The sequence below is a fragment of the Marmota monax genome, unplaced genomic scaffold (genome assembly GCF_021218885.2).
Source record: "Marmota monax isolate L192 unplaced genomic scaffold, Marmota_monax_Labrador192_F-V1.1 WCK01_AAM20220418_F8-fsc00368, whole genome shotgun sequence".
Lineage (NCBI taxonomy): Eukaryota > Metazoa > Chordata > Mammalia > Rodentia > Sciuridae > Marmota > Marmota monax.
This window is the reverse complement of record NW_026695118.1, coordinates 89,754-146,888: the sequence shown is the minus strand read 5'-3', so window position 1 is coordinate 146,888 and position 57,135 is coordinate 89,754. Positions and strand designations below refer to the sequence as shown.

The 57,135-nt window shown below is 56.9% G+C and overlaps 3 protein-coding genes across 6 annotated transcripts; 2 read left to right on the top strand and 1 right to left on the bottom strand.

Moving 5' to 3' along the window:
- The first annotated feature begins 11,970 nt into the window (after positions 1–11,970).
- Psmg3 (proteasome assembly chaperone 3) lies at positions 11,971–13,651 on the top strand. The gene is made up of 2 exons (XM_046428157.2): positions 11,971–12,530; positions 13,093–13,651. Exons 1-2 carry the CDS (start codon positions 12,315–12,317, stop codon positions 13,243–13,245), a joined length of 369 nt encoding a protein of 122 aa, XP_046284113.1. The 5' UTR covers positions 11,971–12,314; the 3' UTR covers positions 13,246–13,651.
- A 4,393-nt stretch (positions 13,652–18,044) lies between these two features.
- Tmem184a (transmembrane protein 184A) lies at positions 18,045–31,764 on the top strand. Of its 3 annotated transcripts, XM_046428153.2 has the most exons (11): positions 18,045–18,216; positions 22,131–22,246; positions 22,673–22,735; positions 24,313–24,540; positions 27,782–27,947; positions 28,192–28,282; positions 28,375–28,450; positions 28,751–28,842; positions 29,470–29,639; positions 30,235–30,429; positions 30,911–31,764. In XM_046428153.2, exons 4-11 carry the CDS (start codon positions 24,313–24,315, stop codon positions 31,168–31,170), a joined length of 1,278 nt encoding a protein of 425 aa, XP_046284109.1. In that variant the 5' UTR covers positions 18,045–18,216; positions 22,131–22,246; positions 22,673–22,735; the 3' UTR covers positions 31,171–31,764. The 3 variants fall into 3 exon arrangements, with proteins under 3 accessions (XP_046284109.1, XP_046284108.1, XP_046284107.1); XM_046428152.2 differs by lacking the exon at positions 22,131–22,246; XM_046428151.2 differs by lacking the exons at positions 18,045–18,216; positions 22,131–22,246; positions 22,673–22,735 and adding an exon at positions 23,364–23,574.
- A 2,608-nt stretch (positions 31,765–34,372) lies between these two features.
- Mafk (MAF bZIP transcription factor K) lies at positions 34,373–46,413 on the bottom strand. Of its 2 annotated transcripts, none has more exons than XM_046428156.2 (3): positions 46,235–46,413; positions 38,253–38,332; positions 34,373–37,426 (listed from the first exon to the last, which is right to left on the bottom strand). In XM_046428156.2, the coding sequence occupies exons 2-3, from the start codon at positions 38,286–38,288 to the stop codon at positions 36,992–36,994; spliced, it is 471 nt and encodes a 156-aa protein (XP_046284112.1). In that variant the 5' UTR covers positions 38,289–38,332; positions 46,235–46,413; the 3' UTR covers positions 34,373–36,991. The 2 variants fall into 2 exon arrangements, with proteins under 2 accessions (XP_046284112.1, XP_046284111.1); XM_046428155.2 differs by lacking the exon at positions 46,235–46,413 and adding an exon at positions 38,948–40,791.
- Positions 46,414–57,135: the final 10,722 nt, after the last annotated feature.

Here is a 57,135-nt window from a genome sequence, read left to right as displayed (position 1 = left end):
ACTAGGTGAGGGACAGACATACTCCCAAGGCCTGTGTGCAGGGGGGTCCTCCAAATAGACACCCACCTTTGCCATGGGGGACGCCCAGGAGGGTTGAAGAGGACCTTAGATGAGAACATGTGTCTGCCCCGTGAGATGGGGACCAGGCAATGCTCCCAGCAGAAGGTGACAGAAGATATTCAAAGTCAATCCATGTGCTAGGGGTCAGGGCCACAACCAGGGGCTCCCGCCTCACCCCCCCTTAGCCACAGGAGAGCACAGCCCACGTGAAAAGCCTCACACACAGACGTGGCACAGCTGGGAGCTGCCCCCGCGAGGCTTGGGGTCCCAATGTCACAGGTGTCACCTGCGCCTCTTCCATAGAGCTGCGCCAGGCAGAACCCAAGGGTGCGTCCAGGGGCACACCCAGGCACTTAGCACCGAGCATGTCACTTTGTCAGTTTCCTTAGGAACCACCCCAAAATAATCCGGGGATGGGAGGAAGGTCCCTGAGAATGTCAACTGATAAATGGCTGCCTTTGATAAAGGGACAGCGGAAACGCAACAGCCATTAATTCCCAAGGGAATCCATCTCTAGCGGGGTGGAGGAAGACAGGGTGATGGATGGCCCGTGGGACGATGGCGACCAGCAGATACAGAGAGGCAGAGGGTGTGGCGGGAAGCAGCCCAGCCTCCAATCTGGGCCTCGCTGGACACTGGACAGGCACCAGAGCCCAGCATGGGTGTTGTGGGCCTGCAGGGACGGTCCCCGCCTTGGCCCTGGGCCCAGGAGGCTAGATGAAAGCCAGAGCAAAGCAAAACCGAAACGCAGAGCTCAGAACCGGGGATGTTGTGCGCCTTGTGTGATGAGGCCGGGCCACCCAAGGCTGCCTGGAGCTGGGCACTCGTGGCTCACCCTGGTCCAAAGAAGTCCATCTGTAGGACACCTGGCTGGAAAAGGCAGAGTGATAGAAACAGAGAACATGACAGGGTTGCAGAGGCTGGGGTGGGCGGGGTGCACTGACTGCAGAGGGTGTGAAGGAATTTGGGGGAGATGATGCCATCCCCTGTCTTGATTTTTAAAATTCATTATTATTAGTAGTATCATCCTTATTAGTATCATCATCATCATCATTTGGGTACCAGGGATTGAACTCGGGGCACTTAACCACTGAGCCACACCCCCAGCCCTTTTTTTGTATTTTATTTAGAGACAGGGTCTCGCTGAGTTGTTTAGGGCCTCACTAAGTTGCTGAGGCTGGCTTTGAACTCACGATCCTCCTGCCTCAGTCTCCCGAGCTACTGGGATTACTGGCGTTCACCACTGCGCCCAGCCTTCTAATTATTATTTTTTTTTTTTAAGTTAAAAAAACAAACAAGAAGTCTAGCCAAAATCCAGGTTCCTTAAGCATCCTAGGTGTAGCCCTGGGTGGGCCAGGCCCTGCCCCTCTGCTGCCACCTACTTCCTGCAGTTCTGGGTCCTGTGTTCCTGGATGTGCCTGCTGAGGGCATGCAGCAGTGTCCGGGCACTGTCCTGACCCCTCAGCGCCCTCTCCAGGAGGCCCTGGAAGGAATCAGCAAGGCTGTGAGGGGCTTAGAAAGTCTCCCTCTCTCTGAGCAGCTGGTAAATTCTTTGCCCAGGCACAGGGATAGGCACCGGCATGATTCATCTTGTTTCCCTTTTCTCTAGGTCTACCAGGAAGGTCAAGGCTAAGACTGAGGCCTAATGACAGTGCCCCGTGTGGTTAGCACGTGTATGGTGTCCGTCATGGTCCTGGTCCTTCATTCCAGCTTACACTTCCTGGTGTGCGGTGCTCATCCTGTTGTCTATTGGAATCCTGTTTCCTGCAGGTACCTGTCCCTCTGGCCAGATGACCGTGGACTAGCCTGCATCTCAAGGCAGCCTCTGCCATGCATGACTTGATGGGCTCAACAGGTGTCAGGGACATAAAATACAGATGCCAGCACCCTCGAAGGACAAAGTGTTTTGTCTTTGGATGTCAGGATTGGGAGGTGGGGGAGAGAGAGAGAGAGAGAAACACCAACCAGATAAGAGAAAGAGAGAACCACTCCTGGCCTTCTGGGAAGACACAGAATTTCCTGGTGGGCAGCTGAGTCAGTGTGTGTGGGCGCTGACCTGGGGGAAGGAGGAGGATTCCCCTCCTCCCCAGGAGAGTGGGTTCCCCCCCACTTCCCAGCCGGAAGCCAGTCTGCTCAGCATGGCCTGACCGTTCTGCAGCCTCTGCTGCCCCCCAGAGGTAATCTCTGGTAATGCAGTCTCTCTACCTGGCCTCCCTGGGGCCAGGGAGGAGACCCTGCAACTCCCCTGTCCCGCCCTGCCCAGACTCCACTCCATCCCCTCCCCCAATTCACCAGGGGACTGTGGGTGTGACCCCAAGTTCCCTGGCTGCAACCCCTGCAAGTATTTTTTTTCTTTATTATTTTTGTATTGATTATAAAATGAAATATATTGGCCATAAAAATTCAAATGATACAAAGACGGGTGAACATGGAACCTGGAAGGCTTACCTGTGTCCACTCCCAATGCACCCCAAATGGCCTCTGCGAGGTGGCATCACCACAGCCTTGTCCACCAGGCACGACGCCCTGTCTTTGTGGGGTTTCTGAGCTCACAGGCACTCCTCGCCCCTGCTCATAGCTGTCTCCTCCTCCTGTCCACTCCCTGGGGAATCACTGCCCATCCCATTCGCTGGGAGTGGGTTGTTCCTGTGTTTGCCTAACACTGCCTGGACCTGCAGCTAATGGCTCATCTTTCTGATCTCTGCAGTGAGGTGGTGACCAGGAGGCAGGACTCACACCAGCTCCTGGCAGAAAATGCTCATTGAGTGAAGAGCCAAGCAAAAATCTCTCTCATGGATGGATGGGTAGATGGGTGAGTAGGTGGACAGGAAAATGAATGGGCAGGTGGATGTATGGTTAGGCGGATGGATGGGTGGATGGATGGATGAGTAGATACATACATGGTAGATGGATGAATGGATGAACAGATAGATGGATGAGTGGATGAATGGATGGGTAAGTGGATGGATGAATGGGTGGATGGGTGCATGGATGAATGGGTGAGTGGATGGATGGATAGATGGATGGGTGAATGGGTGGATGAATAGGTTGATGGGTGCATGGGTGGATGGATAGATGGATGGATGAGTGGATGGATGAATAGGTGGATGGGTGCATGGATGGATGGATGGATGGATAGATGGATGGGTGTGTAGGTGGATGGATGGATAGATGGATGGATGAGTGGATGGATGGATGGGTGTATGGATGGATGGGTGAGTGGGTGGATGGATGGATGAGTGAATGGATGAATGGGTAAATGGATGGATGGATGGATGGATGGATGGGTGCACAGATGGATGGGTGAGTGGGTGATGGGTGGATGAGTGGATAGATATATGATAGAAGGATGAATGGGTAGATGGATGAATGGATGGATGAGTGGATGGATGAATGGGTAGATAGGTGCATGAATGGATGGATGGGAGGGTGGATATGACTTTGGAACTTTCAGAGGAAGCCTCCAGTGGGGAAACACAGGACCAGGCAGTAGAAATCAGACTTATGTGCACTGAAGTGTTGAAGTTGAGGATTTCTAGGTCTAGAAGGAATGTGAGCTCACACGGTGTCCTGGGATCTCATATGGCATGAGCAAATTAACTACTCTAACAATAACTACTACAGTTTACATCTGGAATGTTCCCTAGAGACATGCATGAAAGGCATGGATTCCAGGGTAGCATCCTGGGGGATGGTGGAACTTGAGGAGGCGGGGCCTGGTGGGAGAGTTGAGGTCATTGGAGGTGTGTCTTCTATGACTGTGGGTCCCTGATCCCTTCCTCTCTCTCTTTTGCTCCCTGGCTCAGGAGGTACAGTGGCTTTGTTCTGCCATGTGCCCTGCCATGTGCTGCGGTTGTGAACATTGCCACTCTGCCCATGGGTGTGCAAATGTCCCTTTGAGGTCTGCTCTCCATTCTTTTGGATACACACTCACTGCTGTTTCACGTGATGCTTGTGTGTCTAGCTTTCCAGACACACCAAGCCGTTCACACAGCAGCTTTTACATCCCCAGCGGCACACACAGAATCTCAGCAGCCCCACATCCTCACCAACACTTGTTGTTTTTTGTTTGTGTGTTTGTTTGGTCCTGGGGGTTGAACCTAAGTGTGCTGAACCACCGAGCCACACCCCCAGCCCTTTTTATTTTTTTATTTTGAGACTGAGTCTTGCTAAGTTGCATAGGGCCTCTCTAAGTTGCTGAGGCTGGCCTTGAACTTGTGATCCTCCTGCCTCAGCCTCCTGAGTCACTGGGATTACAGGCATGTTCCACAATACCTGCCTAGAATTGTTGGTGTTGTTGTTTTTAACAGTGACCATCTTGATGGGTATGATGGGACTTCTCTTAAAATGAGGGCCTGCTCTGGGTTGGAGGTAGAATTTTCTATCGATTCCACTTGCCATTGTTTGCTTTTGTATTCACTCTTATTCTCATACCCTAAAATTCACCTGCAGCTAACAGTATAGAAATGCATAGTCATGTGACCCCCACCATCACGATACAGAAATCCCATCTCCCCAAAAGCTCCTCATCCCACCCATTTGTAGTCAGACCTGCCCCAACCACCCCTCCAAATGCCGATCTGTTTTCTGATCCTAGAACCCTGCCTGTTCCTGAATGTCACCTGTTTATTTTTTCTTTGTGTGTGGGGGGGGGTACCAGGGATTGAACTCAGAGGCACATGACCACTGAGCCCCATCCCCAGCCCTATTTTGTATTTTATTTAGAGACAGGGTCTCACTGAGTTGCTTAGCACCTCGCCATTGCTGAGGCTGGCTTTGAACTCATGATCCTCCTGCCTCAGTCTCCTGAGCCCCTGGGATTCTAGGCAGGCGCCACCACGCTGGGCTCTGAATGGAATCATACAGTGAGCAGCCTTCTGTGCCTGGTTTTTCCACTGTTCCTGCTGTTTCTGAGACCCAGCCACATTGTTGCAGGCAGCAGGGATTCAGCCTTCAAGTCAGAATGGATACTGACCTGATCATCTTTTCCCCTATCGAAGACGTTGGGTGGTGTTGGCTTTGGACCTCTGTGAATAAAGCTACTCTAAACACTGGTGCACAGGTGTTTGTGTGAACATAAATTTTCGTCTCTTCTCTTGGAGAGATCACCTAGGAATGGGGTTGCTCCGTCGATAGGACGGCTGCATGTTGAACTCCAAGAAATTGCTAAACTGCTTTCCAACACTTTACCAGCAATATGGGGGTGTTCCAGCTCTTCTGCATTCCTGCCAGACTTAGTATTGTCCGTTTGGTGTGGGCTTCATTTTACATTTGGTTTTGAACTTTTTTTTTTTCTGTACTGGTGATTGAACCAGGGAGGTTCTATCACTGAGCTACACCCCTGGCCCTTTTTATTTATTGTTTTATTCTTTTTAATATTTGAGACAAGATCACACTAAGTTGTCCAGGCTGGCCTCGAACTTGTGATCCTCCTGTCTCAGCCTCCCAAGTTGCTGAGATTCCAGGTGTGCGCCATCATGCCTGGCGGTACTGGTCTTTACAGTAGCATAGGGCAGAATTTCATTGAGGTTTTCTGTTCTGCCTTAACTTGCAGAACGATAAACATTTGAATTTAGAAGAGTCTTCCAGACTCTTTGAATCCAACATCCCAAACACAGAAGTGCTTGTTCCCAAGTCCTTTCCCTGCACAATCACCCAGGGCTCAATTCCTTCACCTGCAGGGCTTCCACCTTCTCTCCTAGGAAGACTGTGGACTCCCTGGAAATTTCTGTAGTCACAGAGCCCTGTGCTGAGCCCAGTCTACCTCAGGAGCCTCCATGTTGCTCAGACACATTCCCAGAGACACCGTCAGGGCCTTGGGAAAGGCACAGCCACCTGGCACGCCCCCCCCCCCCCCCCCGCCGTCCTAGACAAAATCAGCTCTGTGTCCATCTCCAACTCCCCTGGGGCAGGCGTACGGGGCTGCCTCTCCTCCTCAGCCCTGTTCCCATGCCAGAATAGCCATTCGTAAGAGCAGGGAGCAGCACCTCAGTAGCAGAGACCCGGAGGCACCTGGCCCATGTGCCCATTTTACATATGAGAAAATAGAGGCCCAGAGAGGGGAAGAGCATCCTTCCAGTTATCAGTCAGCTCCGGGCTCCACCCCTCCACCTCTGCCTTCCTCGTCCCCACCCCCAGGCCGTCACCTGAGCCAAATGGTGTTTGCATGTCTTATCTAATTCCATCCAGTTCCACAGATGCCTCTGTGAGGAACCGTGACTCACAGCACCTTGGCGCTCTGCTCTCTCCTGGAAGAGGAGACACACAGGCAATAACCGGTCTCCATTTAGACCCCTGGGCTTTGTTGTGGGGCTGGACAAGACATATGGCTTGTTTGTCAGGGGAAATAACTTCTTAAAATATTGAAATAAAGGCTTTCAGAAATTGTACATGGATTAAGGTTTCATTTCTTAAAGCACTGAGCAAATAGTGCAAGATGTGAGGCGGCCGTTTTCAATATTTGTAATGAGGGCAGAAAGCTTCACCGTAGGAAAGAAAAATTGTAATAACCAAGCTTGGCTAGTGGGGCAGAAAATAAGGCAACAGGCTAAACTCTCCATTCTGTGCCCGAGGGAGTTGGGCACAACAACAGTGATTTTCTTTGTGTTCACTCTGTGGTGTTAAATGAAAACACTCAGGTCAGGTGGACACAAAACTCCAAAGGTCAGGCTGGGTGTGATGGCACAGGCCTGTAATCCCAGGGACTCAGGAGGCTGAGGCAGGAGGATCACAAGTTCAAGGCCAGCCTCAACGACTTAACAAGGCAGTAAGCAACTTAGTGAGGCCCGGTCTCTAAATAAAAGATTAAAAAAGGGACTAAGGATGTGACTCAGTGGTCAAACACCCCTGGGTTCAATCCTTGGTACCAAACAACAGCAAAACTCCAAATGTCAGGTCATTGCTGGGTCCTGCCCCGGCTGAGCGGAGACTGTGCCTAACAGTCTCCTCATGTCCGTACGGGAGGCTGGCCTCCCTGGGAATCCTGTGCTGAGGCAGCTCAGGACCCTACTGTCTTCCATGGCTCCCTTTCTGAATGAACCTCTTCCCAGATCCTTCTTATAAACTGGACTTTTAAAAAATATTTTTAATTGTAGGTAGACACAATATCTTTATTTTATTTATTTATTTATTTTTATGTGGTGCTGAGAATCAAACCCAGTGCATCATACATCCTGGGCAACTGCTCTACTGCTGAGCCACAACCCCATTTGTTTATTTTTTTTGGGGGGGGTGGAGACAGAAAATGAACTTGGGGGCACTCAACCACTGAGCCACATCCCCAGCCCTATTTTGTATTTTATTTAGAGACAGGGTCTCACTGAGTTGCTTAGCGCCTTGCTTTTGCTGAGGCTGGCTTTGAACTCACGATCCTCCTGTCTCAGCCTCCCAAGCCACTGGGATTACAGGTGAGAGCCCCCGTGCCCAGCCTGGATTTGGTTTTGCTGATGTTCATTCATTTCCCTGTAGGAAAAATTTTGAAATTCACATGGACAACCCTGAGCTTTGCTTTTGTAATAAAATACATGTAATTTCAAATTGATTGCTTTTAATCTTTTATCCTCCAAAAACCTCAACTATAACTATCTTCCTTATATTCTGCCCGGCCCCCAATTTTGATTATCATAGTTTGAAAAAAATCAATTGTGCATCATATTTTTTTCAGATAAGCGGATGCTGCAAAAGGTGGTTTCTGTCGGGTGGAGCAGCTCTGTATGTGTGTGCACTGTGATTCACTCAAGAGTTTTTGCAGCCTTTGTGTGCAGGGCACACTGCCCAGCAAGTGTGCACATAGCAAAGCCACAAGAGTAAGTCACACACAGCTAGAGGCAAGGCAAGGAAGGGCACTGGTGAGACCCACGTGGGAGCTGAAGCCCAGGGCCTGACATCTGTCATCTGCAGCTGCAGGGTCACTCGCATGAAGATGGACCCACAGACTGGTGTGAGGTCAGCCCATGGTCACTAGGACTGAGGCCTTGAGGCTTTTTAGACATTTTCAATCCAGTCAAGGGGAATTAGGGAGGTAGGTGGACTGGATATGTTGCCATCTCAAGTCTTTTTGCTTCTTGCAAGAGCCTAGAGAAGCAGAGGTTCAAAATCATAATTACCAGCGGCTGGGGATGTGGCTCAAGCGGTAGTGCGCTCGCCTGGCATGTGCGCGGCCCGGGTTCGATCCTCAGCACCACATAAAAACAAAGGTGTTGTGTCCGCTGAAAACTAAAAAATATTAAAAAAAATTCTCTCTCTCTCTCTCTCTCTCTCTCTCTCTCTTTAAAAAAAAAAATCATAATTACCAGGTGCCTCTGCACAGGTGCTACCACAGTGGATTCCTGTGACCCAGAAGGGAAAGAAGCCAAGATGCACCTCTCACACACCAGGCCCTAAGGAGGCCCTTTTGTAAATGTGATGCTGTTTAACTCGCCCAAGCATCTGGCAAGAATCGGTTTCTCCAAAAGGAAGGAGGCACATCGTGTATGACCTCAGAAATGTGCTGTTCCAGGAAGCAGCCAGATGCAAGAGGCCACAGAGCCTGTGACTTCATCTGTGTGAAATGTCTAGAGGGACAAATCCACAGAGCAGAAAACAGATTGGCCATTTTCAGCAGAGGAAGAATAGGAGTTGAATATATTGTGGAATTCCCGTGATGATTTCATCTTTGACCTGCATCATTGGGAAACATTTTTTTTTAAGCTCCCAAACACAGGAGAGATTACTTTTACATTAATTAATTAATTTTTTTAAAGTGGTTGGTTTAGGGACAGGCAAGAGATCCAGGTTGGTCAAGAGAGGGTCTGTCCTAGAATTGTCATTAGAAATACTGGGCAAGAAAAGCTGCTGAGGTATGACCTGGGCCTGTGGCAATGGCACGTCACAAGGGAGCCGCCCATCTGGGAATAAATGAAGCCAGCCCAAGTGCCAAGTCCAGACACACCAGAGGACCCTGTGAGTCTCTGGGTCTCTTCACCTGAGAGCTCATTTGTTCCCTGCAGGGGAGTAGATCCTCACAGGCATCTGTCACCCACCCTTGAAAGAATCTTAATGGGCACACACATCCTCCCTCATTCAGTCCAAAATATCCATAATCTAAATATAATAAAATAGCTGTATCTAATGTCTCACTCTGGCTGCACCTGGCTTCTTCTAGCAGCTTCTCTTAAAAGACTGGCTGAGAGAAGCAAGAATGAGAATGATTATCATTTATATAAATAAAATGGTTCTACCTATTATCACATCTCACAAAAAATGTAGAGGGAAGATCACGTGCACAAGACCAATGCTTGGGTAGAGTCTGAAGGTCATCCTCCCAGAAGCTAGGAGACAGCGACTTCTGGTTCTGGCCATATGGGTCAAGAGCAACAAACAGCAGGTCCTTTTGAGTCCTGATTGCTGTGCTCACACTGCTTCTCAACTGGTATATAGCACAGAATTTTCAAAATTTAAGAATGGGGAGGCTGGGCACAGTGTTGCATGCCTGTAATCCCAGCGGCTGGGAAGGCTGAGGCAGGAGGATCAGGAGTTCAAAGTAAGGCGCCAAGCAACTCAGTGAGACCCTGTCTCTAAATAAAATCCAAAACAGGGCTGGGGGTGTGGTTCAGTGTTAAGTGCCCCTGAGTTCAATCCCCAGTAATCCACTCCTCCCTCCAAAAAAAAAAAAAAAAATGGGAAAAAGAGTCAGTAATAACAAATTTAATAGCTAAGTGTGTAACATTTCAGTGAATCACTGTACACGAACCACAGAACCATCTCCTTAAATTCAACAAGTCACATACAACAACTGCTCTCTTCATTTTGAAGCTGAGAAACTCAGATTAACAGGACAAACACCCAAAATCATAGTTAGTGAGGGCCAAAGAGGTCGGTGCTACTTGGAGTTTTCTCCAGGGAGGTCTCACCATCTGAAGATTTGTCCATCTGAATCCGTGCAGTGATGGAGTGACAGAAGGGTCAAAAATCATCATCATAACACAAAATGTTTCTGAATAATGATTTGGCCTTTTGTGTATTGATGTCCAGTCAAACCTCCCTCCCCATGTAACTCCTGCACCCTCCCCCGTTGGTACTGATAGGACCAGTAAGCTGTGGCCGGACTGTGAAAGCCAAGGTCAAGTGTGAATCTTTCCAGAGATGCAAGATGTAAGGAAGCCCGTGAATGGAAGGTTGGGAATGCTCCGATGGCGCCCAAAGCCTTTGGCAAGCATGGGAAGGCCTGGCGAAGCTAGACAGGCAAACGCCTGGGAATGAGGAACCTGCCAAGGCTCAGGATTGGATGGCACTTCAACAAGAAACTATTTGAATATCAAATGATTAAAAGAGGCTCTTGGGAAAATTGATGGCACCCTTGCAAATTTTCAATAAGCCAAGCCTCTTTATGGGAGCTATCATACGATTTGTTGGGGGAAAAATACGACCCAACCAAATCAACACTTGATTCTTTGTCGTTTCTACAAATTAACTCATAAATTCATTCATAACCTAAAATTTACTGAATATAAGACAAATTTATGAGATGGGGGAATTTTTTTTCATTTTTCAAGATAACCTCTTAATTAAACTCCGGTCCCACTATTGACTCTATGACTATTTGATTCCCATTTAAAATGAATTTAGTTAAAGAATTCTTCTTTCCAGTGCAATTACCCCCTTGCACTGGAGAACAATCAACAGCGGGTAATGAGACCCTCTTCCATTCTCCTAACTGTAGAAGTTCTGTCCACACATCCATTTAGGCCACCAGGAAGTCCCCTCGACCACACACACCACCTTCCAGGACCAGAAGCTGAGGTCTGCCCTAGATCGACCTTTACCTGTGTTCCTTCATACTCTCTCTTTATCACATATCTAGACCCAAAGCAGGCAAATGACCGTTCCTTACAGGTTTGCTTAAAAGTGTCATCAAAATGTAGTGCACCTTGTACTCCAACATCCGAGGTGCTAAGTTTATTTCAGAGGTTCTTGTCTGCGTGAGAGTCAGATTTCTCAAGTCTCTGTGCCTCAGAGAGAGAGAGAGAGAGAGAGAGAGAATACACAAATAGGTGAATAAAAATCAGTGCCTCTTTTGAAGATTTCACGTGGTGAAGCCACACACTGGCAATTTGCTTTGGGTGTGTGTGGTGGGGGTGGATGGGTGGATGTGTGTTTAAATTTAGAACTGACAAAAAGACTTTGCTGAGAAATTGATGTTTCCTGCTTCTTGAGGATCAGCACTATGAAACTGTAATCTTTGCATTTGTGTGTCGACGGCAAGGAGGCTCAAAACATGAATTTCCTCTTGATTTCTGTCTATTTTGATCATGTTTTGTAGGCATGCCTTTTATTTTACTCCACCGAGGAAGCAGTTTGGAAGAAGCAGTTTGGAAATTTCTGGTACCTGATTGACATTGGATAAGGGGGTCTTTAAACCAGCAGGAGAGGGAGGGGGGCCGCCAGGGCCTGGGGCTGCCTTAGGGTTCATAGGTGGACAAGGATCTTGGACAGGAGAGCTGGGGAGAGGTGTGCGGCGGTGACCGGCAGTCGGCGGAGGGACAGTCGGCCCAGGGGAAGGGTCTCCAGGTGGCCAGAGCGCCTGGGTCACGAGCGGATCGCCCAGCAGGTGCGGAGACTGGACGGGTCGCAGTGTGCCGAGCCTTTGCTCGGTGCCCCCCCCCCACCGCCCATGCCAGAGAAAATAGAGTTCGCCACTGTCGCTGAGACCCCTGCCCACCAATCGGGCCGCGCCGGGCTCGCAGCTCGCCCCACAGGGTTCAGTTTCCAAGGTCCCAAAGGCCGGGAGGCCCGAGCCCCAACGCGCCCTAGAAGGCGCGGGCGGGTCCGCTAGCCCAGCCCTCTGGCGGCGCGGAACCCCGGCGCTGGTGGGGGGACCGGAGCCCCACGGACCCAGAGCCGCGCGGCCGCGACCGGAAGCCACGGCCTACACTTCCGGCGGGAGCAGGCAGAGCCACTTCCGGCCTAGCGGGTGAGTGAGCTCGTGGGTTCGGCTCCTTTGAATCTCCTGGTAGACGCGGCTGCGTTTGGGGGTTCGGGCCGAGCCCTGGGTGGCAGCGGGGCCCGGCGGCTGGGGACCCGGAGCGGGTGTGTGGGTGCACAGCGCGCCGGAAAGCCCGGGCAGGTGCCGCGCGGACGCACGCCTGCTTCCAATTGAGCCGCCGGAGCCCCCGCGCCAAAGCCGCTGGCTCATAGTTTAGGACCCTGACTGTGCGGACACTGCTGGGCCGACTCCTTTCCCTGTTTAAACCAAAGCCTCCGCGGAGAGGAGGGCCATGGAAAGCAGCCCGTTGGTGGTGTCGAAACACAAGGCGGAGGTGGTGTGCGGGGTCCCCACTCAGGTGGTCTGCACAGCCTTCAGCAGCCACATTCTGGTGGTGGTGACCCAGTTCGGGAAGATGGGCACCCTGGTCTCCCTGGAGCCCAGCAACGTGGCCAGCGACATCAGCAAGCCGGTGCTCACCACGAGAGTCCTCCTCGGGCAGGACGAGGTAAAGTGGTCTGGAAGGGACCCGGGGTGGAGGAGCGCCTTCTCGCCTGGCTGTGCACTGTAGGAAGGATGTGGAGTATCTGGTACTCAGCACGCACACAGCGACAGCATTCCCCACACCTCTGAGGGTCTTAGGGCACCCGCCTGCCCTTGCCGCAGCTTTTGCGGGCTAGGCAGCATCCTGTCCAGCAGATTGTGTAGGCGGTGATTCTGTAACGCAGGCCGCCTCCTCTGATCCTGTCGTGATTCATTGTGTTAATGAGTGGCTCTCTGCTGAGCCTTGACAGGCTCTCCTCTGCAGGCCTGCCTTTCATGAGTCCTTCCAGAGTAGAGATATGTAGAGAGACAGGGACGCAGAAGACACCAGGGAAATAAGTTTGATGGTGCTTCTTTAACAGGTGGTATATGCCTGCAGTGTGAAGTCTCATTGAGCTCTGAATCACTTCCTCATGGAGCTAACCGCGTGTGGTGTGGGAAGCAAATCAAGGTGGGATGCTTAATGCAAGTACCAAGGAAAGCCAGGTTTCCTGCAGTCACGGTGGTTTCTGCCTTCTCTCCTCCAGCCTCTCATCCATGTCTTTGCAAAGAACCTGGTAGCCTTCGTGTCTCAAGAAGCTGGAAACAGAGCGGTTCTCCTGGCCATGGCCGTGAAGGACAAGAGTGTCGAAGGGCTGAAGGCCTTGAAGGAGGTGATCCGGGTGTGCCAGGTATGGTGACCTGGATCAGAAGTGTGCACCATTCAACAGGACTATGCAGGAGCTCAGTCCCCTTGTGGGGTCTCGAAGACCCTCCCTCCTGCACAACCAGGAGGAAAGACTTCTTCTGACTTTAGCCATCGAAGCTGGAAAAAACATTCATGGCTCAGGTGGACTCACTGGTTGCTGCATCGTGGAGGTGGCAGAAGCAGAAGGTGTGCCTTGGGCTCCCCGAGGTGCATCTACGTGAGGATGGAAAGCACCAGTCAGCCAGTGTGACTTGTGGCCCTCAGTGTGGGGAATCATTTGTAGAGGGAGGTTTTTTAAAACTAAAAGTAAATAAGTATCCCCAAATCCTCACCATACTTCTTAACAATACTAAGTAATACAGAAAGTACAATCTAGTATACCTTAGGTGGAAAGAAAACTTCATGTTTGTCAAAAATGCAGTCTGGTTGATGGGAACGACATGAATCCCAAATGTGTCTGCACACAGTCCTCTCTGTGACTCCTCTGAGTGCCAGCTTCCATTCTGCTAGCTTTTGTACTGGATCCTCAGTGGGGCCAGAGAGCCCAGGCTGCAGAGTGTGGAGGAAGGATGTGTCAGGGAGGAACAGCATGTCTAGGAGTCGGGCATGGCAGGCACAGCAAGGGCAGCACCCCAGGAGGGTTGCCAGGGTGGACATGATTTCTATGATGGGGCTGAAGGCCTTCTATAGGACCACCCTGAGCTCAGCGGGGTCTTGAAGGGTTTTAGGTCAGAGGTGGCCTTTAGAAATGCTGCCAGGCGCTAGGTTAAATTCCCAGCAGCAGCACCACCACCCCTGAAAAAAAAAAAAAAAAGACAAAGAAGTACACGTGGGAGATGTTTGCAAGGATCGGTAGGAACCAGGGTTGGGCATCAGCTTTGGGGCATTTACTCCCCAACTCTTGCCTGTGGTGCGCACGCCTCTGAGGAATGCAGGCTGGGGCCTGGCTCCCCTCCGCTGCACTGAGGGAAACATTGCTGATCGCAGTGCATGGGGAGTTCCAGAAGGTGGAATCTGCACCATCTGGCTCTCTGAGTCTCCAGTGAGGAAGAGGCAGCGGAAGTTAGGAGAGGAGGGCATAGAGCAGAAGCTGACAGGATTGCAGAGCAAGCTAGCACCTGGGGGCCCTGGCAGAGCGGATACGTAGAAGGCTCACAGCACCCGTGTGCTCATGAAATTAGGAAGGGATATTTTTATTTGGTTTTTGTCTGAGCCAAAGACTCCTGTATTCTAGCAATTTTTCTTTTTCTTTGTGGTACTGGAGATTGCACCCAGGGGTGTCTACCAGTGAAATACACCTCCAGCCCTTTTTATTTTATTTTGAGACAGACTCTAACCTGGAATTCGGGATCCTCCTGCCTCAGCCTCCTGGGTAGCTGGGATCACAGGAGAGCACCAGCATACTCTAAGGTCCTGCTGTTTTCTTGCTTTTAGAACCTTTCTCTAGGAACAGGCAATGGGTAGATGGGTTCAGATTCACTGCTGGTAAATTTAGAAAGTGAATGTGCTAAAAGTAAAGATAGGAAAACTGGTAGCCTACAAGCTGTTCCTTCAGCAGGTCAAGTGCCTGCTGTATGCTGTTACCCTTTATGTCTGCCCTCCTAGTCTTCCCAGCAGACATTCAAAAAAATCTGTAGGCAAAGATAGCTCAGAACTCAAGGAGAGTCAGGGAGTCAATGTGGGGATCCTGACAGATTTCCTGAAGGAAGTGTGAGAGTGGTCCAGGGCCCGTGACAGCCCCAACCTCTCACCTGTGGCTGTAAAACCATCCCTGGTAGTCAGGACCCCAGTGACCATTGTTGGCCCAGGGACTCCCAGGTGGCTTTTTACAGCCTTCCCCAGACAATGGCTTAGGCCAGCCTCCTCCTGTGGGCCTTCTGACAGCCCCTACAGCCTGCCCTGCCCCCTCCCTCTTCATTTCCTGTCACAGGCCCCTCCCTTCAGGAGCCCAGTGCCTGGACTCCACAACTCTTCCAGGCCACAAAGGAGTGGACTAAGGGAAGAGGGAGGACAGGCATGGGTCACCACTGCGGGAGTAAGGAACCCCTGAGGCTGGGGGGTGACTGGGAGGGAGGGGCCAGAACCCACCTTGAAGACTCAGCCTGACCCAGAGCAAGGGCCTGGCATCATCAGATTGGTGTCTTAGAGCTAGCATGGGGCAGAAGTCTTTGTTCAGTGCTTGTTCAGTGCATCATCCCCAAATTAGACAGCTTTGTCCAAGCACCACAGCTTTCCTTACCTGACATCTGGGGACGCAACCTGGACAGGACTCAAGTCCTGGCCTGAGTTCACATCTGCAGCCTCAGTTTTCTGATTTGGGCCCTCAAGGGCCTGTGCTGGTGACCCTGTCACCCTCACAGCCATCCACTCCACCACCAGTAGCAGACAGCATGGAGAGGTCACATTGCTGCTCCTGATGACAAGCTGGGATTTGAATCCAGGCCAGGCGCCCAGATCCCCACTGTTCCCTAGTCACCGGGTCCCTTGGTAACTTGCACTCTGGCTCCTTTTTTTTTTTTTTTAGAGAGAGAATTTTTTTTTTAAAATATTTTTTTTTTTTTTTAGTTTTCGGCAGACGCAACATCTTTGTTTGTATGTGGTGCTGAGGATCGAACCCGAGCCACACGCATGCCAGGCGAGCGTGCTACCGCTTGAGCCACATCCCCAGCCCCACTCTGGCTCCTTTTAAGTCACAGCTTAAAAGGATGTCACAGGCAGCTTTGCCTCCAGGCTCCTGTCTGGTTCTGGTTCGATTTTCCTCTTTCAGGACCTCTGAAGGGCCAGGTCCAGGCAGACCGTGGGCCTATTTGGGTCCCAGGGGCCACCCTTGAAGGTGGGTAGTGGAGACAGTTGAGGCCCACGAAGATCAGGTTGTTACTGAGACCTTCTCTGGGGATAAGGCAGCCCTCTGGCCGGCTAGACCCCAGGCTACCTGCCTGGAAGCAGGGCTGGAGATGACCCGTGGTTGCACCCTGTCCCCCATGGCACCTCTGAGTCACTTGGAGCTGCCCAAAGCTGTCTGGTCGCTGTTAAGATACAGTCTGAGCCTCATGCCTCAGCTCCTGAGCCAGTACCTTCCTGCTCCGCTCGGCTCCGCCCTGCCTGATGAACCCAGTGCACGCTGGACTTGGGTGAGAGGCCCAGTGGACCTCGATTTCTGTGTGCCCCCCCTCTGCTCCCAGCTGCAGGAGTCAGGAAAGTGCTTTGGCCCAGTGAGGCAATCTCGAGAGCCAGCAGTTTCCACAACAGGGCTGTCTGCTGGGCAGAAATTGTCATCCTGTAGACGGAAAGGCTGCGGGTGGTGCTTACCCAGCAATCCAGCTGTAATTAACGCTTCCAACCATTTACAGCCAAACATAAATAACGAACATCGGGCTCATTCGCCAACCCTGCACACGCAGCAGGGGAGATTTCCTGCAAGCCTATGCCGCGGGCCGCCTCAGGGTGTCTCTGAAAGGCCATGTTCTCTCAGTGGACAGGGGAGTGTGTCCCTGCTCAGCCAAGGGTACTGGGCACCGTGGAGGCCAGGAAAACCAGGAGGGTGGTGGTTCTTGATCATTTCAGGTAGCTCGTCCAGGGCTTGACAGAGTCCTGGGTTCCTCACAGCCAATTGAGACAACCCACACAAGGAGACTCAGACCAGGCGGGGAGCTGGCCTCATCTGGTTCATTGAGAGCTAGGAAGTGATGTTGGAGTCAGAAGAGGAGCCCTGGTCCACCACTGGAACGGGCAGCTGGTGAGATGTAGTCCAGGGCCTGTATAGTGTAACAGTGGCTGCAGAGACACTGTCACTGTGACTTAGAGTTTGCCCTTGCAACAAGAAACAGGGTAGTACGTTTGGGGACATTTTGATAAGAACTGTGCTTTGGGCCCAGAATGCCCAGGGTGAGGTGGATGTGGCAGGTGCTACACCTGAGAACTTGTGGACAATCCTTCGAGTGCCCCAGGAGGGGGCCATGAGCCTGTCCAGAGCAGCTGTGAAGGCCTGGAGGGCGGGGGACAGGCCACCCTCACATGCCAGGGCTGGAGACGGTACAAGACAGGCCCGGGGGAGGCACTAGGAGGAACAGGACAGCTGGAAAAGAAAGAGGTCTTCGGACAACACTGGCCCTACGCAGGCTCTCTGGCCCCACTGCCACCGCTGGAGGAGGAGCACTGAGGTCACTTCACAGATGGGAAGACTGAGGCTCGGGCCCCAGCAGCGACCTCCCCGAGGCCAGTTCTAACTTGGCCTCCCAGCCAGCTCGCCAGGGCCTCCCCGCCCATTTCCCGAGCTCATCCCTGTCCACCAGGCCAGAGGACTGTGGTTCTCAGTCCACAGAGGGCTGCCAGCTGTGACACAGGTGTCCTGTGAATGGGTGGGAATGGGGTCATGACCAGAGCTGGGCGTCAGTGCCTGTCCGGAGCCTCCCTCGGGCTCTTCAGGGGTAAAAGGCCCAAAGAAGGAGAGAGGCAGCAGCATGGACAGAGGGAAGGGCCAGAGGAGGACGGACTGGTCACTAGAACCCTCAGTGCACCTGTGACATGGGCATCGCCACCCACCCACGCCCTGGGCAGAGAGTTGCAGTGGACACATAACTCAATCCATGGCCAAAACAAATGGGCACAGGTGGCAGCAACGCTAAGGCCCAGGCCTGTGGGCAGGAGGGAGGAGCAGGTGGATGGGACAGGAGCAAATGGCTGGTCCCAGATTCTGGGCTGGGGGTGGCCACGGGTGTGGCCCCAGCAGGGTGTGGCCCAGCAGAGGCTGCTCAGGCAGGTAGGGCCAGCCAGGCTGGGAGGAGCCTGGGCTCTGAGAGGCCAGTGATAGGGACCCGTGCTGTCCCGGCTACTGTGAGGAGGGTGTCAGCCACTGAGGGACACCCCTTCAGCCACCCTCCAGGCCTGGGGGTATCCCTTGTCTGGAAATCCAAAGCTGCAGACCTGCCCAACGGGCCCTGCCGGCGGCTAGGAGCCAGGGGAGGTGAGTGGGTGTGCGGGTGTGGGTGTGGGGCCGCTCAGCGAGGCTGAGTTCAGGCCGGGGCCTCGGGGTGGGGGTACCTAGAGAAAACCCCCCTCCTGAGATTCTGAGAGTAGCCATCTGCTCCGGCCTCAGCTCTCCCCCAGAGTCTGGCCCCTCACTGTCCCAGGAAGTCACCTGATAAAAAGAGGGTGTAGGGCCATGCCCCGATCCAGATGGAAGGGCCCTTTGGTCACACCCAGGCTGGCAGCTCACCTTGAGGCAGTGGCAGGCCCAGGCAAGCCCTGGCAGGCGCTCTCTGGGGACTGATGCTGAAGGCCAGGGGTGGAAGTGGGCACAGGTGTAGGGAGGGGTGGGCCAGCTGGCAGAATGAGGTCGGAGGCCCTTGTGGGGTCCCCAAGATGCTACCCCCTGAGATTTGGGGCCAGTGGGCACAGAGACAAGTCTGTGTCTTGGCTGGGAGCAAGAGGCCACCCCCACCTCACCTGGCTGTGAACAGTGGGCCAGCAGAGCCTTGGGTCCCTGCTGGCCTGGCAGGCACTCCTTCAGGAATCTGTGGTCACCACAAGGAGTCCACGCTTTGAGTGCACTGGCCATTCAGGGGGGGTTCAGATTGCCAGGGGAAACTGAGGCTCAGGTTGGCCCAGGGTTCACTCAATTTCTCAGACACCAAGAATAGCCAGTCCTGACTCCGGGGGCTGCTCCGTCTCAGGTGAGGAACAGCATCTTAGCCACCAGGAGGCAGAGCTGCTTGCGTGTTGAGGACGAGGGGAAAGGTGTGCTGGGGTCACAGGGTCCCAGGACGAGACCTGGGAGGAGACCCAGAGAGAGGGAAGAGGTGGCTCCAGAGTCCCCAGGTTGGAGGACAGCCAGACTGAGCTCCTCCTCCAGTCCTTTCAACCAGAGGCCCCCTACCTCTGACCCCAGGCCTGGCCACCCGGAGCCCTTGACTAACAAGGAGCCCTTGACTGCCACCATCCTGCCTCACCCTGGGTGGGCATTAGCTTGGTCATTGCCCTGGCACTACTGAAACAAAAAAGCCCAGGGCAAATGCTGGTGGCCACCTCCCTGGACATCCAGAACAGGATGGTGGCAGGCGGGAAGCCCGAGGACCTGTGGCCTAGCCTGGGAGAGCTGATGTGTGGGGATGAGTCCCGCTGCCCTGCCCCCAGGCCCCAGGGCAGTAGGTATAGACACTAATTAGCAGGCCCAGGACCTGGGGACTGGGGGGGACTCACTCCCTGGCTGCTGGAAGTGGCCTTGGAGCCTGAGGGCAACTTGGTGCAGAGGGAGGGAGGTAAGGCAGGATCTGAGCCTCCCCTGGAGGAAAACAAGGGGAGGGGGTAGGTCGCAGACCAGGCTGCAACAGGGCAGCAGGCCAGGAGCCAGGGGCATCGGGCAAAGGGCAGGCAGCTCGGCCAGGGCCAAGACAGAAGGGACAGGAGCAAGGCACGGACAGGCCCAGCAGCTTCTCAGCCTCCCTGCAACCTCCCCGGGCACTGGGCTTGCCAGGTCAGCCAGGTCTCGTGATCACAGTAAACAGTGGTCAGAGGTCTGTGCTGCCTTGGGCTTGGTCAGTGTCCAGCCCCCTGACAGGGAAATCAGGCCTGGCCTGCCCAGCGCCTCTCTTGAGTGGTGTGGGCTGACACTGGCCTCAGGGCAGAGCCTCACCCAGCCAGAGAGCGGGTGAGAGAGCAGGCAAGACGGTCAGCCTCTCACCAGGCTCCTGCTCAGATACCTACCTGGGGACAGGCCACACCTTGCATGTCGTCTTCTGCTGGGGGTCTGGACCCCAGGGAGAGCCTTGTGGTTACGAGCCCTCCCCTGATCCCAGAGCCAGGCAAGGGAGGGTTGTCTCCGGCCTAGCAGGGACGGCAGGCCAAAGCCCCCAGTCCCAGGCTTCTCTGCTGCCTCCCTTCATTACAGCCAGATGTCACCAGCCCAAGAGGCAGGGGCGGGTGAGCTCCCAACAAGACCACCCTCCCCCGCAGCCTCAGTCCTCAGGGCAGTGAAGTGGGGTCAACCCACCTGTTTATGGGACAGAGTGGAGCCCCAGGGACATGAAGGTTCTGGCCGTGGCCCTTCCCCTCCAGGCCCCAGGCAAACACCTGCTACTGGACGCGGGGTGAAGTCCTGGCCAGGAGGGGCACAGGGTTGTGGGCTCTAGGCTGTCACCACCCCTGCCCTCTGGGGACTAAGGCAGTCCTCGCCATGGGACAGCAAGCCTGCCATTGTGCAAGACTATGGATTCCCACCATAGCCCCGGTCAGCCCCGGTGGAGATGGGCAGGGGTGAGGGAAAGGCCTAGGCCTTGGACTCAGAGGCCAGAGTAGGGGACAGGTCTGTACTCTGGGGACCCCTCCCCACTCATCCCCCCTTCTAGGCTTATGACCTTTTCAAGGAAGCAACTCCCTTAAGCCTCGTTTTTCTCGTCTGTGAAGTGCGGCTCACAGATTCATGCTCTCCATAGGGTCCCTGTGTGGTGCTGCCCAGTGCTGGCAGGTGCCCAGCCACAGCCTGAGGGCTCCATTCCCTGGTCTGGCCACGTCTCAGTATGAAGCAGTCACCAGTGTGTGCTGGCTGCCCGGAGGTTGCACAGGGCAAGGAGGGCCCCAGTCAGGCCCCGCAGACTCCCTGGGGCCATGAGACTAGCATCCTCCTAGGGGATATGGGGCCGGGCTGGACACCCCGACCCTTCCCACTCTGGGCATTTTTCAGTTTGCACAAGATGGGGCCAGCTCAGGGGGAGGAGGGGCTGCAGTCCAGGCTGTGGAGAGCTTGGAATCCCGCTGCTGGGAAGACCCTGGAGTCCCCCAGATTCCCAGCAGGGGGCAGCACCAGCTCAGGGAGAGGCCGGGCAGAGGGCCTTCCCTGCTGGAAGGTGGGTCGGAGCCCGGTGCCTAAGGGTGCTTTGTATCCCGCTGTGTCCACCTGGGGCAGAGCTGCCACGCATACCCAGGACCCCAGGTGTGGCCTGCTGGATGGTCAGGAATCGGTTGGGCAAGGGTTGGGTGCCTGGGCCCCGCTTGAACTTGGGGACCACAGAGGTGTGTCGATGGGAACTGCCTGGGCAGGTGAGGCAGCAGGTGTGGGTGCCGCCCGAGGAGCGGCAGGCAGGCTGGTACTCACCCAGTTCCCACCTTGACCGAGCCTTGGACGACACCCACTTCACAGAGAGGCCAAGGGCAGGACAAGGGCTGAGGGCTCAGGCTGTGTCTGGAAGTGCTTCTGTCAGGAGGCCAGAGAGGAAGGCTGGGTAGAGGACACAGAAGACCCAGGCCTGGGTGGAAGGGAGGCTGTCACATGAGCAAAGCCCATTCCCAGAGTGCGCGAGAGGTTCTGGAGTGGACGGGTTCCGCAGCCAGGCCTGGGCTCTCGGGGCCTGCCCAGAGGAGTGGCCAAACCAGAGCACATCAGGTGGGGCAGCCCCGAGGATGATCTGGAAGGGACACTGCACCTGGCCTCCACCATCAGAGAGGGGGCAGCCATGACTGAAGGGCTTCCCAAGGACGGTGACCCTCAGGGCCAGGAGCATCTCAGGCTGACGCCTTACAGCTGGCAGAGCTGTGTCCTGGAGATCACCAGACCTCCCTTTCCCCAGATCTGCCTCTGAGGAAAGAGTAGAGGTTTGGAAGTTCCTGGCCTGGCTAGACTCCAGGCCTTAAAACCAGGGCTCTTCAGCGTCCTGGCCCTCTGACTCCAGCCAGGAAAGTGCTTCTGCTATCTGACCACAGTGCTTCCTGCTGTATACTCAGTCTTTCCCACTGTCAGCCTAGAGAAGGACCTGAGGCCTCATCTCATGCTGGGCTCTGTAAACAAAACAGGAAGGGGCCAGAGCCTCAGTTTCCACCCACTGAAGCACGAGTGGGTCGGATAAGCCCTGACCGTATCCCGACATCAATCTTTATGCTTCAAAGCCCCTGGACCATTACCACTGACCGGAATTGAGGGCCACCTCCAAGGCAGGACCAGCTAGGGGCCGAGGCACCACCCTACGGGAGACAGACACAAGCCAGCAAACTTCACATGGAAGGTCTGGGACAGAGGGACACTTTCCAGAGGTGATACCTGAGACCACAGGACAGGGACACCGAGAGGGAGTTAGAGCAGAAGGTCCCAGGCAGGGGCAGGCAGGGCTCAGAGGAGCCCTGGGCAGGAGTGGGCCCTGGGCCAGCACCGCAGAAGCAGGGGCTGTCAGGGCCAGGCCAACGTGGGGCCTGGGAGTCAGGGTGCCAGGTGGGCCGACGTGGGGAGGGGGAGGGAAACTGGGTGGGGTTCTCAGGGCTTGGTGGGCCTCAGCCCCAAGCCCCGGACACACGGATGAGCCCCTTGAGTCCCAGGTCCCACCTGCAAAGGGGGACAGTCTACAGTCCTATCTGCCAGGGCATCAGGGAAGGGCAGAAGCACCAAGCACAGGCAGAGGGGCCGCTTTGTAACAGACTTGCCTGCATCGCCACAGGAGACCCAGAGGTGGCATGAGGAACCGGCCCTCCAGCCCCGCTGACAGACCCAGCAAGGACCAGTGAGTGACCTGTGTGCCGTTCCCTGCCCCCTCCCCCAAAGCCAGAAGGTCAGCCGTGTGGTGTGGGGCAGGGCGCACCTGGGATCCCAGCACATGGAGGCTGAGGCAGGAGGATGGCACGTTCCAGGGCAGCCTCAGCAACTTAGTGAGACCCGGAGTCAAAATGAACCGTGAAAAGGGCTGGGGTGTGGCTCAGTGGTAAAGTGTCCCTGGATTCTGTCCCCACCACCAAAAGGAGGGGACTTTGTCAGGATGTGGCTCAGTGGTAGAGCACCCCTAGGGTGAATCCCCAGTGCCACCCAACAACACAAAGCACCCACAATTCACGGAGTCCGATGATATGGTTCACCCATTTTTTACATGAACAGTTCAGCGCTGTCTCTGTCTAGTTCTAGAACTTTATCACCCAAAAGGGAGCCTGTGACATGAGTCCCCTACTCCTTCCCTCCCCTGCCCGGGCCACTCACTGCGCCTGGGTCCGCTGCAGCGCCTCCCACCTGCCTCTGGCACAGGCAGGTGAGGGCACCCGGTGGCCGGCGGGTGGGTTCCTGGAAGCCAGCTGCCCTGAGCAAACCAGGAAGGATAGAGTGTCCACAGGGGAGGGGACAGGCCTGGCCCCTCCTCCTCCTGGCCCCTCCCCTGGCTGGGAGACCAGGTGGGCCACTGGGCAGGTGAAGCCTCACCTGCCAGGCCAGGCCTGGCACGAACTCCCCATAGCGGCCTTGCCCCATCCCTGCAAGGCTGCCAGAGGGGGCCGCATGGTCACACAAATGACCAGCCAGGCTTCCCCAGAGGCCAGGCCTCCCAGGGCCGGGCCAAAGAGCTTCCTGCCCGCGGAGGTAAGCTCTGGGCCCTGTGACCGCCAGCCAGAGGGTGGGGAGGAGGCCACACGGGCTGCCGGGTGGAAAGAGGGAGGTTCCAGGTGCCCTGAAGCCTGTTAGGAGACTGAGGAGCAGGGCATCGGGGCCAGAGAGCAGGTGGGGGGTGGCCAGGGGCACCTGGTCATGCTGGTACCTGGACATGTTCCAGCAGGTCGCAGGGACCTGGAGGGCAGGGGCAAGGGCTGGCATACTCCCCACTGCTGGACACAGGGCCCTCTGGGCCTCTCCCAGAACCACCCGGGGCAGGCAGGAGGGGAGGGTCCCCCTCCCACACCTGAGTGGAAGTAGTGTTTGGCCCCTCAAGTGTGGGCTCCCGGGAAGCCCAGGCCTCCGGGTGGAAAAGTTTCCCATTGAGGGAAACTGAAGGGGGCTCGGGGCAGCGAAGCTGAGCCCTGCGCAGGAAGGAACCTCAGGCCCCGTGCAGCGAGGTGCCAAGGGCTGCCAGGGTCAGGGTCATGGATGAGACGGTCAGACCCAAATCCCAGAGAGCACAGGTGGCCATAGGTGGCCCTTCCACCCAGGAAGCCAGGAATGTACAGGGCACGGTGGCCGGGCAGAGACTGACACCCTGCCATGCCAGGGCTGAGGCTCTGGGGGGGCACAGCCTGGCAGAGCCGCCCCGCCCCCTGCCCTCCTGGCTCGACTGCCACTGGAGGCTGCCCTTGGCCTTCTCCCCGCCTCCTCCCGCCTGTGCAGATGAGTGGCGCCTCAGGATTGCTAGGAACAGCCGGAGTCCCCCTGGCGTCCCTGACCTGGCCGCTGCCCAGCCCCGGGCCGGCTATGCCCGTGCTGCCAGCCGGGCCACAGATGGACCCCGTGGGGAACGGCTCCCAGGAGGCCCCCCGGCTCTTTCTCACCACGGCGCTGGCCCGAGGCATCTCCGGCATCTTCGTGTGGGCTGCCCTGTTCATCACCTGCCACCAGGTAAGCTGCTCCACCTTCAAGCCTCCCTGGGGGACCTCAGTCTCCATGGGACATGGGCACAGCCCAGGCTGGCCTCCTGGTTGACTCCAGGATCATGGGATCTCAAGGGATGGCCCTGAGGACTAGAGAGGGAGGCCCAGCTGGACCAGAGGGACAGTGCCCAGGGACCTTCAGGGAGATGTCAGACCCGGGCTCAGGAGAAGGGGTGGACAGGAGCCTTCGAGGACTGAAAGCAGGGGCAGGGTACTGGCCGGGCACCACCGGCCATCTCCTGGGCCCCTGCCCTGCTCACGGAGGTCCCTGGAACAGGGTCACTTCCATTCAGGAACATGGAGGCTCTGAGAAGAGCAAAGGCCTTCTCTCTCCAGAGTCTTGGCGTCCCCAGAAGGCTGCAGATGGTTTGGACTTTGCTCTGTAGGGAGCCTCAGGAGGAAGCAGGAATCTGGGAGGGGACAGGGGACAGGGGACTGGGAAGCCAGACTGGGGGGCGGGGAGCAGGCCTCAACCTGACTGGGGGGCGCAGGCTTCCTGGAGGGGCCACTCCCGCTCAGTCTCGGCTGCGGGAACCTGGAAAAGCAACACTCCCACACCATGTCCCACGCACCACCCCTGGCCGGTCACCAAGGGGGGAGACAGGACCGTCCCTGAGAGGGGGCACTGGTGGGGCCTATCAGCCAGGAAGGATCAGGGAGTCGCTGGGCAGGAAGTGGTGCCCGAGCTGGGGCTGGGCATGGGGGGGTGGCAGTTGGGGACAGGATGGTCCTGGGCACTCTCCGATACACAAGGAGGTGCAGAAATCAGAGCAGAGGCAACGTGGGTAGGAGGAGCCCTGTGTGGCCTGGGGGCGCTGCCTGGGCTGGGGTGAGTGTGGAGGGCCTGACCACCAGGTGAGGGCTGGGCTGGTCAGGGGAGGGGAGCTGGGGTCCCCAGCACTGGGCGGGAGTGGATGGGCAGGGTTGCCCAGGGGCCTCCAAGGCAGGATCCCCACCTGCTGGTGGGGGGTGTCCAGGTGTGGTCTCACTACCAACATACTAGGGGGCAGTGCAGAGTCTGGAGCCACAGAGGAGGGCCACCAGAGAGGGTTTCCAGGAGGGGAAAGTGGCTGAGCTATGTGTGGCTATCACCCGTGTCCTGGGGCCACACAGCCTGCGCAGGACTCACGAGGGCCCTGGGGCTGCACTTGAGGCCCTGTTCCCCTCTCCCAGCCGTAAGCCTCAGCCGGGCCCACCTAAGTCTCTGTCCCTTTAGACCCGACTGGACAGAGAAGGACTTGACCCCTCACTTTACAGACAGGGAAACCAAGGCCAAGGAGGACAGCAGCTTGCCAAGGTCACGGGCAGTGCCAACCGTGGAGAGGTCTCCTGGTAGCTGGTCATGCCGGGTCCTCCCACTGCACCAGCAGGGGACAGGGTGCCAGATAAGGAGCTGGGCCCGATGCCAGCCGGGCCTCACTCCCCGCACCTGACCCTGTGGCCCCGTACACACTGCCCCCTCCACAAAGCACGCTCTGCACACGCTCCCGCAGGGCACCTCCCCAGGAAGTCCCTGTGGCACCCTGGAAGGGGGCCATGCATCGGGCGCCCCACTTCCTCTTCAAGACCTGGTCCCTGTCTTGCACGTCCTCATAGAAGACATGGAAAATCCAGGAAGATTTAAAAGTAGAAACCATACTCACCACAGTTTCTACCGGGGATAAGAAACTGGGTGAATTTCCTTCTATTTTTACCAGGCATTCGTGACGCCATCAGGTTCCATGAGTCTTGTCATTAGGGTTCTTAGGTGTCACATCCTGTCAGAATGATCCACCATGGGATGCTGTTCTGAGCATATTTAATAGATGGACACACAGTGTCTCTATTTTAATTTTATGTTGTGCTGAGGATGGAACCCAGTGCCTCACACATGCGAGGCAACTGCTTTGCCCCTGAGCATATTTTTACTGCCTCTATAATATTCCTTCCCAGACTTGTTCCACTGTGTGGGAAGCCCAGCCCTCCCTTGTGGGTTCCTAGTAGTCGCTTTTTATGTATTGCTATGGTGAATGTCCTTGTGCACAGATATTTTTATTTTTGAGTAGATTTGCTCCTAGGGACAGATTCTTAGAGGAGTTAAAGGGTATAAATCCTTCCAATGTCAGGGCCTAGGGCTTGTTCCCTCCCCTTCCCCAGGATCTGACACTTAGCCAGGCTCAAGAAATTCTTGCAGAGTGAATGAATGGGTGTCTCCATTGCCAAAGTTTCACCAAGAACAGGCCTAGCTTGTGCCCAAGCTAATGGTTGTAAATGTGCTGCATGCTTAAAAACTGTAAAATATTTTAAACTTCCTCACCACAAAAAATGATAGGTATGTGAGGTAAGGAATATGTCAACGGGCTTGATTTTTGCCTCTACAATGTACGTGTCTGTTAAAATAGGTCGAACAACATAAGTATTATGTACTTTTTTTGGGGTTTTTTTTTTTTTTTTGGTCCTGGGATTGAAACCCAGAGCCTCTACCACTGGGTTATATCCCCAGTCCAAAATCTTTGTGAATTAAAAATAACATATTTAGCCAGGCACGGTGACACATGCCTGTATTCCCAGCAGCTCGGGAAGCTGAGACAGGAGGATCACAAGTTCAAAGCCAGCCTCAGCAACTTAGCGAGGCCCTAAGCAACTCAGGGAGACCTTGTCTCTAAATAAAATATAAAAAGGGGCTGGGGATGAGGCTCAGTGGCTCAGCGCCCCTGGGTTCAATCCCCAGTACAAAAAAAGAAATAAATAATATGTTTAAAAATCTGTATGGTTTTGTCTGGGCGCAGTGGAATACATGCCTGTAATCCCAGTGACTAAGGAGGCTGAGGAAGGAGGATCACAAGTTCAAGTTCAACCTTGGCAACTTAGTGAGACACTGTCTCAAAATAAAAAATAAAAAGGGCTGGGATGTAGCTCAGTGGTAGAGTGTCCCTGGATTCAGTAGCACCGTGTGTGTGGGTGTTGTGATTAGAAATTTAATGTACGCCTATGTATAAGGTGCATATTTGATTGGTAGAGTTGATATATTTTGGATCTGATTACGACAGAGCAATATTGACCTTCCCCTGTCCTAAGAATGCTCCTGGTAGAAGTCCAGGGATCTGGGAAGGAACAGGGGGCTGGTGGTGCCCAGGGGAGCTCTGCCACTGCTCGCACCTCCTTCAGGGAGCCTGGGTGGCAGGGGTGGCGGGGGCAGCCGACCACCTGACCCTCCTGCTCCGGCCCAGATCTACCTGCACCTGCGCTCCTACACGGTGCCCCAGGAGCAGCGCTACATCATCCGCCTGCTGCTCATCGTGCCCATCTATGCCTTCGACTCCTGGCTCAGCCTGCTCCTCCTGGGAGGCCATGAGTACTACGTCTACTTCGACTCTGTGCGGGACTGCTACGAAGGTGACGCTCAGGACCCGTGTCTGGGCCTGGGCACCAGGGCTCTGTGGCCAGGCCCTGGCAAGGGAGCCTTGATGGAGGGTGGGCTGGTGGGCCTGGAACGGCAAGGTGCAGGCCCCGGGGGCGAGGGGTTGAGCCACTGCTGCTCAGGGGACAGTCTGGGCCAGGACTGTGGGGCTGGCCGGAGCCCGAGTGGGCAGGGCTCCTGTGGGCTGGGCTCATACCGGCCCCTCCGTCTGCCCTGCAGCCTTTGCTATTTACAGCTTCCTGAGCCTCTGCTTCCAGTACCTGGGCGGCGAGAGTGCCATCATGGCCGAGATCCGGGGCAAGCCCATCAAGTAAGCCCACCTCCACCTGAGGCCCAGCACAGGGCAGCCCCAGCCGCTGCTGGGGACGTGTCCTCCCAGTGCTTCTGACCTCCTCTCCACAGGTCCAGCTGCGTCTACGGTACCTGCTGCCTGAGGGGCATGGCCTACTCCATCGGGTTCCTGCGCTTCTGCAAGCAGGTAAGTGGGATCCGACTCGTGGGCTCCTCCTGCCCCTCAGCCCACTCCCTGGCCGTCCAGCCGGAGCGATGGCCAGGTTCAGGCCGCCCTGCCATTGATTTGGTATCGTTTATATATTTTGGATCTATTACGACAGAGTGATATTGACCTTCCCTCTAGAGACTTCTGCTCCTGGTAGAAGTCGAGGGACCATGGGAAGGTACAGGTGGCTGGTGGAGCCCCAGGGGGGCTCTGCTATTGTGTTGGGGGCTAGCTCACAGCCAGCTGCTGTCCCCCACCAGTGCCCCTTGCCCACCCCAGGCCACGCTGCAGTTCTGCATGGTGAAGCCCATCATGGCCTTGGCCACCATCATCCTCCAAGCCTTTGGCAGATACCGTGATGGGGACTTCAGGTAGGGCAGGTGCAGGAGCCAGAGCCCAGGGGCCTTTGGGGGTGGGGCTCAGCACGGCTCAGGAAGGGCCCTGTCCTCGCCCACCTGCCCCCTCCTCATGGAGACCGCCAGGGAGGAGCTGGCCTTGTCACACATGGGGACCCCAGGCAGCCCCCGACTCCCTGTCTGCAGTGGATCCAAGGAAGACAAGGGTTGGGTGTGAGGACTCACAGGCCAGGAGCCAAACGCACCTACTGCTGTTGAGCAGAGCACAGGCTGGCGACCACGGCGTGCTCGGGAAGGAGCCCTGGCCTGGCTCACACCCGCCACCCACCAACACACGCACCCTCACACGCACACACGGGTACTCGAGCACACACATGCACACTTCCGTGTCCACAGCAGAAGGACTCACTCCTAAGGCTGTGGCCAGATAGCTGACGGTCATGGAGGTGGCTTTCTGACAGGGAGTGGGGACATGGACATGCAGGAGGGGCAGGAAGAAGGGCCACCACTTTGCCCGCCCTGCAGGAGGCTCCCCGGAGGCCTATACCCCTCAGTGCTGTCTGCGAGCCCTGGAGGGAGGACCCAGGTGGGGGGGCCAGGATCAGGGGTGGCAGCACAGCTGAGCAGCGGCTCTCCGCGCAGTGTCCGCAGTGGCTACCTGTACGTGACCCTGGTCTACAATGCCTCCGTCAGCCTGGCCCTCTACGCCCTGTTCCTCTTCTACTTCGCCACCCGGGAGCTGCTGCGGCCCTTCGAGCCGGTCCTCAAGTTCCTCACCATCAAGGCCGTCATCTTCCTGTCCTTCTGGCAGGGTGTGTGGACCGCGGGTGGCAGTGCCCAGGCCGGGCTGCAGTCCCAGGAACTGGGTTCCAACCGCACCTCTGTCCCAGGCCTCCGTGCCCTGTCCTCCCACTTGTAGCTCAGAGTAGTGACTGAGCTGCCCGTGCTGAGCTGGCAGAGCCCAGGCACAGGACGAGAGAGGTCACCCCGCCGGTCTGTCCTGGGCGCTGGTGGAGGGAAGTCCCGGGGGCTGCAGGTGGAGGCCACAAAGAAGCTTCCTGGGCCCTGCGGGGTGCCTGGGCAGGCCCCCTGTGGGTACTTGGTCCCTGCTTTGGAGGAGGATGGCCACGGGGTCTCCAGCGGCTGCACACTGTAGGAGCTGGGGAGACGCCAGGCCTGGGGCTGGACATGGGGCATGCACACAGGAACCCCGACCTTCAGGGTGCCCAGCCCCTCTCCACTCAGCCATTCCCAGTGGAAGGGATGCCTGACACCCCCAAGACCCTGTCAACCCCAAGCTGGTCCCTCAGGACCCTTGGCCAGTCACCAGTGGGAGCCTTGGCTAGTGTCAGCCGTGCCCAGCCTCCTGACCAGGGCTGGTGCCTGAGTGGCTACCTTCACCCCCAGGGATGCTGCTGGCCATCCTAGAGAGGTGTGGGGCTATCCCTGAGGTCCAGGCCATCGATGGCACCAGGGTGGGGGCTGGCACGCTGGCCGCTGGCTACCAGAACTTCCTCATCTGCATTGAGATGCTCTTCGCCTCCCTCGCGCTGCGGTACGCCTTCACCTGCCAGGTGTACTCAGAGAAGAAGGACTCGCCAGGTAAGCCAGGCCCTGCCGGCCGGGCCCGGGAACATCACGGCCACAGTCCACTGGCTAGACAGGGCGATGTCCCTTGCTGGCTGAGCCAGGCAGGCAGCCGCTTCCAGCTCTCAGGGAAATGGGGCTGGACTAGCACCATGGCCTGCGGGTCCTTTGGTGTTGGGGGTGTGCCTCCTGAGGGGTGGGGCTGGCTCCCACTGGTCAGTGAAAAGCAGAGTGTGAAGGACTCCCACCAGGCCAGCCCAGAGCATCCCCCAGAGCCCCTCAGAAACTACAGGGACTGGGACCCCTGGCAGGAGGGTGTCTACAGGGACAGGCCCCAGCGCCAAGACTGAGGAGGAGCTGGGCTGGCCTCAGGAGTCCTGGTCACCCTCTGCTGAACAAGGCCAGGCCCTGGATAGGCAGGATCCCAGGGCTGGGCATACAGTGGGAGATCTGGCAGGGGGCCCCTTGCCCCAGCCCACATGCTGTGTCCCCCCAGCTCCCCCAGCGCCCATGCAGAGCATCTCCAGTGGCCTCAAGGAGACCATCAGCCCTCAGGACATCGTGCAGGATGCTATCCACAACTTCTCCCCTGCCTACCAACAGTACACACAGCAGGCCACACAGGAGGCCCCGGGGCCTGGCCAAGGTGGACACCCCTCACCTGGCACCCACCCCTGCTCTGCTAGTGGCTCTGACAGGGGTAGGAAGAGCCGAAACCTGGAGAAGCGCATGCTGATCCCTTCAGAAGACCTGTAGGGGCACTCGGGGTCTCCAGGGCCTGACTGGGGATCCAGGCTGCTCAGGCCTCAGGGAAAGGACAGACCCCCCCACCTACCGACCTTCTTGCCAAAGGTGCAGCCTCCACACTCAGCCCAAGAATCAGTGTGAGGGGTGGGCTCTCTTCCCTGGGAGAAGACACCTGGACAAATTGGACAAGCCTGAGGACCTACTGGGATGACCTGGACGTCACCTGCAGGGTAGCCAATGTGGGGCAGGATACTAATATGACCACTGAGGCTTTGGCTACAGAGGTCCCAGGGGAGTTGCAAGTTGGCTGCTCCTTCCACGTGACAGGCAGATAGATGGATGGTCAGATGCCCCCAGGCAGCTGTAGGAAGAGATGGCCAGGGGACAGCTGGGCAGCCTGGGACAGCAGAGGAGACAGAGCTGAGGGCCTGTGCCCGCTGTGGCCATCTTGAGCACATGAGGAAGGCTCATGCTGCCCTCCACACTGCAGCCACGGGGAGCTCCAGCAAGGTCCCCATACCAGGGCACTCCGGCCATCGATGGAACCGTGAGGACTTGCCAGTGACTCGCCCTTATTTATAGATAAATGCCGTGGATTTGTAATGGCCTGTTTGCCTTCTGTTCCTGCAGTCAGTACCAAGGGGTGGGGTGGTCCAACGGGGCCCACTGTCCTGGGCTGGGTGTCAGGAAGGGTCTTGGTTCTTATTGCCCAGGGCGGCCGCCCAAGGCGTCACTCAGAGCAGTGCAGGCCAGAGAGCTCGGCTTCTGAGATGGAACCCAGTTCCGGTTTCTAGGGAGCCAGGGCAGTCCCCTCCCTCTGAGCCTTACTGTCCTCCATAAAATGGAGCTCCTGCTGGCCCCACCCTGTAACAGCCCAGAGCACCAGGCACAGGGACTCAGGCCTGGGAGCGTCCTCTCCCTTCCTCTTTCCTGCCTGCCCAGGACGCACAGAGCCGAGCCTGACAGGCCCTGCCTCAGCTGACGGGCTCCGAGGCCTTGCAAACATGGAGAAAGCAAAGTAGGGGACTAGGGGGACCTTGTGGAGGGCCTGCACTGGGCCTTGGCAGGAGGGATGTCTTCCCATGAGGCATTGCAGGCAGAGGGACCCACAGGGGCAAAAATCTGGATCCTGCAGTACTGGGGGGCAAAGCCAAGGAGGCTCAGGAAAGGGTATGGGGATCCAGGGCTACTGGCCAGGGAGAGGCCACAGCTACCCAGAGGCCACAGCTCCTGCCACCTAATGTGACCACTGAGTGACCAGTCCACCTGGCTGCCCACTCCCACAGTCATGGGAAGAAGAGGGCAATGTGCCCAGGATCTTGGAGACCAGCTGTGCAGAGCAGTGTCAGAGTCAAGGGCCACTCCCCTGCCTTCTTGATCCCTGGGCCTAGGGACAAGGGAACTCAAGGCCAGTGGCTTCTGGCTTAGCAGGACTGCTGATAAGATAGGCCAGGCTCCTCCTTGCAGCCAGCTGGGAAGAACCACCCTCACCCGCCATCTTATCATGCCCTCTGCAGCTGGCACACCCATCAGGAGGCCCTCAGCATTCCACTCCATCTACGAGGTTGAGAGGGGGCTCAGCTCTCCCCAGAGGCCTGCCAACCAAAGAGACCCTGGGCAAGCTTGATGCCAGGCCCGGCAGGTGCCTGGTCAGCAGGGGGCTGGCTCACGCCAACCCTGCCTCAGAGAGGCGTCCTCTGGTCTGAGGTACCTGGAGCCATGTGCAGAGGAAAAGTAGGCAATGGTTCCCTCCTGCAAGCCCAGAACCATGTGGCTCGGGGCACAATCTTTCTCTGGACAGTACCCCCATGTGCCAGGAGCCCACATAGACAACCCTCGTGACAGCCAGGGAAGGTAAGCCCAGAGAGGTCCCGCAAGTTACCTGAGGTCACAGCTGGCGAGGGGTGACTACACGGAAGTCCACTCTCCCTGCTCCTCCAACTGCGACGGGCCCTCCTTCCTTCCAACAAGACAGCAAATAAGGCCATGCGGGTTGAACACGGCACCGACTCACGCCACAGGCAGTAGAACACTGCTGTGAGTGACTTAAAAGGAGCCCTCAGGCTGAGCTCCACTCGTCTCCTGAGGGAAGGGAGGAGAGCAGCTGAGTGGCTTCAGTCTCATTAGGGCTGATGAAGAGGGAGCCCCAGTTACAGCTCCCACGGGGCAGAGGGAGCGGCTGCTTGGCAGGCAGGAACTGGCTTGCCTGCCCAGCGCTCTGCCAAGTTACCTAACTTGCCTTGGCCTCAGTACTCCCATCTGTGAAATGGCCCAGCTGAAAGTCCCCAGGGACCACATGAGAGGGAAGGGAGGCCTGGTCTGGGCTGGGTGGCCGGGGGGTGGGGTGGGGTGGCTTCCTTTCTGGCTCTGCATGGCTACCCTGCCTGGGGGGAGTCTCCTTTCTGGGAAAGGCTGGCCTGGTGTGGGCTGGGGACAGTGTCTACTTTCACAGCTTCCCTGTCCACCTGCTGCCTCCAAGAGCCTGGGCCATAATTCTGGGCCCCCAGCGCCACTGCAATGAAGTCTGGCTTAGCTGGGGCTCCATTATTGCCATTCCTGGTATCGAAACCTCACTGTGGTCCCACAGACACAACCCCCACCGGATCAGACACACTCTGAAGTTCTAACGTCCACTCCTGGTCAGCACAGGCCAGAGGAAGGCATACTGGTGGTTGGAACCTCTAGGAAGCAGGACTCACTGCAGGCCCGACCCTCTGGAGCTGCAGATAAGCACCGCCCCGTTGGCCCCTCTGAGGATGGCGAGGTGGGGCTGCTCACCACGAATCAGGTCAGAGGGGCAGCGTCTGCTCAGGACAGCCTGGCTGCCCTTGGCTTTCCAGAGCCACCTGCTTGCTTGAGGCCAGTGCAGGGGCTTTACTCTCTGCCCTCAGCAGACCCAGACCCCTCCCAACTTCCCACAGGCCTATCTCAGAGAAAACCCCAGCAAAGCTGGGCAGCAGCCTGGCTTGGAGGGTGCCCGCCCTGTGGGAAGGAAGCTCAGACCTGTGGCCCCCAGCTCTAAAGCAGAGGTTGCACTGACTGCCAGAGGCCTGTGGCCAGGGTGGGACGGGGCACTCGGGAAGTCTCCCCCCAGCCAGCAAGCGAGCCTGGAGCAGAGGCAGAAGCTTCCGTCCCAGGACTGCCCCTTGTCCAGAGCGGGGGCGCAGGATGCCAGGTCCTTGACCCAGAGAACCAGCTACACACGAGGACGTAAAACCAGGGGTTTCTTTATTGCAAAGGTACAAAAGCAGTCAGAGCAGCGACGTGTACAGCAATAAATTAGGTGGTGGCCGTGAGATGGGGCGGGGTGGGCACGGGGCACAGGTGCGGGTCCACAGCATGTGATCTCCTCTCAATAATTTATATCATGGGGAAAGCAGCAAAAAATAAATATTGAAATGGAACTGCGGCTGGGAGGCCAGGACGCGCTGTGCGTGGCGTGTGGAGGGAGCGCCTGGCCACCCAGGAAAGGCAGAGCCCACCCTCTTTGGGAGGTCTGAGCCACAGGACAGAAAACAAACCCACAACAAAGAGGTCCTTGTCTTTTTCTTAAATAAAAAAAAAAAAAAAAAAAATCATATATTAAATCGTGACAATAAAATTTCAGTGATCTCAAAGGAAAAGCAGAATGTGCCACTTCCTTCCCTGGCCCTGTGCCCGTGAGCATCCTGGACGGAGGCTCCCTGGGTGGTGATGGAAGTTCTGTCCACCCTGGAGGCCGAGTGTGGGGAGCTCCTTCTCTAGCACAGCACCACAGGCCAAGAGTGGGAAGCCACTCAGAGCCAGAAGCCTGCCACATCCCAGAGATGTGACAGACCCCAGGGCTAGACAGAACTTGCAGCTGCGTGGCCTGCCCTGGGGGCCACCCACCAAGCATGGTGCCTGCTGGGGCTAGGCCTTGTCCCCAGGCCCAGCACACACCAGAGGAGGCAGCACACTCTCACCCCATCCAACACAACTCTGCACTAATTAAGATCTACAGTATCAAACTGGAAAAAACTTATGAAAAATCTGTACGATAAAATGTGTATATAATTATATATATATATATATATTCTTTTTCTCTTTAAATATTTCCCATGGCCCTATTGATATCCAATATGGATTACCTACCATGGCTATGGTATCGACAGCTTCAAGTGCCCAGCAGAGCCTCCTGCTGAGGCTCCAGTGTGACCCCGCATAGCTGGGCGGCAGCTTGGCCAACCCTCAGCACTGCACTGGACCCAGAAGAGGACCAGCCGCATGGTGGTGCCACCAGAGAAGCCCTGACGCTTTCTATTCACTTCTGACAGCAGACTCAGAACCACGTCGCAGCCCTCGGGCCGCCCGTCCTCGGCCCTCCCTGCACACAGTGCGGCAGCTTGCTGGGGTACAGGGCAGGCCAGGAGGGAACTGGGAGTGAGGGGCGCAACCCCCTCACTGCCTGTCATGCACAGTGGCTTCCAGTTGGCAGCAGGACACAGGGCTCATGCTCCACCGGCTCACCCCAGACAGGGGTGTCCAAGCCAACTCCTCTTGCCAAGACCCCAGTCAGAGGAGGGTGCCCTGCAGCAGTGCTCTGGGAAAGGAAGTCCCGGAAGGATCCCCAAGATCATGAGCAGTTCAGAGCTCCATGAAGAAAGAGCAGGTGAAGGCTCTGGGTGATGGTCCAGCACCAGGGCGCAGGGACCCACCTCTGCCCCAAGCCCGTCTAGGGGCTCCTGGCTGACCTCAACACAGAGGCAGGCCCGTGAGGAGTTCCCTGCAGTGCCCTCACCCCCATGCTGTGCTCTCAGGCCTCCTTCATGTCCCCGGGCCCCATCTCAGAGCCTCGGCTCCATCCTCACCCCCCCACTGCTCCACCCCACCCAGCAGCAGGAAGCACAGTGGTCTGTGGGATACTCCACCCAGGACATCAACTGACACGTCTATGTCCACCGACATCCCTGAGGCCTCCACTCCTCTCCAAACCACACAACCCTTCCCTGCAGGCCTCGAGATCTCCACCTTCCCCACCTCGCTGAGCACAGCCAGCCAGAGGCAGCTCTAGGGAAACCAAGATCTGCTTTCCAGCGGCTGATGGGATGCTCCTGCCCTCATCTTGTGAAATCCAGGGATGGCCAGCAGGCTGGCAGAAAGCCAGCCGGCTCTGCCGGCTGGGCCTTGCTGGGCAACCACCTTGGGTCACAGAGCACAAGGGAAACTTCACAACATACACACAACTCTCTGCACACATACTGGACAGGCCTTTCTGACATGACCCCGGTGCTTCTGGTGTACAGGCCCTGTGACAGTAGGCCCGTGGGGCACAGCACTAGCACACAGCCTCTCCCATCTCTGCTTCCCAGGGCACGGGCTGGGTGTAAGGGCTAAAGCTCATCGTAGCACGCTTCAGTGGGACAACGGAAGACCAGAGCTGCCTTCGAGCTCCCTCACTCCCCCCAGGGGCATCCAGAGCTCAGGGAGGTCAGCACAGGGTGCCTGGCCCAGGTGGGAGCCATGGCAGGACGGTGTTAAAGGCTGCTTGCAAGAGGAGTGGAAGATGAGCCCCACACCCAGCCACAGGGGCCCCTCCTGCTGGCAGACCCTGCAGGGGACTGTGGGGTCATCTCCCACTGACTCTTGAAACAGACCCATCTGGAGAGGAGGGACAGGGCGTGAGGGTGGCGTGCACCTGTGTGTGCATGGGCGGTGTGCAGTGCCTGGCTCACAAGAGCCTACTCTTCATCTGGCACCTCGCTTGTCCCCACTCTCAGCCCCGAGGGGTCTGCAACGACTGGTGTTTCGAGTCTGCGCCAGGACTCTGGGCAGGCACGAGGGACGTGCCGCCTCACGGCCCAAGCAGGCACTAGGACGCGGCTGAGAAGGGCACAGAGGTGGAGGAGATCTCTGTGGACTTGACGATGGTGATGACGCTGGTGGTGGCCACCTTGGTGGGTGTGACAGGTCCGCGGGCCACAGTGCGGGCGAAGGTCTGCAGGGCCTCGTATTTGGAGCGCAGGGCGTCCAGCTCTAGACGCATGCTGCTGTTCTCGCGGGCCAGCTTCTCCACCTCCTGCTGTAGCTCCACCCGCTGCCGCTCCAGCTCTTCCTTCTGCGTCACCCGCTTGATGCGGCAGCTGGCTGCGTAGCCGCGGTTCTTGAGCGTGCGCCGGCGCTGCTTCAGGCGGGTGACCTCCTCCTTAGTGAGCCCCCGGAGGTGCTGGTTCAACTCCCGCACTGACATGGACACCAGCTCATCATCACTGAGCACCGGGGCGTTCTCGCCCGCCTCCTTCTTGACCTGCAAGGCCACAGTGGGTCAGCACCAAGCCCCTGCAGTATCCACACCTCAGCCTGCCCTGCAGCAGCCCGCAGCTGATTTGGGGCAGCAGAAAGACCCAGCAGTAGCACCCACCTGTCCTCTATCTGGGGCTAGTCCCCCTGCTACAACAGGGACACTGTGCACAGGACGCAGCACCACAAAGCCACACCAGGCAGTCCTACTACAGCTGCTGCTGTCACTGTGATAATTTAGGAAGGATCTCAACCAACCCTTCCAGGGTGAGGCTGGATGGCTCACTCTTCCCCTATCACCTGCACATCGGCCTCCCAGAGTGACACTGGGGTCTGGCCAGGCAGGGCCACCTCAAGGGAGCAGGAACCCCAGAAGTGGAATGGAGGTGCAGGGTACACACAATCTCAGTTCTGCATATGGTTCCCAAGAGCCCCAAACATGAAGGCCGACCCAAGGGCAGCCTGTCACAGAAGCTGAGGGCCCAGGAGGCAGCAAGCACCAGCAGAGATGGAGCCGGGTCACTGAAGCCGGAGCACCCCACCCACTGGAGGCCACTCTGCCCAAGCCTGGTACTGGGAATTCAATTCAGGCAGGAACAGGACCCACGAACAAAGCCCCAGTTGGCAGGCATCTACCCCTACATCCCCAGTGTGTCACCCACCTCTGTTGAGAATGTTCTCCCAGCCTGTAGTCCCCACCTATTCCCAGGGACAGGGACTCCCTCACACCCTAAGGGCAAATCTGAGAAAGGAGGAGCTTCCAGGTCAGGAGGAATCTTTCTTGTGTAGTGCCCAGGACAGGGATGGCTGCCCAGGGCTGCCACCTGCCATACCTTTAACGCCTTGTTGGGCTTGGGATTAGTCGTCATAACCCGGGCACAATCACCAGGACGGAAGTGCTGGGAAACTGCAACTGCAGAAACACAGAAGAGCACAGAGGGCGAGTGGGTTAGCCCTGGTGAGCTCAGGACTGCGCACCGTCTCCCCGCAGTAGGCTCCCAGGAGACAGCCTGTCACAGTGCCCCAAGAACATCCCAAGGGGCTGCCCCAGCCCGTCTGCCCAGGAGGTTCCAGTAAGACCCAGCTCGGCTGACACTCTAGCCCAGCTCACAGAACAGCCAGGATTCTCAGCCCCAGGCCCAGAAGCTGTGTGGCCCCTTACTGCCCCCAAACCTTGCAGGTGCTGGAGCCCCCAGGACGGGGGGGGGGGGGGGGTGAAGCCCGGCACTGGCAGTTGTTGCTTCCTACCCCCACTCCCCTCCCACCTCACAAGATGTTGGCACCAGTGAGGTACAAGATGCTAGAGCCAACAGAACACAGACCAGTCGCAAAGCTACCCCCAAGAATGGCCATGTCTGGACAGTGTCCCTGCCTGGCAAGAGCTCTGGCTGATTCAGACCCGCAGGGAGAGAAAGGGCCCTTTCAGAGAGCTCCTGCCACTACTGAACCTCATCCTCAAAAGTGGACAGAGTAGAGCACTTGCCACCTCTCCCCAGCCCCACCCAGCCCGCCTGTCCCTGGCACCTACCGCGCGGGGAAGGGAACTGCAGCTGTGACATCACCACCTCAGCCTGGCTGCCCCTAGTCTGCACAGGTGACTCTGGGGCCCCAAGGATGGGTGGGGGCTCCTGAGAAGGGCCAGAGATAGGAGGTGAGGAGTCATGGCTGCCTCGCAGAACTAATCAACTGTCTGGTGAGACTTGTCCCCGCCAACCGCCCTTCTCATTTTAGAGTCTGCATTGTGTCACACATTCTAATCATTCATGAAAAACCCAGCCAAAGCATCCCAAGCATGATTCCCCTCTGATAGTTGCCATGACGACCTTGGGAAGTAGCCAACCCCTGATGGTTGCCATAGAAACAGAGAAGCCCAAAAGCAATCATGACTTCAGGTCAGGCCTGTGTGAAGACATCATGAGGTTGTCAGACAGTAAACAAACTCATTCATTCTAACCCCAGAAGAAAGGGGAGAAACACAGGGTGGCCACTGGATGGGCCACACCCCCACATCCACATTCTAGGGATGAGTCGAAGCAAAAGCAGAGAAACATATGGAAAAGGGGTACAGAGGATAGACTGGGGCTGGATGGTGGGCGACCTCCACTGCCCCTCTCCCTGCAGACCTGGGTCCTGCCACCCTCTAAACAAGAAGCTGCTGATGAACACAGGATCCACGCTCTGCGCTAGACACCAGCAGCCTGGTGACTCCAGCTGCTCCCATGGAAACTGAAGTGGACAGCAGGGGCCAGCTGGGGAGCCTCAGGTAGGCTTGGGGCTCCTCTCAAGGGAGGGACTGAGGGAGCACCCTGACCCCTTATAGGCCCAGGCCTGAAATGGACAAGCAGCAGCTCAGGATGAACATGGAGGTAAGAGCTGCTCTCCAACATGACTTGACCCATGATGTGAGGGGGCCCGAGGCATGCCACCCCCACCACCCTGAGCTGGGTGACAGAGACACGGGAGAAGCCCTGGGCTCTGGGCACCCTGTAGGGCCCTGCAGGACCCAGGCGCCTGGGAGCTCCATGACTCCATGAGAAACTTTTCCATGCGAGGGAGGAGGGACCAGGCACCTCTTCCAGCAACTACAAGTCAGTGACATAACTATGCGGTGAGTCACCAGCTGTTTACAGAGCTGCTCACATTCCCACACAAGGACGCCCCTCCCACCCGTATGGCACTAGCTGGGGCCCCTAAGGCCAGTGGAAAAGGAAGGTGCTAGGGAAGGGGCCTCTGGTCAGACCCACAGGTGACGTGCTGTGCTCCGCAGGGAGCCGAGGGACAGACCTTAACCCTAAGGAACTGCCTCCCATGACCACAGAGGTGGGACACCAAGGGACTAGGATGTGCAAGACTCAGTCTCCGGGGAACCACACCCAGAGAAGTCAACCCCTTCCATGATTTGAGGACCCTTGGGTGGCCAGATAGGTCGCTCCGACTCCATCTGCCAGCTCTGAGCCTACCACAACCACCTCGCTTGCCTGTGGGAACCCAAGACCACTGAGAGAAAGCAACCAACATGGGTCCCGGCTCAGGCCCTAGGGAGGGACGCAGGGAGGGGGCTCTGAATTCCAGAATCCCTTAGTCCTCAGACCTGCCATCTTAAAGAGCACTGAGGACGGAGGAGATGCAGACAAACCCACCCTCTTCCCAAGAGGCCTCTTCCCCACAGAACAAACCTCGGCTCTTCATGGGTCACTTCCTCAGAAAAATGAAGGAAGGAAACAAAGGGCCCAGGCTGGGCCCAGCAGGGGACACTAGACCCCACCTGGGTTCTCCCCCACCACCACACCTGCACCCACTCCTGAGAGCACCAGGCCCCTCCCAGGAGCCCAGCCCAGCAGTCCAGGCCAGGGGATAGGCTGGGGGTAGGGTGCAGGCAGGAGAAGCCCCCCACCCTGCACCGGCACCACACCCACACCTTTTCCCTCAGGCAGATGAGGTCTGCCCCAGGAACCTGGTTCTGCTGGGGAAACCTGGATCCTCTGTTGGGATGGTTCGGCCAATGTCTGTCCACATAAAAGGTGAGGACAGATGGGCTACAGGTCAAGGTTCTGCCCTTCAGTCTGGCGCCAGGCACAGGGGCAGCCCAGGCATGGTGCTTCTCATGAACCCAGTCCACGGGTAGGCTGGTGCCTCTGCCCAGCACTCACAAAGTACACCCGTGCAGTACTGACCTTGAGTTGCTTTAAACATCAAAGGCAAGAAAAATGACAACTGGCCTTTGGAATGAGGTTCAAGGGAGAGTTTTACTTTGTTTTGGTTTTTTGCAGTGCTGGGGATGGAACCCAAGGCCTTGTACAGATCAGGCAAGAGCTCCACCCCTGAGCTGCACCTCCAGTCCCAGGAGAGTCATGTACATGTGAAAGACTTTGCAAAACAAGTGACTTAAAAAATGCTCTGAAGGGGCTCTGTAAGCCACTGAGAGCCACAGGGCACATCTCCTGAGAAGACTCCTTTCTGAGCCTGGGCTAAGACTGTAGGCAGAAGGGTGTGCGGAGCCCACAGGAAGCCCCAGAGAAGCCGTCTTCCTGGCACTGGGGCCCAAGGCAGGCCTCTCTTGGGCAGCTTCTGGTGAGGGTGCTCTGGGCCTTCCATCAGCCAACAGCATACAAGACCCCATGCCCTGAGCTACTTGGAATTCTAGAAAAGTCACCTGAGAAGTTCAGCAGTCAAATACTGGGCCTGGGGGTGGGGTTTCTCCATAAAGTCAGGCAGCTGGCCAACTGCACTGGTCTCCATTCCCCCTGTATGCAACCACTTTCCAACCTAGGTGGGCGGGCAGTGCTCCGGGGCCACATCCCAGGACAGGCAGCTGGTCAAGAAGGCTCACGTGGTGGAGCCTTACCTACCACACACAAAGTCCAGGGTGGATTCCAGCACCGCAAACAAATACAGGTGCACATGCAGCACCTTCCAGGTGACTACTAACATTTAAAGAGTTATCAACTGTACCCATCTATATTCCCTGAGGGCATGCCAGCCACCCCTGGTAGTGTCCAGACCACAGAATTAGGGAGCCAGGGTGGGGAGCCCTCCTATTTCAGGATAGATCCAGGCAGGAGGCCGGAAGGAATGCTGCAGAGGATCCAATCCCAGCCTGGGCGTCCTGGGGGGTAGGGCAGGGTGGCTTATCTCAACAGCTCAGGAAGGGACCTTTCAGAAGCAGATCACCTCACATTCTAGGGATCATTCTTTACTATTCAACTTCCAGCTGCTGTCCCTGGTGCCCCACTGCTCTGACTGCACCTGGGGACATTTACATCTTCAGACTTCCCAGCACACAGTGAGAAGGACTGGCCTGGGCCTGCGGGTGGGGTTTTCTCCATCAAGTCAGGTGGCTGATCAGCCCCAGGGAGGCTCCACACAGTTCCCAAGGGTCCTGATGCTTAAGGAGATAAATGACTAGCCAGGACCCTCTATGTTACCCTCTGCTGGAGCTCAGATGTGAAGCTGGGTGGGCTCTAGGTAAGACACTTGTTCTTTAGGGGTGATGTGACTACAAGGCCAGGCCCCTCCACTTTCAGCCCACCTGAGGAGGAGGGGTAAGCCTTTCCTTTCCTACTCTCCAGAGTGGGAAGGAGGTGCAGTGGCCCGCTGTCTGAGGAGAGCAGATTCAAACTCTAGCTGGACACAGCAATAGCCCTCGCTCTCCAACCCCGGCCCTGATGGGTGCAAGTCCACAAAACCTGAAGCCACCTAGGCCACAACTACCCCCTCGCAGGAGCTGGAAACACTTCTACAAGCACCCAAAGCAAGTGCCCTTCCTAGGAGCCACAAGGGAGGCAGGGCCTACATTGCACCAGCACCCAGTGGGTGCTTATCAATAGTGCCAACCAATGGTAACCCAGCTGGTGCCACAGAAGAGCTAGTAATGGCCCAGCCCACTGAAGACCAGGAAGCCTCCACTGGCCCCTCCTGCCCTAGACATAGCCCCTCGGTGTGTAGTACTGTCCTGCAGCCTGGCCCTGGCTGGCTGCCCTCCGGCAAGCCACAACTGTCTGCCCGGCTCAGAGGACGTCTGGTCACCTTGTGCCTGCAGTCACAGGAAGCTGTGTCATCCCAGCTACATCCAGAGGTGACTCAAGCCAGGGCTGCAGAGGCTGCAGCTACATAACACGCCCCCTCAAGCAGCCCCCACCATTATGCCCCTCACCCAGCTCACTGAGTAGTCCCTCTGCCACCAGCTCCCCTTAAGGGTTCTATTCTGTACCCAGTCATTCTAAGGCTTCAGCCAACTCCAGGCTGGGCCAGGGATGTCCCCTGGGAAAAACCGAGGGCAAAAACCTGCCTTTCCTCCCCCCAAACCCCTCCTCCTGGTTCTCTAGCTTAGGTGATGACAGTGCCCCCACATCATCAGGTGAAATCATCCCCAAGTCCCGCTGCTCTGTCTGCTCTGTGACCAGGGCTTGAGGACTAGTCCTCAAGTTCTCCTGCCCACACCCTGCCTCCAGCTCAGGCCCTGGCTTCTACCTGAACACAGCGCTAGTTCAACAGAACCCCCAACTTTGATCCTGGTGCCTCAAACACAGTCTCCCAGGCAGGTGGAGACCTTGAAGTCCTTCTTGAGCAGCTAATCCCTATCTGTCACCATCTCAGCCCTCCTCTTCTGGCTCCCAATAGACCCTGGCTGCGCTGACCACAGTTCACTCCCCAACACACTTCTTCCAGAAAGTCCTCCTAGCTGTGTTCTTTGGGGCAAGCAATCACCTTGGAACAAGAGCTGGTTCTAGACCTTTCTGTTGACAGGCAGACCTCCTCAGTGCACGGAGAGCTCCTGGCAAGCAGGGAACAGATCTTACCTACTTTAGCTCCCCACAGGGCACCCAGCCATTAAGAAAGGTCTGCTGCATATGCGGCAGGTGGGCTCCAGCAGGGAGCCTGGGTAAGGTGTTCATCCGACCCGCCCCCAGGGCACCAGAAAGCAGCACTGAAGAGCAGACAAGCACGTGACCAGGCTGACTCTGACCGGGGCCAGAGAGGGATGTCTGGTAGTTGCAGTCCCCTCACCTACAGTGGGAGATGCGATGGACCGTGTGTGACCACTCAGGTTCATTCCTACCTGCTCTGATATTCTACAATTTTCAGATAACACTTTCAGTTTCCTTAAACCATAAGAAAGAGGAAACACGGGGTCTGTGACTTATGAAAAGCAAAAGTGAATACGGAGCCACACATCTCCCATTAGCTGGGACAGGGAGGGTGGGGAACGCAGTGTGAGTCACTGTTTACTGCTCTCAGGAGCAGCCACACAGAATTCTCCCAGCTGGCCGGATTTCCATTTCCCGTGTGGACAGGACCTGAAATCCAGAAAGCCCAATGCAGAAGACTCCCGCCTCAGCAAAGTCCAGGGCAGAAACAGGCACAACTTCTCCTCGTCTAGACGGGGACTGTAAACAAACCCTGGAGCCATCCCACAGCCCCAAGAGTGAAAGCTGCCGAGTTGTGGACAAAGAATGGTTGGTAAACAGTCTTCCTCCACAGCAGCATCTAGGGCGCTAGGGAAAAGGCGACCCCTGGAAAAGTTGGCTTCCCAGGGACCCTCTATCCAACTCCCATTTCAGCAACCACCTGGAAAGTACGCAACACTGGACTTGGAACTAGTCCCTCTGACCTTGCTGGTCCAAATATAAAAGTAAATGTGCTCCAGGGGAAAGCCCAGTTTGCTTTTTGCCTTATTAAATATTCTGCTTTGGAATAAAGAGAGGGCTAGTTTTAAGTGATAAAAGCAGGTCCCCCTCTGCCAAGGTCAGACTAATTGAGCTGCCTAAGGAGGGAGTTCTCATGAATGGTGCTGGCGACCCATAGTGCACAGCCCCCCTACCTCTCTGATCCCACTCACCTGATACGACTACTACCTTAAAAAACAACAACAACAACAACAACAACAACAAAAAACCCTCCCTGCAACAGCTTAGGAGGCTGAAGCAGGAGGATCTCAAGTTCAAAGCCAGCCTCAGCAACTTAGTGAAGCCCTAAGCAATTTAGCAAGACCCTATCTCAAAATACAAACTTTTAAAAAAGATTAGGGATGTGGCTCAGTGGTTAAGCACCCCTGGGTTCAATACCTGGTACCAAAACAAAAATAAAAAACTCCCGGCCCCGAAAACACCAGGCTTGAAGAAGTCCAGCTCCAGGGTGCATCAGATCTTGCACATACATTTCACCAAGATGCCCTGTGCAATCCCAATGTCACTCATCAATGCTAATAAAGGGGTCCTAGAGCCCATCCTGGTGGGTAAAGGGGAAAGATATAGCCACAGACTTCTACCAGGCCATGTGGAAGGATTAGGGTCTGCTGCTTCCTGGGGCCAGACACCTGTCAACTGAATGAATGGTTAGGTGCATCCAATTTCTGCCTACGCTACCAGCTTCATGAAAAGCAACCCAGGGCACAATCTCTAACACAAGATCCAAGAGCAGGGAGCTAGCTGCCAGCCTTCCTAGACACAGGCTGCTACCCCAATAGGGCAACTTGTACGGAGCCAAAGTGCCTGCACAGGGTGAGGATGCCAGGGAGTACGGGGCCAGACAACTGGCTCTTCCTAAGGCAGACCTAAGACAGGCCCCAGAGACCAGAAGGCTTTCTGTGACCTGTGGTTTGCTAGACTTGCCTCATTTCTTGCCCCTGCTCCCGGGCTCCCCAGAAGTGCGCCCAGGCCAGCCACAGAGTAGACCATACCTATTGACTAACCCCACAGGAGCAGAGAAGAACGCCCACGAGGAGTTGGAGGAGACCTTGGCCCCTGACCACACCTGAGGAAAGTGACGGAAGCAACACGCGGGCCAAGACTGTCACCTGCCGCCCTCCCCACCCATAGCTTCCACATCGCGGCCTTCCTTCCGGCACCCCTGGCAGGTCAGCTGATTAGCGAGTGACACCAGCCACCAAGGCCGCCGGAGACCGGCTGGCCCCTACCCACTCAGGAGGCACGTGCACCCTGCCCTGGGCGCGAGTCGCGCCACTCAGGAAGTGTCTGAGCGCGGGCTTCCCCGCCGCGCGGCAGCTGCAGGTGAGCGGCGGCCGCCGCGCTCCTACTTGTGCCGGTAGTGCCCCGGTGCGGGTCTCGGGTGCCTCGGTACTGCGGAGCCCCGGTCCCGCCGACGGCCGGGCGCCACGGCCGGGCTCGGTCCGGCGGCACGTGCGCGGGGACGGAGGGCGGTCGTCGGACAGGTGTGCCTGCGGGTCTCGGCCCGTCCCGGCGGCCCCGGTGCCCAGCGGCCGTGACTCAGCGCCAGGCCGCCCGCCGCCCCGCGGAGCCGCGCGTCCCGCCCGCCCCGTCGCGGCCCGTCCCGCGGCCCGGCCGCCGCCCCTCACCTGGCCTCGCGGCCGGGGCGCGGCGGCTTCTCGCGGGCACGCGCTCTCCTCGCCGCTTCTCGCTCTCGCGCTCCCCGGGTCGCCGCCTCCGCTAGCGCTCGGGCGCGGACTTCGCGAAGAACAACAAGTACCCAGCGCCCGCCGCCGCCGCCGCCGCCCGCCGCCGGCTCCAGCTCTGACACCGCTTCCGGGATCGCGCGTCGGCGCGCGTCAGCGCCCGCCCCGCCCGCAGGCCCCGCCCCGCCCGCAGGCCCCGCCCCGCCCCGGCGCCCGGCCTCCGGCCACGCCCATCAGGCTCCGCCCCCGCCTGCCGCCGGGCGGCCCCAGTGCAATGTAGTCACCGGCCAGGACTCGCGCTGGGACTGGCACCTGTGCCCACCTGTGTCTTCGTGGTGACCCCTCCCGTCTCCAGGCGCGCCCTGACCCTGCGCCCCTACCAGGCTGGGGGATGACAGGCGAGCTCCAGGGACCCCAGGGTGTCTACACCCCACAGTTCGCAGGCACACACAACCTGGACATCATGTCGTGCCCCGTACCTAAGAGACACACACCCCTGCCACCCACTATAGTTCTAAGGACAAACCACGCGGAGCCTCGGCTGCTGAGGGTTCCTAGGAGCCTCGCACAGGGAGTGGAGAAGAGTTTGCTTATGCCCAGGTCATAGGTCAAGGGGGAAGTGGTCTGGGCGCTAGGAATGGGTTCAGGATCCCAGTACCCACTCTGCAGGGCAGGTGGGTCCCACAGAGGAGGAAGAGAAGTGTCCCCCACTGACCAACACTCTCATCTGTCTTGATTTCTCACTTGACCTAACAGTGCATAAAGGAAACTATTTCTTTTTTTTGTGTGTGTGAAAGACAATACTGTAAAGATGTGATTGTAAATGATTATTGACCAACCGCCTCAGTTTTCAGGAGCAAGAGAAACCCAGGTCCACCTGAAACCCCAGCACAGGCAGACCCAAGGTGGGCAAGAGCCTCCAGCCCTAGGAATCCTGAGAGGGATGCTCAGATGGCATGAGCCCCCAGAGGGGAACTGCTCCTCTTCCTGCCCCAGATGGGCAGAGCTGGAGGATGGCCATTCTGAGTCATTGGGATGAGCATGCCAGCCCCTGCTTAAAAACTCAAATGTGTTTCTGGGTCCCTCCCTGAGAACCAGGAGCTGCCTAATGAGGCCTTCCTGGTGTGAGCTGAAGAAGAGGAAGCATGCCCAGACTCCCGCAAGCATAGGCTGCATCTGCCCAGGACCTTTAGAAGGCTGCTTTCCCAGGTCTGAGGTACTGCCCGCACATCCTGGGGGTCAAAAAGAGCAACTGCCAAGGAGCCTGTGGGTCTCCTCAAGTGGTCAGTACTACCCAAGACCCTACTTTAGGAAGTGCCATGGCCTCGTGCTACAGAGAACACTAGCCTCCCGCTTTTACTCCCAAAGACTCCTCTGGCCCTGGACGGTCGGGCAGTCCTTCACACTGGATGCACTCAGCCTTCGAGACTTGCCTGTAAAGACTCTCAAACACTGGCTGCTACTACAGATCAACAGCAGCAGAGGTGACAATGGTTCCCCTCTGCAGAATGTGTTCAGAGTGGCTCGCCTGATATCTAAAAGGTGTTTCCCAAATGGGGACACAGGTCACATGTGGAAATGACCTTTTTAGGGCAAGGGTTGAATCTTTGAGCAGTTTCCTGGACTTCAAAGTAGGCTTAAAGCCAAGCATGGTGGTACATACCTGTCATCCCAGCAACTTGAGAGACTGAGGCAGGAGGATTGCAAGTTTTAGGCCAGCCTCAGCAATTTAGCAAGACCCTCAGCAACTTAGTGAGACCCCGTCTCAAAATAAAAAAGTAGCTCAGTGGTAGAGCAATCCTGGGTTCAATCCCCAGAAACACCACAAAAAAAAAATAGTGAGTTGGATGTGGGCTTTTTTTAAAAAAATTTTTAGTTATAGTTGGACACAACTCCTTTACTTTTATTTTTATGTGGTACTGAGGATCGAACCCAGTGCCTTGCACGTGCTAGGCAAGCACTTTACTGCTGAGCCACAACCTCAGCCCCTGGATGTGGATTTTTTAAACAAATGATGCAAAGACATTAGAAAACTTAGAAAAAGATAAAGTTGGGTCCCAGTTTGCCCACACCATATATCACTATATATTTAAAATGGATCTGGAATTATAAATTTTTAAAAAGAAACCATTACATGGAGAAAAAGTTTTTGAAATGGGTGGAGGTGATGCTTTGTCTAGGAGTTCAATTTTTTTTTACATTTTTAAAAAATAAAAGAAAATCATTGTTAAAAATCCAGATGTCATAAAAAAAGATTTAAGGCGAAAATTGTTACAAGTGAACTCATAGTGCAAACTACATCCTAGGGAAAAACACTTGCAACTCTGAGCGCTAAGGGTAGTCTCCCTACCATGAAAAAGACTCCAATGCTCTGGAGGCTGAAGCAGTGAGGCTTGTGAGTCCAAAGCCAACCTCGGCAACTTAGCGAGGCCCTAAGCAACTTAGTGAGACCCTGTCTCTAAATAAAATATAAAAAGGGCTGGGGATGTGGCTCAGTGGTTAAGTCCCCCTGGATGCAATTTCTAGTACAAAAAAAAAAAAAAAAGACTTCTAAAAATGTGTGTGTGCATGCGTGTGTGAATATAGTTATTTATTTATTTATTTGGTTTCAGGAATTGAGCCCAGGGCCACATCTCCAGAATTTTTTATTTTTATTTTGAGAGGGGTTGTCACTAAGCTGCCCAGAGTCTCACTAAGTGGCAGAGGCTGGCCTTGAACTTGCCATCCTGCCTCAGCCTCCTGAGTTGCTGGGATTACAGACACCCGCCACTGCAGCCAGTTTCTTTTAGATCATTCTTGTGACTGTCAGATTGGGTGACTTCCCTATTAAAAACTTTAAAAGAAAGCTAAAATGGAGGGAACCATTGTTTCCAAGCCGCTGAGAAGCTCCAGCAGCGTCCCTGGCACCTGAATAGCCTCGATAACACCGCCTTTGGCACTCTGGCTATGTGGCAGAGTTGGTGTTGGTTGTGGCTCGATGAACCGCCCCTCTTTGCCCTCACCCCAGCCAAGCAGAGCTGGCACCCCCCGGAAGGGGCAGGATCCATCCCACCCTCCCTTCTTCTGGAGAGTTGGAGTGGACTCCATTGACCATGGCTGAGGTTAGGGAAAGGGGAAGACATGGAGGCCACCCCTGATCACCTGTGACAGGAAGACAGGCCGGACTGAGCCAGTGCTAGCCCTGAGGGGAGTGGGATTCCAGCAGTCCACCCCTTAGGACCTCTGTAAATATTCCCCCAGGGACCCAGACCCCAGAATCGGGGTGTTGGGGTCTGGGAGAGGCTGGACTTCAAGAATTCTGCAGCGCCACCTTTGATAGCCAAGCATGGCTCTCCGGGAGCTGAGATGGGGCCCAGTATTTGCGCCTCATGCCTGCAAAGGAGCAGCTGTTGCGGGCGGATGTTTGCTGACCATACAATGCATGACTCATGCGTCAGCGCACGGTTACAGTGCACAGCGCAGCCCTGACAGAGTCCAGTGCATGGACGCTGGCCAGGCGGGACTGCTGGCTCACCCGGGTGGAGGGGCAATCTGCCTGAGGGAAGGACCTGCAGCCGCAGGTTGGGCTGGTCAGTAGGATGGGCTGGTCAGCCGCAGGATGGGCTGGAAACCCTGCTACCTTGTCCCCTGGCTTGGTGGAAGGAGATGGCCAGGTTTTGTCTTGGGGAGGAGGGATCTTGAAGTGGCTTTGTAGCAGAGAGGGGAGCAAAGGAGTCCCCGGAGAAGAAAGAGGCGGAGGTCATCATGCGCCTTGGCCACGGGGCAAAGCTGTGCAGACTTGGGTGCATCCACCACCATCTCTGAGCCTGTTTCTTCATCCCTAAAATGGGAACAGCATTGATTGGAGGAGCAAGTGCAGGGGGTTCCTTGTGAACAGTGTGGAAAGACCGCCATTGTCACCGTCGCTGTCATCGTTATTGTTGCGAGCTTGTTTATCACCAGGGGATACAGTAGCTTTGTGCTCCCATCTCGAGTGCAATTCCTCAAACTTTCAGAGAAAAAAAAAATCTGTCCCCAGTCCCATGCATTCACAGCCCTCCTCTCCCCAGGCAGGTGAGGGGCATGTATCTCAGTAGGACAGGTTGGAGAGGGCAGTCCCTGTCCCAAGCTGCTGGAAGTCTGGGCTCAGTTTCAACTGCCGTAATGACAAAGTCATTTGCTCAAGGCCACCTATGTCTCAGTGGCTGGGCTCGGAGTGCTCAGATCCATTCCTCAAAGACAGAGTGGCCAAACCCCATGAATCACAGAGACAGCGGCCAGCGGTGACCACAGACCTGAAAACAGTGCCGCTGTCACCTGGACATCTCACCAGGCGCCTCTGAGGCAGGGCCTGAGAGCCACCTCCCTCTACCACCAGGAGCCACAGCAGCCACTGATGGACCTGGGTCTGCAAAGGGCTGAGGAACCTAGAGAGCCTGGGGACAGTGGTTCCCACCCAGGGGTGACACAGGCCTGGGGGCCCTGGGACAAACCCAGAGACATCTCTGCATCCTCAGTTGTCCTGAACTGAGTGAGTGTCCCCCTCCCCAAGGAGAGCCCAGGGCTGCTGTGTCCAACCAGGACTTTAGGGCTTCCGTGTTCATGTCACCATTGCCCGCCACTTGGGTCTGACCAGAACCCCACACCTTGGATATCTGATGGGGTCCCCATCTACACTGCTCTGGCCTGAATGTGGATCCCCCACGTCTCATTCACATGCTGAGTTGCTGTCATCGTTATAGGTCTCAGGGTGGCAGTCAGCTCTGGGGCCTTTGAAAGGTTGTTGGGGATTCAAGTCCTCATGATCCAAGCCTGGGAGGATCCCAGAGGAGAAGTCCCAAGGCCACCCTGCAGAAAGAGCGGGAGGGATGGGGGTTATGGCTTCAGTCATCTCTGGAAAAATGCCTCGTGTTACGGTCCTGAGCTGGGGACGCAGCCGCTGGCCGTGCTGTGGTCTATAAGCGTCCACTAGTGAGCCGCACCTGCCCACAGGAGTCACAGGGTTATTTGGGTTGGGGACGACTTCCGGCAAGGCCAGGGTCAGTACTCACAGGTCTTTCATCCAAACCTGGCTGTCCCTGCACACACGCAGGACCATGTCCTCACGGGACCCTCCTTACCTTCCAGGTGACAAGGCTGAGCTGCTGGTGCTTTGGAGGAGATCCCAGTCCCAGACTGAAGGACTGAGACCTGGGGAAGGAAAGAGGCTGGTGTAGGTCCTGGAGTCCTGGAGGGCCAAGGGCTGGGACCCAGATGTCCACTGATGTCCCAGGGCGGGAGACGACGGCCCAGCTCAGGGAGAGAGAATTCACACTCTCTCTGTCTTCCTTCTGTTTGGCCTCCCAGACGGGTCGGTGCTGCCCACGTGGGGACAGCACGTCTTCTCTACTCCACCCCCAATTCAAAGGCCGATCTGGACAGCCCTTTGCCAGTCACACTGACACCAAATGGTCACAGCAACCGATCCTCCAAACCTCTGATACCAGCTGGGTGGCCTACAATTCACGTCCATTCCCATAACCACCACCGACTTAGCAGAGCCCACAGGGACTCGGTCCCACAACACAGCTCCTGTATCAGATGCCAGCCACAAATGGGGTCCCCATGCTCCTCAGGGTGTGGCTCCCAGACAGCTTTAGCATGGGAGCTGGCCCCTGGGCCTGACTCTGCAGGCTGTGTCACTAGGACAGAACAGGTCCCCACCTGCCAGGTCTGTGTCGCGGTCTCTTCCTCAGGCCTGGTGGATCCAGCCATCGGCCCCTGGTGATTGAGCTCTGTCCACTCCCTGAGGTGATCAGGGTGGTGGGTGGGGTGGTTCCTCAGGTGACCATCCTGGGCTAGGTGACCTAGGGCCCCTCCAGTCACCTGAGGAACACAGACTGCCACTTGGGGAGCCACCTTGGAGACCAGAAGCAGATTTGCTTTTGTACATTGTATTGCACGGGGACACAGGGACCGCCTGGCTTTCTGTTTCTCAAGTCTCCTGCTCATGGTGGCCCCAGTGACACGTTGTAAGGAAGTGTGAACTGTGTGAAGCAATGTCTCCATCACAGCTCAGCCTGCAGGAAGCCTGTGAGAGGCCACCAGCCCCACGACATCAGTCTGCAGCTGCACAACAGGCCTACCAAGAGGAACAGCCCAACTGTCGGGCGCAGTGGCACACGCCTCTAATCCCAGCGGATGGGGAGGCTGAGGCAGGAGGATCGCGAGTTCAAAGCCAGCCTCAGCAACAGCAAGATTCACACCTCATGTCAGTGGCATGGAGACCCAGCTCTTTTTCCACAGGCCTCTCTCTAGCCTCAGGATGTCACAGAGGGTCAGCCCCACCAGCAAAATGTGTCTCTGACTGTAACTTCTGAGCCCGGAGGTCAGGACTCATGACCTGGTGAGTTTGTGGTGGCACCCCCAGGGAGGTGGAGGCCCTTGGTCTTTGTCCCAGCGGAAGGCAGATGGGACCCTTCTGGCCCAGCCCCCTTTCAGACCCATCTGATGATCTCTGTGACCTAGGGCCCACCCAGCTCCCTGAGCCTGACCTCTGTCCTCCCTTTCTGCATCACAGCTGACCCTGGGGATTCCCACCAGCCACCAAAAAAAAAAAAAAAAAAAAAGTCTCTGTTGCCCCATGGCCTAAGCCTGTCCAGGGAGTGTGGGGATTTGGGTGAGGTGGGAATGGGCTCAGGACTCCCTACTCCTCAGCGCCTCCCTCACCCCCACCTGGTTCTCAAGCTGTGCCCCCCAGAACCCAGTGTTCTATGGCACAGCAGCGAGTCCCCCAATCTAGGCACCTGTTTTTGGGGGGTGGGGCAAGTACCGGGAATTGCACTCAGGGGCACTTGACCCCTGAGCCCCATCCCCAGCCCTATTTTGCATTTTATTTAGAGACAGGGTCTCCCTGAGTTGCTTAGCGCCTCGCTTTTGCTGAGGCTGGCTTTAAACTCGCCATCCTCCTGCCTCAGCCTCCCGAGCGGCTGGGATACAGAACGCTCCACTGCACCCCACGAGGCACCCGTTTTGATCTCCCCTGAGCTCTGTGGTTGACAAGAGCGTTCTGTACCTTCGTGGTTTACCAAAGGTAAGGAGACCACAGCCATGTTAGAGTAGGGCCGAGCGCATTCTCCTCCCCTGGGACCCCTGTCGGCCTCCACATACTGGATGGGCACAAAGGCTGCGTCTGGGGTCTGTAGAGAGGCCGCTGCTGGGTCCTGGGACATTGGACCTTCCTGTAGCGACTTGTCTGACCCTCACTGAACAGAAGGGGAAACTGAGGCTTGGGGAAGGGAGGGGATTCTGCCAAGAAGGCACAGTTGGCAGGTAGGGCCTGATGGCTCCCTGCAACCCGGGGAGAAGGCCCTTTCCCCAAACCCCAGCTTTCCCTCCTGGGCACAAGCTGGCGGGTGGCAGCCCAGCCCTGCTCTCAGCTGCCTTTTCAGGTATTGGGGTGCAGGGGTTGAGAAACAGATGGGCCTGGGGTCTCTCGGTGTCAGAAAGCCTGGGAGCCTCCCTCCCAGCTAAGCAGCCTTCCTGTCACCACAGTCTGTCCCCGTGACGGGGGGACTCATTTCCTCGTGAGCCGGCCCAGGCTATTTTTGGACAATTGTTGGAAAGCACAGCCCAGCTCGGCCAGAGGCTGCTCCCTGGGCTTCCGCTCACCACCAGGTTTGCCCAGGGGAGGAGGCTCACTGCCCGTCGGGTCTCAAATATCAGCCACAGAGGCTTCTCAGGATGGCGGCCCCTGGGGAAGCCGTGGTCGCCCCGATCCCCTGAGCTGCCAACAGGTTCACTGCAGACTTTAGTGAATCTCTGTGCAGGGAAGTTCTTCTTCTCCTTCTTTTTTCAATACCAGGGATGGTACCCACTAAGAGACCTCTCCAGCCCTTTGGATTTGATTTTGAGACAGGGTCTCACTAGGTTGCCCAGGCTGGCCTTGAACTTGGGATCCTCCTGCCTCAGCCTCCCGAGGAGCTGGCATAACGACTGTGCACCAGCATGCCCGTGTAGGCTTATGAATGTTCTCTAGCAGAGGACATTCTGCCCAGGCATCTTCTTGCGGAGGCTTCTTGGCAAGCCCAGGAGGGCAGGCCCCCTGTGTGTCCATCTGCCAGGTAGGTAAACCGAGGCTCAGCAGGGAGCCCACATCGTATCACACAGCCAATACAGGGTGAGCCAGAACCCAGCCCCAGATATGCCAGGGCCTGGTGCTCTGTGTGGCCTGGCCCCCAAGTCCAGCCCTCTTCTGGTTGGGTCCTGGTGCTGGGAGCCACGGGGAGAGGCCCATGCTGCACCCTCGGAGTCCCCACCGTCTGTGGTGGCCACTGTGCCCGGTGAGGAGAATCCTCCTAGGGCTTCACACTCTGAACCTGGCTTGGCTGGCCTGGCGCCTGTGGGAGCATGAAGTGGAGGTTCGCCCCGCGGGCCTTGGGGGTTGCTCGTCACCCAGCAGCCAGTGGGAGCAGCTGCGTCATGGGAACCGGAGACACCAGGCCCTGGAGCATCCTGTGGCTGACAGTCGTTTCTTGAGGCAGAGCCCATGGGGCATCCACAGCCCCTGGCCTGGGGCCTGGTGGCGCTCATGACTTGGGGGCGGGTGCCCAGGAGTGTGCTGGGACAGCGAGAGGACAGGACTGGGGGGTTTGTGGTGGGGACCCTGCTGAGCCTGGAGGCCCAGAGTGTGGTGTGGACAGGGGGCGGATCTGCTTCAGCAGGAGCTACTCCAACTTACTTGGGGGAGTCGGGGGGGGGGTCCCGCAGAGGCCCCTGGAGAGGGGAGACAGAAGTGTGAGGGCTGAGGAGGCGGCCCCAGGACAGGGCAGTTGGCCAGGCCCGAGTCCCCAGCAGAGACCTCCTGGCCTCCTTCCTCTTCCTCAATCACACCTACTGTCCCTTGACTCCCAGCAGCCGGGTCACCAGGTGGCTGGCAGGACTAGGTGGGCCTCTGCTCCTGCAGCCCCAGCGTCCCTGTGTGGCGGCCAGGGCCTCAGCTGGGGGTCTGCCTTGGGTCCTTGCCCACAGAGCCCCAGGAGGATGAGGCTTTCCCGCAGGGTGGGAGGGCGGGAGGCTGCCCGAGGAGCCGAGGCTCTCAGGGAGGACTCAGGAAGTGCCAGCCTGGTCTGAGCTGGGGCTCTGGGCCCGGGTAGGGAGCCAGGAGCCCCAGGGACGCTGCCCCCCACCAAGCTGGGCGCTGAGACCCACAGTGCAGACGGTAGCAGCTGCTTCCTGGCACCAGGGCAGTTAGACCACACACAGCTGCAGGCCAGCAGTGGCCGCCCTTTCCTGCCCATCCACCGGCTGCCCCAGGCCCTGGCCCTGGTGGGTTCTGGGGGCTGCTTCAGTCTCCCCCAGAAGTGCCTCAGTGGGGCTCCGAGGCTGAGCTGTGCCACACAGGGGTTCCTGGGTGGGTGGGTGAGTGGGGTGTCGTGTCTCTTCACCGCAGCTCTGGGTCACAGCAAAGGGGACCCTTGACGGTGGGCAGTGCAGGCCTGCCTGACAGCAGAAGCCCAGCTCTCCGGCTGACCTTGCTCTATGCCAGGCTGTTAAGCCAATCCTTCATGCAACCTGTGGCACAGGTGTGCAGCCCCTGGTGGCTGGTGGCAGGGAGACAGGACAGAAAGGAGACCAAAGAGATACAGCCTTTTTTTGTCCCTTGTCACTAATCCCTAAATGACACAGTATGGTAGCTCTCTAGTTAGCGTTGGCATCATATCCGGCATTAAAAATAATCCAGAGATGACTTAAAGAACAAGGGGAGCCGGGTGCCGTGGTGCACGCCTGTGATCCCAGTGGGTTAGGAGGCTGAGGCAGGAGGATCACGAGTTCAAAGCCAGCCTCGGCAACTTAGTGAGAACTTGTCTCAAAGCAAAAATAAGTAAGTAAATAAATCAGGTCTGGGGGCGTGGCTCAGAGGTTAAGCGTCCTTGGGTTCAATCCCTGGCACCAAAAAATAAATAAATAAAATAAAAAATAGACCAAGAGAGGAAAGGGGGAGGACGTAAGTCCTCTGCAATATACTACGCCATTCTGCATGAGGGGACACAAGAGTGTCTCAGATTTTGGTGTCCTCAGGTCTTGGAACCAATCCCTGTGGATACCCAAGGGCACCTGTAAGGGGATTTCAGGGGCCAACGAGTGTCACAAAGAAAGACACAGAGGTGACACCCGGTTTAGTGGGGGTTGGGCATCGGTGGCAGGGGAGGGAAAGAGGACAAGGTTTGCAGAGGCGAAGGGGAGACCATGGGAAATGGCAGGTGCAAGGCCCCCCCCCACAGCAGAGCCGGAAGCAGGAAGAGGGGGCTGGAGTGGGGCCCAGAGGGAGCCAGTTGGTCACCCAGACCTGGTCCTCGGCGTGGAGTGGCAGTGGGTAAATGGTGTCCCCCGAATACACGTCCACCCAACCTCCAAACGAGGATGAGGCTTTCCCGCAGGGTGGGAGGGCGGGAGGAAATTGGGTCCCCACCGATGAAGGGAAGGATCTTGAGATGAGACCATCCTGGGTTCAGGTGGCCCTGGAGCCATTGGCAGGTGTCCTTGTAGGAGACACAGAGGAGCGGCCGGCACCCAGAGACACAGAGAGAGGACAGCGGGTGTGCAGACGGAGGCAGAGACGGTGAGGTGGTCCCCACCAAGGAGTCCCCAGAGCTAAAGGGGCAGGAAGGACGGGCCTCTGGAGTCCCCTAGGGTCTGTCCACACCTCAATGTTGGACTTCTGGTCTCCAGAACTGCCAGAGAAGAAATCTCTGTGGCTTCAGGCCATCAGGTTTGTGGTGACTTGTCACAGAAGCCACAGGAAATGGGTACAGAACACTGCTTTGACTTCAACGAGAGGGGTGGGGTGGGGTGGGGTGGGGTGGGGGGGGTGGGGGACAATCTCC

What these genes read in the sequence shown, in the direction of transcription:
- Psmg3 (XM_046428157.2), top strand. Translation starts at nt 12,315, where the DNA reads ATGGAAAGCAGCCCGTTGGTGGTGTCGAAACACAAGGCGGAGGTGGTG. An exon ending in TCCTCCTCGGGCAGGACGAG is followed by an intron (nt 12,531 to 13,092) that starts GTAAAGTGGTCT and finishes TCTCTCCTCCAG; the next exon opens with CCTCTCATCCATGTCTTTGC.
- Tmem184a (XM_046428151.2), top strand. Translation starts at nt 23,494, where the DNA reads ATGGTCACACAAATGACCAGCCAGGCTTCCCCAGAGGCCAGGCCTCCC. An exon ending in ATCCGGGGCAAGCCCATCAA is followed by an intron (nt 28,283 to 28,374) that starts GTAAGCCCACCT and finishes TCCTCTCCACAG; the next exon opens with GTCCAGCTGCGTCTACGGTA. An exon ending in AGAGAAGAAGGACTCGCCAG is followed by an intron (nt 30,430 to 30,910) that starts GTAAGCCAGGCC and finishes GTGTCCCCCCAG; the next exon opens with CTCCCCCAGCGCCCATGCAG.
- Mafk (XM_046428155.2), bottom strand. Translation starts at nt 38,978, where the DNA reads ATGTCACAGCTGCAGTTCCCTTCCCCGCGCG. An exon ending in GCAGTTCCCTTCCCCGCGCG is followed by an intron (nt 38,333 to 38,947) that starts GTAGGTGCCAGG and finishes GTGTTTCTGCAG; the next exon opens with TTGCAGTTTCCCAGCACTTC. An exon ending in AGCCCAACAAGGCGTTAAAG is followed by an intron (nt 37,427 to 38,252) that starts GTATGGCAGGTG and finishes GTGGCCTTGCAG; the next exon opens with GTCAAGAAGGAGGCGGGCGA.